The sequence below is a fragment of the Zeus faber genome, assembly GCF_960531495.2.
Source record: "Zeus faber genome assembly, chromosome: 8".
Classification (NCBI taxonomy): Eukaryota; Metazoa; Chordata; class Actinopteri; order Zeiformes; family Zeidae; genus Zeus; species Zeus faber.
The window spans coordinates 9,850,935-9,923,023 of record NC_137195.1 but is presented as its reverse complement, the minus strand read 5'-3'; the positions used below and the strand labels follow the sequence as shown (position 1 = coordinate 9,923,023).

Below are 72,089 nucleotides of genomic sequence, written 5' to 3'. Positions count from 1 at the left end.
GTTCTGTTTATAATTTAAACATTTCTTTACAAATCCAAGGCCAAATGCAATGAGGATGCAGACGCAGGTTAGTCATACGTCACTTTTCCACGGCACAAAGTAGCATGGCATCTGAATGGTTTCATTTTTACTCACTGGAAAGTTACACAGTCAGGAAGCTATCTCTCAACAGTAACATAAATCGTTGAATACATTTACGAGTGGATGAACTGTTAAATGAGTGTTTTCAACACCGAAACAAAACCACTGTCCACCATCGTGAAATTATCTGAACACCACCTGAACAGGACCACAAGTTATGAGAACAGGCAGAGAGTCATTTCCTCGTCCTTGTTTGCTTGACAATGTTTTCATGATAATATGTAATGGAGGCTGCAGCGTAAGATTGATAATATCAGCAATGTGATGGCGTTGTGCAGTTTCACTAAATGAGCCGAATTAAAAATTAAAACAGAATTAAAATATTTTCTAAAACTGGGGGTGGTATGATTTAATACAGCCAAAGGAATTTAGTGGAATAAATGATGAATGAATGACCCATCTTATCATTATTAGTGCTCGAAGAGGGCCGGTACTCACCGGTACCCAGTACCAGCACTTCTATGTTTTACTCTCTGGCGTACCGGGAATTTTTCTTGCGCACCGGCACTTTTCACAAGCTTCCGGTGCTCTGTCCTGCCCTCTCAATTCGATCGAATCAGGTGGAAATATTGTAAATGTATCATATTTTATTTAGTTGGAGCGCAATTTAAAAAAAAAGATCAGAATGCACAAGCTGCAAGCTCCGGCTCTGGGTTGCCATGGCGTCACTGACCATATATGGAAATGGACGGGGGCACTCTTTAGATCGTGGGCATCCCTGTTTGCATTCGCTCTGGTTCAGGTGGAGTAGGACGCGCTCCAAGGTTGCATCGGGTTGAGAGGCAGAAGGAAGTGATGCTGCATTTCACGGGAACTGAGAAAACTGTAATTGGTAGCCTGTCCCCGCCTCAATATAAATAATAAAATCAACAGAGTAGTTCAAAACAACATTTCACGTGTTAAAATGAATTGTACTCTATACAAGGGTAACATTGTTCACCGTTAACAGTGTGCGCCACCATGTTGCCATGAGGTCAGGTCTGTTTAAACTTAAATGGCAACACAAATACGCCTCCCCCGCCAACATGTGAATAAGGGGAGTACCGACACATATGCTTTTCCACTTAAAGCACTGATCATTATACTATTCGATTTGTTGGCTCCAAATACCTTCTCTGTCTCGTGTTTTTTATGAACTTCACCAATTAAAGTTTGTATGTATTTAGCATTTTCATCTTTATCTAACTGCGTGACATTTATATGTTGTGAAACCGACTTTACTTCTATCACACTTAATACGGTATTTACCCTGACAACATATATCCCCCCGCAGTCATAATTTTACCATAATTTTTTTTTTTTTTTCACGTGGTGATGGTGATCAGAGGAAGTGGTTAAACAAAGTTGTTTCTCTAGAAATGTGTGAAATCAATTTGATCTTTACACTTCTGCAACTGCATCACCATACATCACTACAATGTACTTGTACATCTACATGAGCACATTAGCATAAGAAGTCACAGGAAATATTTGAATCCCATTGCAAATGTTTATTGATTTGTTGTTGTTTAGATGATAATGATTATTGTAGAATGAATTAGACATGAACTTGCTGGAAACTATTTCAATCTGACACCGCATTGTGTGTGTGTGCGTGCGTGCGTGCGTACGTGCGTGCGTGCGTGCGTGGGTGTGTGTGAATATTCAAAGGTTCAGTGGTTCTTGTAGCCCGATATTGCCTAATGGAAGGTTCAAATGGCTTAGACAGTGATCATGCTAATGGGATCCAGCATGATGTCGCCACATTGTCTAGTCGACTTCCTCAATAGTCGGGCCAGAGGAGGTGTCACCACCTGCTCCACCTGGGAAGTCACCAGTGGAGGAATCAAAAAACATGATCCTCACAGTGCTGCCTGCTTTGTTCAGGTGAGAGTGGGCTCGCTGAAGTAGGTAGATGATGGCATCTTCACCTCCAACCTTGGGGCGGTAGGCAAACTGCAGTGGGTCCAGAGAGGTGCTCACCTGAAGTGTAAGATGGGCCAATATCAGTCCCTCCAGGACTTTCATGATGTGTGATGTTAAGGCAACCGGTCTGTAGTCATTGAGGGCAGATGGAGAGGACTTCTTAGGATTCTTAGGTACCGGAACAAGGCAGGATGTTTTCCACAGCACTGGAACCTTCTACTGGCTCAGGCTGAGGTTAAAGAGGCGCTATAGAATCCCACATAGCTGGTCCGCGCAGACCTTCAGGACCCTGGGGCTGATACCACCATACCAGCCTTGTTCTGGTCTCTCCAGCTGCCTCTCCACCTGACTACAGGAAACAGACAGGTGGGTGGTAGAGGGGGGCTCTTTGTTTCTTGATGCAGGGGGAGCTGTTGATGGGGCTGTATTGAAGTCCATGGTGGGGGTTGGGGGGTGAGGGGAGGCACGAGAGGGAAGCAGCTCTGGGGGCAGGGAGGGTGTGCGGTCTGTGTGGCTGGGGGTAGGGGAGAAGGCAGCTGAGGGTCTTGTGCTGAACCTGCTGAAGAACAAGTTCAACTCATTGGCTCTGTCCAGGCTTCCCTCAGCCTGATCCCCCTCTACCTTGAAGCCTGTGATATTTTTCATACCTGACCACACATCCCGCAGTCTCACTTTCAGCTCCTTCTGCATACTCCTCAGTAATTAACTCTCCCCGTCCCTGAAGGCTCTCTTCTTCTTATTCAGCAGCTTCTTCAGGTCACTGGTGATCCAGGGCTTGTTATTGCGGAAACATCGCACTGTCCTGGTGGGGATGGTGTTATCCACACAGAAGTTGATGTACTGTCTTATACAGTCAGTCATGGAGTTGATATCATCTCCATGGGACTCACAGAGTACATCCCAGTCTGTGGCCTCAAACATTCCTGAAGAGTCTTATTTGCCTCGTGTAACCACTTCCTCACAATGGAGCTGTATGCATCCCTCAAATTTGCATAAAGTAAGTCCAGCGTTCTATTTTCTCTGGTGGGGCAGTTGACAAATTGTTGATAAGTTGGAAGTGTAGCAGAGAGAGGTGTGGTTAAAGTCTCCAGAATTATTGTCCTTGGTAATTTTCACCCATCACCTAGGTGTTTACAGTATATCAATGCTCTTGTTGAGATCACGGCCATTGAAGAAATCCTGAAACAGCTTTTGAATCTTGGGGATACGAGTAGAACCACCCACCAGGATAATGTCATGAATCTGGGCCTTGTCCATCTTGGCATCCCCAGGGCCTTCTCCACGGGATCTAGGGTCCCACGGAATAGGTCTGCATTGAGTTCTTCAAAACGAGCTCTGGTGATCGAGGTGTAGAAGTCAGCCCCCTCATAAAGAGAGTTGATCTCAATGCTGGCTTGGGTGCTGCTGGAGAGGGTGCGCTTGGCGTGCTCACAGGCCGTGCGCAGGAGACGCACGGCTCTGTTGTTGTTGACGATGTCCTTCTTGAACTTGCGCTTAAACTCAGCAACAAAATGGTTGACCATGCGATTGTCAACGTCCTCACCACCCAAGTGAGTGTCACCAGCTGTGGACTTGACCTCAAAGAGGCCGTCCTCGATGGTCAGAATGGATACGTCAAAAGTCCCACCCCCAAGGTTTTAAGATAAGGACATGACGCTCACCACCAACCTAAAAATGAAACAAATTCTGATAGAATCGGGCAAAGTATATTCACCTGACGTTCATTTATTAAAACTGTCTCCTACCTTCTTGTCCAAGCCGTAGGCAATTGCTGCAGCGGTAGGCTCACTGATGATATGGAGGACATTAAGTCCAGCAATGGTTCCAGCATCTTTGTGGCTTGGCGCTGGGAGTCGTTGAAGTAAGCTGGAACTGTGATGACAGCATTTGTTATTGGCTGTAAAGATAACGAGGCCCATTAGACTGAACACTTGAATCCCTGAATTAGTAGGAGTGAATTAGTAGTATTTTACTCAGGGCTGGCTCTTCCTATAGGCGACATGGGCGGCCATCTCTCCATCCCCATGGGGGGCATGAGAGGTAGCGATTGGGGCGCAACCTGTCTGTCTCTCTCTCCGACGGTACCGACGGTGCATAGAGCAATACGCAATAGCAATACGACTGTACGACTGCAATTTTATAAAAGTACCTTGCCTAGGTAGGCCTCTGATATCTATTTCATCTTGGTGAGCACCATTGAGGATACCTCTTCAGGGTAGAAGGTCTTTATCTCCCCTTTGTATTCAACCTCCATCTTGGGTTTTCCCGAATCACTCACAACCTTATAAGGCCAATGCTCCATGTCTGATTGCACCACAGCATCATCAAACTTACGGCCAATCAGATACTTGGCATCTATGGTAGAGTGTTGGAGAAAAGCTTATTGTTAATATCTGTAGAAGAAATGACACATGAGATGATAAAACACATTTTTTTGGTTTTTAGTGCACCTCTCTCTCAAATAGAATGTCATCAATATGAACAGTGCGTGTTTATAATTATGCAACAGCCTTGTCAATGTTAGCTCCCTTAGAAGGTCAGGAAATTGGCATTAGAATGCAACACATACTTAGAGTATATGTCCCATACTGTATATGTATGTACTATATGGTTATTGCTTCAGTAGATTTTGGTGTTTTGAGTCATTACCAAAAACGGTATTTGTTGGGTTCATGGCCACCTGGTTTTTTGGCAGCATCACCAATAAGTCCTTCGGTGTCTGTGAAGGCCACATAGCTGGGAGTCGTCCTGTTTCCTTGGTCGTTGGCAACGATCTCTGCTTTGCCATGCTGGAAGATGCCCACACAGGAATATGTGGTGCCTAGATCTATGCCAACAGCTGGTCCTTTTGACATCTTACATAAAAAAAAGAGCAATATGTCAACATTTGAAACTCTGTTTAACAGAATTATCCAAATTTGTCCATGCACATATAGTGATCTCATATATGGAGATATTCAGCAGTAAACATGATTGAATGATAATATGCTCATGTTTTCTTGGTTGTTAGTGTGTTCTACTGGGACACTTTGATTGTCTTGACTCTGTGTGTGTGTGCGTGTCCCTGACATTTACGTAAGGACAGATGCAGTGATACGTGAACCCCTCGCAAGCTGGAACTACCCAGGCTCAGCTGCTGTGATATTCTCAAAAGGACTGCAATGGCACAGTATCAAACCAGGGGTGTACTGCTGCAAACCAGCTCATAACTCGATTCATTACCTCCTTTCAAATCCCCCTGCTTCCCTCCCCATTGTTTTTGCAACAGTATCATAGTTATTATTGCTCTGACACTGGGACACTAATCTGTGCTCTATTATTTGACAGTTGGATCACAGAAATTGTGCTTGCTAATTTGGATGAATAGTAAAATATCTAGTCACTAAGCAACAGTGAGTAGCAATGTAGCTGAATGGAAATAAATTAAAGGCTGGGAATAATAGGCGATGAATTAGAAAAGGAGTATTAAAAACGACTTTCATGGCGATTAAAACTTAAAATTGTAAAACTTACAATAGCAATGGTTTGCTTGTTTATTTTACCAAGAAGCTCTCTTATAACAGCTGAATATTTATATTAATTATATTCCACACAATATTCCAAGAAATCTCCCAGAGGTTTTTGGCCCCCATTTCTGCACTTATAAGCCAAGTAGAATCGTGTAGCACACCAAACAGTACATCAACATGTGTTCCAAAAATTATTAAGCCTTTAATCGGCTGTTTTCAGGAAGCATGCAAGCTTTTTTTTTTTTCACCTCACATCTGTCCAAGACAGATAGCGAAACCAGACTGACTGCAGTGCTTGTCTGAAACATGGTTACCTTGGTCTTTTCAGTGTGCAAGGCTTGATAAGAAATGCGAGCTGGACTTCTGTTTCTTTTTTTCGCTCACAAGCCAACACTGACCGTTCCTATGCAGCTCCTCAGCTCTCCCGCTCCAGGTCTCTGCTTCCCCGGGGCATACAGAGCTCAGCCTGGGGACGTTCCAGCAGGGAGTTAGCCCGTTGAACGTTCTGGTCCAGAGCTTCTGCCCATTACATTTTCATATTTGCTCAATGAAAGGACATTAATTAGAGCTTTGATTTGGCCTCGTTTTGCTCCCTCGTAGGGGGAGTGTGATTGCCTCTTTTTCCTCTCCAATGATTCAACTAGCACAGTCAATGTAATATTTATGTTAAATTAATATGGTCCCATTACCGTAACATGATGGTCACATTAACACGTTTAACAGAAGGTAGAGCCTGAGGACATCAAAGACATCAATGGCACGGACAAGGGGCTTATTACTACCCAGAATAGTTTACTTGGAGTTGGTTCACTAATGCAAATATTACCCTAATTTTGTGATTGTCTTTAATGTTAAGTTATTTGTTTATCATCATTAATCATTTATTTTAATATCCCTCTTCAACCGGCAATGTTCTCTCAATACTGTGCCCAAGAGGTAGAGTTGACTGTGGTAGAAGTTGAGTGTCAAAGAAAGAAAACTGAGGCATGCTTCTATGATATTATGGGACTTTATAGTATTTATTTAAATAGTACATTGCATATATATATACAAGGCATCCCAGATGTAACTTCTCATCTTATCTCATTTAAGATAAACAGGGTGTAGCTCTGCGACATGTGAACAAATTCACTCGTTTGGATTTTCATACGTCACTTATAGATAAGAGTAAGTAAGTACAGCAGTTCTGAGGTTATTGCTAAAATAAGCACATTTCCACATATGCAGTTGAGAAATAGTGTCAACTTGCATGACAGGAAAAGGAAGAGCAGGGCAAAGAAGTGGTAACTGCCACACAAATGTCATAACTATGATTGAGACCTACATGAGAATAAAGATTCCAGGGTTCACAGCATCAATATACAAGGACACTCATATAAATGTGTGTTCTCGTACAGATAAATTCGGAAGGAACTTCACTCAAGACCGAATTTTGAATACCGCACTGGAAATCAGACCAGATTAAAACTCCTTTCAGGGGATGTTGATCGAGTTCAAGTTTTCTACTTCTTCAGCAAAAGTTGTGCTTTGAGAATGGATGGATCACACCTGTCAGAGGCTGTTCCTGTCGCACAAGCCCCACACACACACACACACACACACACGCACTCACACAGACACACGCACGTGCGCACACGCACCGACGCTAGCGTTACATTTAACACCAGACGCCACCTGCTGCCACACACCAGAGCAGGAGTACGAGAAGGAGTCGTTTTCTTGGATTGCACACTTATATAATCACAGTTAAAACCGAGAGCGTTTAACCTTTGTACCACAGATTATGATGTAATTTCTCAAGGCTTTATTTTTGAGAATAAACGCTGAAATAAAGCCTAAAGCTTTTCTTCTTTCTTCATGTCGGGGGGAAAAAAACAACAAAACTGCCACACCATTGTTTTGAGTCTGTTCCGCTATAAACCGCACACATACAATATCATATAAATAAAGTAAAAGTATTAAATAATGCAGCCATTTTGAGAGTACTTTTGAAGCGAGCAGCATCGATACCTGAGTGGTTCCCTCTCATCAGTTCAGTGATTTAAACAAATGACACACACTAAACCCCTACAGTCCCTTGTTATGAATACGTGTACAGCTCTGAACCAGATCGCATTGAGACGTCCTGTAAATCCACAACATCTAGCACCTCACAAAAATAAACTCCGGAGCTGGTAAAGGAAGTTATCCTTGTTTTTGGGCGCCCTGCAGCAGCCATTCATGTAGTCCCAAGCGCAGCGCTTGCAATAGTTGTAGAAATGCTCCTCTGCCTTCTTCAGCAGGCTGCTCAGGTTCAGAGTTCCCTGGAGGCTGTGCATGAATAGATAGATAGATAGAGAGATAGATAGATAGATAGATAGATAGATAGATAGATAGATAGATAGATAGATAGATAGATAGATAGATAGATAGATAGATAGATAGATAGATAGATAGATAGAGAGATAGATAGATAGATAGATGGATCCGCAAAACAATAAACATGAAAATGAAGATGGCAATAGATGGAAAAATTGGAAAATATAAAACAGTTCACTGAACACAATATCAATATGGCAATACACTACACCTATTGATAAACAACAAATATAACATGACCATAATAGAAAAAAAACAATGAAAATGACAAGACCAGAAAAAGAAAAGGTCACGTTCAAAAAATAAAATCTACGCTCCGATATAATAAAATATTAAATAAACACTGAAGCACAAGGATGAACATAAGATCAGAGCTGGTGATGAACAATAAGCCCGACCGGGAAAGCCTAATCCTGTCTTATCCCCACTGACCTGCTGGCAAACTGGATGAGCTGCACGTCGTCTCGACACCTGAGCAGAGAATCCCTGTTTTCCAGGAGGATGGTGGCGCAGATGAAGAGCTCAAAGGTGAAGTCGGCGTTGATGGCTTGTGGTTCTGATGCGGGTTTAACCTCTGCAACCACGGCCAGACAAGGACACGTCACATCACATTCACACACACACCTCAGCCTGTGCAGCAACTGTGTAATACAACCTGCGATATATTGTCATAACACTGTAATAAGTTAGACTATGTGTACTTTATTATCCGTCTCCATACTGTTGCATACATATTATTATTATTCTCCTTGGCTTTTTTCGGGCTAAAAGTGTCTGGCCCGTGACAACCACTGGACCCGCGGACACGTCTCAGACATCTCTTGGTTCAAGTTTGATCCGTATCGATCTACACTTGGAGCAGAAATGAGTTAAAAAAAAGACTGATGAGATTTTCCCGGGAAGTAGCGGAACGTTGGCGCATCGCCGACACGCTGCTGCTGTTAAACCTTCCACTCGGGCAGTGGAGCGAGATGAGTTTGTCGGGTAGGACGCTTTGTGGCGTCATCGTGCGATTTGTTACATACGCGCAGGTCGTGGCTCCGGACACCCATTGGCATCGTGCGAGGTAGGCGGCGTACACTGGAGACCGCATCGCTCTGTAGGTGTCGGCAGGGCTTTCTGTTCAACATTTGATCTCTTTTGCTCTTTTCATAAATAAAGCCATTCTGTCCGTTGTGTCCCTCTTTACGTTGCGGCATTCGGATCATGATTCATTTTTCCCGGACTCGGAACGCATCGGAAAAAACTAGGACCTCGTAAAACTACAAACGGTCACAGAAAGTTGTCATCGCGTTATTAAGTCACTCCGTCATCGGTGCCCCCTCCACGGCATCAAACGGAATTTTAAACTATATTCATATTTATATTTATACCCAGTCAATACTTGCCTCCTTACTGGCACTCAGTCCATCTCATAGCCTTTTTTGTAATTTATACTCCTCACAATCATTTTGTATTCTGTATACAGTATATTGTTGTTTTTTGTTGAGACTGTTGAGCCTTTTTTTCGGGCTACCCGTCTGTCTGCACTAAAATGCACACCCGCACAAGAAAGATTCTGTGTCGATGAAAACGTACCCAGCCCAATAAATAAATAAATGATGAAGGGGTGACAGTTGAAGGCAAGACCGGCAGATGTTCTCCGTGATGGTTTTTTGATTCCTTGGTGATATGAACACACTGCCGCCGTCATGAGCACAGGAGCCCACTTTGACACCACTGGTGTCACAAACTGTGACACCAACGTAAAGACTGTTTCAGTCATGCTTGCAGGCCGGCAGGACCTCCGGGCGTTACCTGTGCTGTGTTTCCGCGACAGCCTCTCCTGGTAGCGGGCGCGGTCCACCTGCTGCGAGATGAGCTCCAGGTGATCACAGCTCAGGATCTCAAACAACCGCAGAGCCTCGCTGTGCTCAAATTCCCTCTGGAAACCCAGCAGGAGCCATCTGAAAGAGTGGCATCGCACGCACACGCACACGCACACACACACACACACACACACACACACACACACACACACACACACACACACACACACACACAGCGTGAACATCAAAAGCTGCAGTTTTACAATGGCAGCTGCTAAGGTGACATTTATGCAAGACAATGAATCTTTTTAGTCCTTGCAGGGGGGCAAACAAACAAACAAACAAACAAACAGATTATTTTCCTTCACACACCGATAGGATCGTGAAGCATGTTCCAAAAATTCTGTGTGATTTATTTGTGCCGCCCTTTATCCCAGTAACAGTACCCTCGGATCCCGGCAGTCCCTTGGGGGAAGCCGCTCCGAGGTTGGAAGGAGCCGGCTCATGTGTTAAGCCCGCCCCGTTTCCGGAGAGTGCTGCGGGGCTTTCGAACCGAAGAGGAGCTCCTTCAGAGCATTTCTGCGGAGGCCAGTGTGCACCGTGTTGCCGAGTGGAATTCTCTACAGAAACTTTGTCTGAGAACGTTGATGTTTTACCTCGTCTTCCCACTGTCTGCTTGAGAGAAAGTCCTTTTTTTCTAAAAAGGGTTTTTATTTTTAGTCCCTGGCAATCGATGGTCAGTCCCGTTGCGTTTCAATGAGCACGATATTGCCCCCAGCAACATTTCGAATGGTCGAAACGTTTAGGAGGTGAAAGAAAGTGAAACGCCCCATCTACAACACATTTTAGCGCCACTCCCACCAGACTTTTGAAAACTGACTTTTGAAACCTTTGGGACTTTTTGGCAGACTTTTGAAAAAAGGTCTGGTTTTTGAGGCTACAGTAACAGTATCAAGGGGCTTTACGGTGCCACCGCTGAAAGACGGTTGTCAAAAAAGAAAGTCATTTGACGTCATTCTTCTCCTTGTCCTCAGAGGGGTGAAGTGCACTTCACACCGAATGAGTTTTGCATCACAGAGAGAACTCCCTTGATATAGAGTTTGCAAAGTGCGAACAAAAAAAACCAAAACACATACAATTCACTGAGAGATCTATTGGTCGTGAAAATGGTGACATCCAACGTTGATGTTGATAATGTCATTATATTGAAATACGTGACGTATGTACTTCTTTTTGAGACCATTTCCAACAGGTATGAACGATGATGACTTCCGGTTTGTTCTTGTCATCTGTCGTTTAAGGTGTGAAGCAGGCTCGGGATAAAATTGCCGGGCAGCCTACAATATTTTTTTTAACTGGGTTTCTTTTATTCTTCCAATGCTTTCATGACTCAAGTCATTTTTTATTCTCTTACGAATGCGAAGCCCAATTTGATATTTGAAGAAACGAAGTAGATAATGCTTTGATTGTTGATAAAATTGTAAATACATTTTTATTATTTGGACGAAAACGCCTCTTATTTGTGAATGGTTTTCAGAATGCGCTGTTAAAAGTGTCAATATTTTGTTGTCAATGTTTTCTTCTGTTATTAGAAATTCATGTAGGTGTCAAATATTTTGATGAAAATCATTTTTGTGAACAATGTGTTATTCTCATATGGACGCATACATGTTCCATATCTGTCATTGCTCAGTGTCGGTTTGTGAGAGAATGTCGACGTTTGAGTGTCAGAATACCTGTGACAGAAGGTGAAGCTCTCCATGTTGTCTGTGACCAAGTGGGCGTGGAGCTGGGGATCTAGTTCCATCAGCAGCGCCGCTTCGAGCTCTGAAACACATTAAAACTATGACATCATCACCGAGCTTGTCTCTGCTTTCAAACCTGGCTACCAAACACAGCGTGAGGCTTTTTCTTTTGTTATTTCAGGGATTTCTATGAATTGGATGAACTTTTCATTAATCATCATCCAACACATAAAAATTGCATTCAATTATATTATGGGATGAGGAAATGTGTGACGCCTGCAGTGTTGTTGCTGCTGCTACTGAAATGCTCATGATCTACCACAAGGGGTCAGAAATGTACATTTATCGCTCATTTATTATGACTGTCGTCTATCTCTATTATGAAGATTTTTTGAGCCCTTTTTGAATGTTGTTTTGTATGTCCAGCAATTATATTTTTTACAATTTACAAACAACAATTAATAGAAAAAAAACATTTCAATATGAAACTAAAGGTTTTGAGGGTTCTTTTTTTCCTGACCTATTTTTCTGTGGAGGCCGTCAGCCCTGAAGTCCTTGGAGAACTTTTCCATGTAGCAGGAGAAGCTCCAGAAAGTGTCGACCTCGCAGTCCAGGACCTCCAGGAACCTGCTGCACAGATCATTCATTCCCTGGGCGTAACTGACTTCTGGGCGGGGAACAGAGAGAAATGCCGCATGAGCGCAGATTCGTGATCTGCGGCGCGATGCAACGTGCAGCATGTTTGCTTGCTCCCTCTGACGCTGCGGTGCGGCGCAGGAATTATGATTGTGATCTTATAGCGATGACTCGAATACTAAACAGATAAAATGCTGAACTAATTTCTCAATACAAACTTCCTTCTTCGCAGAGGTGGAGCATATCATAATAGTGTGTTTGTTCATTATGCATTCAAAGTTATAGTGAATTTATCATACATGAGGTTGAAGTGAGGGTGCAGGAAAGAAGGGTCAGAAATAAGAGTGAGTGACAAGTAAATATAAAGAGAGAGGGATAGACAGGGACATGGAGAGATATAAAGTCCTTTCTAATAGATGGAATGAAGGGGTCATTCATCGTTACCTGGATGAAACGCAGCGTAAGTGATGAGAATATCTCTCAACACCAAGAGGTTCCCAGACCCTTCCCCCCTAAAACCACATAAAGTTTTAATATTGGCTTTTTTTTCTCTCTTTTCAAGATGAACTGAATCAATTCAAAGAAAGATTTATTCTGTCTTGAAATGACTGTGCAGATGAGATCGGCGGCAGCTTGCGTTCTTTCGAGAAAAAAAAAAAGTCACTGTTCTCACATTTACGGAACATCAGCGCGTACGTTCACTCTGTTTGCAATCGAGCTGGCGCTGACTCTGCTGTTGACACAACTGAGCTGACTCACAGATAATAGGCCAGGTCCCTGTTTGTCCGAGGCACATCCTTGTCAATGATCCTGATGGCCTCCTGCAGCTCCTCCAGGTCAAATGTCACCCGCTCAAACAACACCTGGTGATAAAGGCGTCAGACTTTAGACACCGCGCGGAATGTCTAAACGTGTAGTCAACAGTGAGGACGAAAAAGGAAAAAAACAAAAAAAAGAAGAAGAAGCAAATAAGTGATAATAGACAATGACCTGCGCCTGGAGCTTGAGGAAGGCCAGCCTGTCCCGGGCCTCCTCCAGCTGCACCTCGGGCTGCTGCTCGGCCTCCGCTTGCCTTTGCTCGAAATACTTCACGGCTGTCGCCAACTCGGCTGGAATGGAGATGGATCGCAATAAAGGGACGGAATGAAGGAACGGGAGAGAGAAAGAAATCGGAGCGAGGGGGAAGTTAATGGACTGACACACCAAGAAAGCAAAGCTAGATGTAAACTCTTGCGTGGGTGGATGGGTGGATATTCATTACATATTTATAGATATTTTATTATCCGGAGGGAAACTGCAGTGTCATAGCAGCTCACAAAAACAGACAATAATAACAATAATAATAATAATAATAATAACAATAATAATAATAATAATAATAATAATAATAATAAGGTTATAGAATAAAAAATTGAAAAAATAAAAAATAAAGCAATGGTAATACACAATATCCTCAAAGTTAACAAGAGGATGGAAATTTTTGTTGATATTGATACTGTGATATGAGATGGGATGTAATTTGGGATTTTTGTCAACGTGATATCATGTACTGTTAAATGTTGTCTTGAAGGCCCCAAAACAGTAAAGACCTGTACAGACAGTTCTAGCTGGGTTAGGGTTAGGGTTAGGGTTAGGGTTAGGGTTAGGGTTAGGGTTAGGGTTAGTCATCGTATTGGCCAAAACTACTGTGACACTGGGTTTTTTCCCCACACTTTTTTTTTCCTGTCTGGAAACTCTTCGGAGAGAGAGGGGCGCATGCTTTACGGCGGGGAGGGGGGTTGGTCCCCGGGGGCAATTACCGTCGGTGCCGTTCAGACGCATCCGCACGGCCGCGGGAACGGAACGCTGCCACTTCCTCTTCATGACGCCGTAGCGCACGGCCACCTGCTCCTGCAGCAGAGCGCGCTCGGCGGCCGTGGAGCCGCACGGGTACATCCCGAACAGGAAGCGCCACACCAGGCCGCGCTCCGGCGGCGACACGCCACCTGGAGGGCGGGGGCGGGGGCGCCGGGTGAAAAGCGGTGATCCGCGCCGTGAAACTGAGGTCGGTAAAAGTACCCCCTCCCCCTCCCCCACCCCCACCCGCCACATGGGAGCGCTCTGTGAGACAGACGCTCGGGCTCCCGAGACTCAAGTCGGTGTTTCTTGCGGAAAGGAATGTGCAAAAAGGGATGGGGGGTCAGCGAAGGGAGAACGACATTCCTGACGCTCGGCGACAGGGGTGTGATCGCGGGGTGCGGGAGGGGCCCGCCGGGAAAAGGGGGGGGGGGGGGTCATGCGGGGCCTTGCGGGCGGCTCCTTTAGCGTCTCCGACAAACGCTTTCAGTTTCGACTCGAACCGAGTGGCATTCCGCGGGCTGACGACGTCGGCGGATTAAATTTAAAAATATAAAAAAAGAGAACGGCGGCACACCCGGAAAAGGGCGCCCGACGGGGGTCTCCGGCGAAACTGGCGTTGGGAACCGGGTCTTCAAGGCCGAGGATGTTCTTTTGTCCGGGATTTTAAGCCAGACAGACCGTCTGGTGTCTTATGCACAAGCCACCTCGCTGACGTCCGCAGGGCTACCGACGGAGCGAAGATGGGGCCTCGAAACCCACGTTGCCGACGGCAGATGACGTAGGGCGGAGCGGAGCCATGATGTTCAAAGGCTTTGCCCCGGGCGGGCGGGGGCATGAGACTCGGCGGACCCCAGAGAGACGGCTCGCGGTGGCGCCGGTAACCTGGGGGCAAAGCATCACTTGACTTCCCCCTTGACACGGGGATGGCAAAGAAGAAAGAGCCGATTCAGGACACCGGACCTCGTGAACAACGGGTGGCTCAGTGTGCTCTGGGCTCAGCGTGGGGGACAACTCTATGTTTTGCGAATTTGTGAGTGAGTTTGTGAATTTGTTTCCCCCCCCCCCACAACAATGGCAATAGTCACTTTCCTAATGTCAGCGAGAGCATCATTTTATACTCACCCTAACTAGTGGGGATGAGGAAATATATATATATATATATATATATATATATATATATATATATATATATATATATATATATATATATATATATATATATATATATATATTTGTGCAAGCCGTTAAGATAAAGGCTCCGATCACCGTTTCGCGGAAACTCAAAGTATTATCCGACATTGACAATGTTATTCCGAAAAGAAACGGTGGAAAAAAACATCAATCTTGATCAGGTTTTTTTGTTTTTTTTTTGTGGACGTAGTTAAGTTATTGCTGATGTGAAACTAATGTGAGTTTTCTGTTTTCGAAAACGGGATTCAACACGTTTTGGTTTGTTTTTTTTTACTCGGGAACAAACATTAAAGCCTGGTTGAAAAACCAAATATATGATATGTAATAATGTAATGTGATACAATAAAATATGTATTATATTTGTTATATAACAATAATAATAATAATAATAATAATAATAATAATAAAACAACAACAATCATAATAATGATAATAACAACAACAAGAAAAAACGATAATAAATAATAATCAATGACTGAATGAATGAATATATCTCTAAATCCGTCTGTAAAAGTCACACTTGTGGAGGTCTTCTTACCATTTTTAAAGATGTGCATCCTCAACCTGGACTCGTCCACCCGGCCCTCCGGGTCTATCACCCCGGGGAGGCTCGGGGCCGGGGTGCCCGGCGCCGGGGAGCTGAAGGTGGCCAGGCTCCGCCGTTGCACACCCTTGGACGACTTTTCATCCCGTCTCACGTCTGTACTTTCCATGGGCACGTCCGTACTGGAGTACAATAACGCACTGACATCCCTTTGCTCTCCCCAAACGCAGACGCGCACGTCCAAACAGCGGATTCACCCTGTAACCGGTGGCCCGTGCTTTACAACGGAGTCATATGACTGTACCTTGAGTTTGGCCCACATTCCAGGTTTTGGTTTCAAAACGCTGCGCCTGGCACTCCATCTAGTGGTTCAATTCAAAACCAGTGTCACACACACACACACACACACACATATATTTATATATGTGTGTGTGTGTGTGTGTGTGTGTGTGTGTGTGTGTGTGTGTATGTATGTAAGCATGTATGTATGTATGTATGTATGTATGTATGTATGTATGTAAGCATGTATGTATGTATGTATGTATGTATGTATGTATGTATGTATGTAAGCATTTATGTATGTGTGTATGTATCTTTCACATGGACTGTACAAACAGACACTCTTGTGAGAAAGGCGAGGCAGCGTCTTTACCACCTCAGGCAGCTGAGGAAATTCCGGGTCTCGGTGAGGATCCTCAAGTCCTTCTACTGTGGAGCAGTGGAGAGCATCCTGACAGGAAACATCACTGCCTGCTTTGGGAGCTGTACTGCTCAGGACAGGCGGGCCCTGCAGAGGGTGGTGCGTTCAGCTGAGCATACCACTGGAACTACCCTCCCCTCCCTGCAGGAGTTATACACCAGGAGGTAGTAGTAGCAGAGCCTGCGGGATCATGAAGGATCCTCATCATCTCAACAACGGACTGGTCCAGCTGCTGCGGTCGGGAAAGCGCCTCCGCAGTCACACAGCTAGAACAGAGAGACTGAGACTGAGTTTCTTCCCGCACGCCATTAGAACTGTCAATGCTGACCTCACCAGGGGTCCTCACTGAGCCACACACATAGGCTCCACTACCTTCTGTACTGTATGTAGCACACTGTACCGCATACTGTGTCACTGTTCTGGGTTGTTCAGTGTTACCGTATTGCTGCGCCGTACTGTTGTTTACTGTGCTGTATATCTCACAAACACTACCTCACTTTATTTACATGCCACTTTAATGCACATATCTGTATATACATAAATAGCCTATCCCATATACATAAGTCTATTCCTCTTATCTATTTTGCAGTCCCACCCTGCATTACCCTTGAGTTCTTATTTTATTTTATTTTATTATATTCTATATATTTTTATTTTATTCTATAGTATTGGACTTACTGCATTACGTTTTAGGAATCAGTTAGTTAGTCAAGTAGAAATTCTTAGGAAGCTACTGTGTTCAGTCCAGAACATATTGTGTGTTATCACCGGGTGCGTCACATTAACATTTCACTGCATATATGTATGAAAGTATGTATATGTACGTGACGATTAAACCTCTTTAATTTTGAATCTTGATCTATGTATGTAAGTATGTATGTACTGTATGTATGTATGTATGTATGTATGTATGTATGTATGTATGTATGTATGTATGTATGTATGTATGCATGCATGTATGTATGTATGTATGTATCGATCTATGTATCATCTATCTATCTATCTATCTATCTATCTATCTATCTATCTATCTATCTATCTATCTATCTATCTATATATGTAAGTATGTATGTATGCTCAAGTTCAAGAGGTTATTTATCACATACATACATATGGTCATACATATATGCAGTGAAATGACATGACACCTGGTGATTATGCACAATAAGCTCCATAATCTCTAAAAATACAAAAAAATACTAAAATGTGCGTAATTGACACGAGGCTCTCGTGCAGGCGACCGGAAGGGGCGGTGCCACAATCGTGATTCTGAGTTACATACATACATACATATATACATCACTATTGTGGTGTATGTATGTATGTATGTATGTAAGTAAGTAAGTATGTAAGTAAGTATGTAAGTAAGTATGTAAGTAAGTATGTATGTATGTATGTATGTATCCTTCTATCTATCTACCCATCCATCCAACAACCTATCTATCTGGTATCTATTAGTTCCTTTTTTTTACAGCATGAAGCAACAGGAAACACACCCAAGATCTCTGGAGGTGTGAAGTAGAGTATGTTGTGACAAGTCTCAATAGATCTAGCTGCTGCTTGGACTGACTGTGGTTTGACTGGCGAGCGACACGCTCCCATAGTACTGTAAGTATCCTGGAATTGATTAATCCATTGTTTTGGAAACAGTGAAGGAGTCTTATTACTTTAATACTATTTGAGTTTATAATAAATACAGGAATGGTACTGTTAGAAACCTAAACTAACGTGATCCAAATTTTCAGGGTTGGGTTTATTGACTTCAAAGTGCCTCTGCCAGATCAGATGGAAGTGTCGCTGTATATCGTGATGGGTCTCATCCTGTTTGTTGCCCCTGACACAAACAGTAGGTGGCTGAATTTATGCCTGTACAGATGATCTGTTTGTTTTCATATTCCATTCAAAGTAAATCACATTACAGTTGTTTGGTTTTTTGTCCAGATCAAGAATGGACAATCACGGTCCCAGAAAAGGTCAATGCAACTTTGCACGACAATTTGAAAGTACCGTGTCAATTCACGTATCCTCCTGAAAAGAATGGAGGATCGGTTCAGGTGTTCTGGAAGCTAAAAAGGAGGAGTAAGCTCAATATCAACGACAACGACAGGAACGCGTTCGCCTTTCACCCAAATGACACCTTTGTGGCGGAGGAGTACCAAAAGAAAACAGTGCTTATCGGTGATATTTCAAAGGGAAACTGCTCCCTCATGATCAAGGATGTCACACGCGCTATAGAGCCCATCTATTTACGAATTGACACGGGAGCTGACTTTTATAGTTTCACAAAGAGTCCTATCATAATTGAAGTATATGGTAAGGAACCGTTTTTGTCAATATGTAGTTGATATTAATTAACTTGAGCACAAGCACAACTACAATTTAACAAAATATACTATTTCACATTTAGATCGTGAGGGAGAGCTGGTCACCAATGTGAATGGCACAGGTAAGGTGTTGAGAGAAGGTATCTCTCAACAATACTCATACATTTCTAACTTGTGGTTGTGTCGGTCGGGGCGGCCCGTTGTTCTGAAACCCTGATAGTCCCAAAAAATGTCGGGTTAGGATTGGTTAAATTTAGGTATGAGGTTAGAGGGTTAGGGTTAGAGTGTCGTCCATGTCCAATGGGACATTTTTCAGACGATTGGGGTTTCAGATTAATGGGCTGCCGGAACAATGACATGGCACTGTCACTGTTTACAGTAGAATTCATCTTTTGAGGGTTCTACTTAAAATATAATACTTAACTGCAGCTTTCTCATCTCAATTCAAATGTTGTTCAGAGCCTCAGGTCAAGCCCACTGGGACAGACCTAGAAATCATCATCACTGTTTCAGTAATTGCAGTCGTCGTCATTGTTCTTGCAGTACCCGGGATCATTCTCTACAGGAAAACCAGGTGAAATACATTTCACCTCACTTGAGGTATATTTGGTAGTAATTTGCATGGGAGCGTATGCATGTTTGCAGGGTCTTAAGTTCCCAAGGTCCTATGTTCACAGGGTCCTATGTTCCCCAATTCAATGTTCTGTTGACACACACTAACCCTCCTATTGTGTTTGGGTCAAATTTGACCCATTTCAAGTTACAATATTTCATAAATGGCTGTTGTTTTTTTAACAAGGCTTCCGACAGTTGTATAAACACAACAAAGCCAATAGCTATCATTTTATAGGATTTTGATTTTGTCTCTCAAAAAATTGTTACATCTTTAGTGTCATTTCAGATCAAATAAGTAAACCCTAAACCAAAACCTGGGAACATAGGACCCTGAGAGCATGGGACCATGGGAACATAGGACCCTGAGAACATAGGAATGACCCCATTCGCATGTGCAATCTGTATAAATAATTATATTAGAAATTAATAATATTAACAATGTGTCTACTAACTACCAGAAGTAATAGTACAAAGGTTAATAGACATGTTTATTAACCTACTGTCAAAGATCTGTAAATACACCAAAGCAATAATGCCATGTTTACCCGTGATGCAATAACTCAATGTCTGTAAAACGAGGTTCAAAACAAACGCTTAAAGCTGTATCTGGTAATAATCTCAGATAATTGTGTTAAACAAATCCCATATTTGGTTTGGCTAGGACATAGCCATTCAGAGACTCTGCGTTGAAAGGCGCAGCCTGCATTTCCTGTGAAGAAATAATAATGAAAGAGAAGAAGACATGTGCAAGAAGTGAAACGCAGACGTGTCTCACAAGTCGACCTGATTTCAAATATATAATAATAACCATTTCTTACAGGTCCCGATCGCTTACCCGAATTGAATCCCATTTCTATGCAAACTTTGGCACAGCACCCTCAAGCCAAGGAAAGAGGTCTGGTTGAAGCTGGTTGGATACACCTTCCAAATAGCAGCTTTTCTACACTTGAAAGGGTTGATTTGTATGCAATATATGATTCAGGTGTCGTCGCTTGCTTGGTTTGTACGCTAAAAATGTTGGCATAGGTCCACTATTTAATTTTATTGTCAAAACGAAGAAAAGGATTTTGATTTAGCCGGCGGTGCCCTGCTATTCTATTAGAGACCACTAGGGGCGTGGACCCACAGTTTAGAAATCCCCGGAATAAATAGGAAACACTGTTCATGTGACACCAATTGTGACATCTTTCATAAACTTGAAATTATCTTTTTAGGGAAGGAAATAAAGCAGTCGGCAAGCTGAAAGTCCCTCAGCCAAAGACCATTGATGAGCCTGTGTATCAAAATGTTACGGTACGTTTACCTTTAAATCTCGTTGTGATATCATACCAGGTCTTTGACTATAATGAATGAAGATCAAGACACTAACTCATCCTTAGCCAACCCTTCTGTTTTTTGTTTTTTGTTTTTTTTTTGCAGTCGCCTACTGATCAGCAGAACAACATGGATCAAACAGACAACGTGTATGCAAATGTTGATTATTCAACAAAATAATGTAAAAAGCCAAAATAAAAAAATCCATATATTTGTTCTTTGCTTTTGTCGGACTTGTGCATCATTTCAAAGTAAAAGGCTGGCACCAATAAATATGCATTTAGTTTCATTTTTCAGTTTTCCTATTAATACTTTGACCAAAAGTATTAATATGAAATACAAGACACGATTTTGAAATCTTTCAAAAACTCGAAATGATCTTTTTAGAGGAGGAAAACAAGCGGCCTGCAAGCTGCAGGTCCCTCAGCCAAAGTTCATTGCCGAGTCCGTGTATGAAGGTGTAGAGGTACGTTTTTACCTTTAAAGGGACAGTGCGTGGAATTTAGTGGCATCTAGCGGTGAGGTTGCAGATCGCGACCAACTGACCATGGCGGTACAACGTGGTGGACTCTGTGGAGAAGACCGTGGCCGCGGAATTCTCATAAAACGCAAGAGGCCTTATCGAGAGCCAGTGTTTGGGCTGTCCGTTCTAGGCTTCTGTCGAAGAAACATGGAGGTGCAACATGGCGGCCTCGGTGACACGTACATGCTCTCTATGTAGATTAAAAACAGCTCATTCCACGGTAACACCAACACAACGATTCTAATTTTCATGGGATAATACATTAATTAAAACATACTTATGAATATTACATTCCATTTCGGCCACACTGGACCTTTAAAATCTAGTTGTGATATCATACGAGGGCTTTAACTATAATGAATGGAGATTCATACACTAATTCATCCTTACCTAACACTTCTGTTGTTTTGTTACTTTTGCAGTCGCCTACTGGGTGACGTGGATCCAACAGACAATTTGTATACAAATGTTGATTATTCGACAAAATAATGTAAAAAGTAAAATAAATAAAAAATCCTTCTATTAGATTTTTTCTTTTGTAGCATTGTTTCAAATAAAAAGCATGGTACCAATAAATAGGCATTTAGTTTATCCATAACTTTATTGACTCCCAAATCATGCCAGAAAACGACTGTCAAACAGTTGAGAGCAGCAATCTTATGGTTGGGTTTCCAATTTATGCGTAAGGTTCCTTGTATCTAAGAAATAGCAAGAAACAGGTTTTTTTTTAAAACCCTATTTTAACCAAAGTGTGATGAATCTGTGCAGCATTTCCTTCTCACGAAACAGGTACACAGTAGGTCCGTAGCCACCACATACATACATACGTCCATGTTTCAAGTAAAATTAGCAACACATTTTGCACAGACGGGTCCACGCAGCAGCGCAGGCCGCAATATCCATCCGACTTCTAGAAAACAAAAATAAAAAGGTCACACCCGGAACACCTTCCCTTCTCTCGGTATAACTTGTGTATCCTCCTCACGTCGCCGCAGGCCGTCTTGCTTTTCCAACGGCGACATGGGAACCGCGAGCCGGTCGCTCCGGCTCTCAGCCTGTGTTTCAGTCACTCAGAGTGACTCTGAGCAGGGCCATCGACCGGCAGATTCTCTCACACCAACGCCGTGCTCTTGGTCTCGCTGCTTCAGGACAGCAGGCGGCTGTATTCGGCGAGGGCCGAGGACTTCTTCACTCCGTCCCAGATGCGAGCTGCGTAGTGAAACCTGAGTCGGCGGTACAAGCGGTTCAGAAAAGAATCAAGACGTGTCACCGCAGAACGCGATTGCGTTTCAGACATCCTTCCGCGCGGTGCTGGGAAGCGGCGCGTGGTGTGTGTATGCGTGTTTTTCTTTACCAGTTTTTCTCGGTCAGGATGGTGTGCGAGAGCTGACAGCGGGGCATGGCCAGGATCTGGCTGCGGAGCTTCGCGACCATGGAGGAGAAGGTGGGGTGTCCTCTGTACCCGGGGAGCAAAGAGAAGAGCGGCGACATGGCGGGACCTACGCATAATAGTATGGCCACAAAAAGGGTTTCAGGCCGTTACGTCATAAGTTCATTTTTTAAATATGCGTGGAGGGTCTCAACCTTTCTTAACGTTTACTCAACCTGCTTTCGTGAGCGCATCCTCCCCCTCACTCTCCTGCAGCGGGAGCAGGAACAGGTTAACCTCGGCCTCCAGATAGTTCCTCCCCAGGCCAGGGAGGACGTTGCAGTCGAGCATGGATAACGTACCTAAAGCCACAAAAAAAAAAAAAAAAACATGCAAGGGGTGTGCGGCACTGACTGACTGGATGTTCAGGCGGACGGGGGCCCCCCGAGTCAACTCCCAGAGCCCATTCACCGTTGGCATCGCGACCATTTTTCCATGCCATTTCTCATACAGATGGGGTGAGTGACTGCGTCTCACTAACCTTTGTATTTCAGATGAGAGTGGGCCATCAATTTGTCCACCACCAAATGCATGTTTTTCAGATTCCTGGGGCAGAAGTCCTCTCGCTTGGCTTTGTTCTGCAGGAACACTGCACGGAGAAAGGGTCGCAAGGACCGTGATTTCATCGTTCCTACATGACATGTGCGTTCCTGAATTTACACCCGGTGTTTCTTATCTTGTTAAATCAGCCTGTGTGTGCGCGTATGAAAGAGTGAGAGCTTCACCTATATGGGGATAGTACTCGGTGCCGTCGTCGTTCCCTGAAGAACTAGAGCTGTCGTGGCTGGCTGAGGGAGTGGAGGGCTTTAGCATTTCAGCCGTTTGGAGAAACCTAAAGGAGGACGTGCGGGAGCAATTTCAAACTTTTTTTAGTATCGTGTTTTGATGATTTGGCAAAATCTGCTCGCTAGCGTTATTTAACCTGCCATTTGTATGCAGCATAAAACTATAATTAATTTCATCAGATGGTGAAACCAACTTCTTTAACAAAGATGTTTTGTTGAATAAAACCTCTCAGATGTCCGTCTTATGGTGAGTACAATATTTAATTACGCAGCAAGAAGCGGTTTTATAGAGGCCACTGAGGTGTGGCAGTAGCCACTTCCCTAAAGATCATTTGTCCACGACCATGTCTGCACCGTCATAGTATTTGTACTTTTCCACTCGCTTCTAACTGTTTCACTTTGCTTTCTTCCACAGAGTTTTGCTGTAGTCTCATGATCAACTTCACATAGTAAAAAAAAAACAAAAAACACCTACTTGTACAAGTTCATATCTGTGAACCAGTCTTGAACCACGATGACAACGTGACACACCGTGAATAGGAAGGCGGCAATCTGAAGAGACTGGTGACAGATCAAAGAAATACCGTAAGAGATCCTTACTCCCAACAAATGAATGTGTACAACAATTAAGACATGACAAGACAAGATAACACTTTACTGATCCCCAGGGGTGAAACTCAGGTGTTATGCCAGCAGTACTGACTTCTCACAGCAGTTGTACATTTTATCTGTAGCTACTTTAATTTTTAGCCGAAGGTTGGAGCTAAACAGTCAAAGTTCTGGAGAGGAAGGGAGGGATGTAATGATGGACATGGGCTTTTCATTCCAGCCCTCCTACCCTCATGCTAGTTATGGAGTTACAATAATAATAATAGCAGTACTAGTAGTGATAATAACAACTCTGAAGTGGACGTGCATTTGTCCGTGTGCAAGATACAGTCTTGACGATCCAATACAAGACAACATCCATATTGAAATGTTGACGACATTCACAGAGAGCACAAAGCAAACCTAAGAGGAAAGACGTGCAAAAGAATGCCGCTTTTTTGGCTTCAAGAAAGATTCATTTTCTATGAACTGTTTCCGGCGACTGCCCCCTGCAGTTCAATGACTAACCTGCATCTCTATGTAGGTGTGAGGGAGGTTGTACTCCGGCGGCAACTTCCGATCGTTGTTGATGAGATGGTCCAAAATGGAGGGGCTGAGGATCGGCTGAAGGGAGAAGAGAACACACCGGAGCTCAGCGGTAAAAACACTGTGCTTCATCAAGCAGAAAACACAGAGAGTCAAACTCCAAGGCAATCAAGGTTTTGTTTCGGGAGCAGGAACGTCTCAATGACTCCAAAGACCTGGAAGTGAGATATTATATAAACATGCTGATGTACAGTATTTTACAGCTCTGTAGCATCATGTCATTGCGCTGCAATACTTATCTCATCAATACTGTTCTTCCTTGTAATGTGTAATGTGTTTAAAAAAATACTTTTGGGATCTCTCCACAGCAAACAAGCAACAGTGAAGGACAGAAACAAAACAGAACAGAAATCTAGGACAAAATGTGACACTATTTTGTTATTTTTTTATATATTTCCTTTATGTATCTCTCACTTACTTAAACACCAAACATAAACATCCTCACGGGAAAGTGTGCATTTATGGCCGGAAAGCTCTGAAAGATTTTAAAGAAATGACAACAACATGTTTACCTGCGTATCCAAGAAGAGGACTCTTTCCTGTGTGATGTAGAAATCAATTCCCGTGCTTTGGCTTCCTCCTCTTTCCTTAATTTCTTGAGTCTGCGCCCTAAACACATAGCTCCTAGGCAAGCAAACGCAAGACGGCAAAACTAAATGCCAAGACCAGACCATTCTGTCGCAGCAAGTCATGGAAACCCTTTTGCAAAATGGGTTATTTTTCATAGCGCAGTTATTTTTGTAAACGGCTTTGGAATTAATTGCGGGTAAATGCTGATGCACATTGTGCAATTACATAAATCACATAGGTATAACGATATCATCACCAATTCATTTGTATTCTTACCAACTTTACCTTTGATCTTCCTCGGGGGTGTTGGCAGAGATGAGGGACATGACGGTTGATTTCCCGGCGCCTTGGAGGCCAATGACTCCCACTACCAGCATGTCCGTCTGGTCTCTCAGGTACTGGAACACACCACATTGAAAACCTCATTGATTATTATTATTGTTGTTTTTTTTTTATCATTTTCTTTGACCAATAAGCAGAGCTTGGCAAAAAAACAAACAAACAAACAAAAAAACCGATGGTAGTTTATGATCGTTCTGTGGCACTGAAATGATATTGTTGTCTACATTAATCACCTGAAATGCTTCATGATAGGTGCTCGGGAATATTAGAAATTATGGGCGTTTTAGTCTGATATCAAATTTCATGATACATACATTCATGTAATAAATCTCAGCTAGGTCTTTCTTTATCTTCTTATCTTTTTATTGATCGATTGAGTACCATAATAATAAACTTTATACCACGTCATTATTGGCCATCCCTGACTATAAGTACTTATCGTTTAGCTAAATTACGACATCCCTCTGATAAGTGATGACTTACTTCCATAGCGCTGTCGCACCAATTCATCTGATCGTCCACCAGCTTGATGCTGTGCTTCATTTTCTCTGGGGGTAGTAGCTTAGACTGCCCGATCACAGCTGCAATTCATAGTCAAAGAAAGTGTTCTGAATTCAGTCAAGAGGTTGGAATTCAGAAGGATGTGAAGAATAAAAGCAAAGCTGCCGGTTGAACCACTGACAGCGGGTTTGAACTCACGGTCAACAGTGCTGCTTGAGGCCGAGGCCCCCATGCCTCGGTTTTGGATCTGATACACTGGCTGTGTAGGTCGCTGTCCCTCCCTCTCCAACTTGGAGGGCCCGGAGCCAGTGGACAGAGGGGTGGCCTCCGGCGGGGTCCCGGTCTTCCCAGCGTCCTCCCTGGCTTTGATCAACACGATGGGCTTGTCGGGGACCGGGGGTCCACTGACGGAGATGCTCTGAGAGGGCTTGGACTAGAAGAAATATCCAACACATCCACAGTCAGCGGCTCACACGTTGACACATGGAACACCAAACAATGAGGAGAGAGGATGAAAGGGGGAAATACAGAGCATTTCATATATATATATATATATATATATATATATATATATATATATATACATACACACACACACACACACACACACACACACACACGGGTGACAAATTAAAGGAAAAACCAACATTAAGTGTCTTAGTTGTGTGTTGGGCCACCATGAGCCGCCAGAACAGCTTCAATGCAGTCGGCAGAGATTCTACAAGTCTCTAGAATATACTGGAGGGATGGATAAGGGTTCAGACCGGGGGAGGCCGTTGATTTCTATGCAAAATGTTGCTTTGTGAAGCCCTTTGCGAGCCAGAGCTTAATAAACAAACCTGCCTCAACTCGACTCGCCCTGGAACACCATTCTTCCGAAAGATGTTCCCTCATTTGAGCCCGTGTGCCCCGTGGACTGGGGGTGGGGTGGGGGCATTGTGAAGGTTTTTCCTTTAATTCGCCACTCAACCGCCTGTATGAGCCCACATACCCGTTCTCCGGGGGGTTTGGCAAGTATGATGGGGGTCTTCTGGAGGAGGGGACCTGGAGGATCCTCGCTGGCATCCTGAGCCAAAGTGGAAGAGCGACAGCTTATCACGACAACTTGGGAGTTTCTGCATACCCAGCAACGAGAATAATCACAATAATAACAATAACCATAATAACGGTAATAATAATAAAAACAATAATAATGATAATAATAATAATAAAAAATAATAATAGAGTTCGTTTACCCTTCGTTCTCTTGGGTAATATTCCCTATCGCGACTGGGACCGGACAGGTTTTGACCCGGCGGGCCCGCTTCCCTGTCTCCTCGGCGGCGTCTCCTCCTCCGTCCCTGGCCGTACATCCCGGGCTGACTGTGACCGGACTCCGACATTATGCTGAGCGGCTCGTACGAGGGTCAAACGGGTGGAGCGGGTCCATCAAATTGCGAACGGCGGCGGTTAAACGAGGTGCTCGCCCGCCCGCGCCGCGCGTCAACGCGGTGTCAACACGGTGCGCCGGAGGCGGGGCTAGTGTTGGAAGTACGTCCGAGCCACGTGACGTCGACGTCAGACGCTGGGACCGTCTCTGACGCCACGTGACCGGAAACGGCTTGCCGAGGGCTTGCCGCCGGGTGGCGCCGGTGAGTTCCGGAACGGACCGGAAGAGCGCGGTCCCCCACACCGCGCTCATGGGCGCGTTTTGACATTTACATTGACATTTACATTTACATTTACATTTTTCTCGCGGAGCGCACACTGGACGTCAAGTTGGCGAAAGCGATCTGATTAAAGTGGCGACGTTATCCTCTTCAGCTAACACGGCTTCGAACAATCAAAACAATATTTCACGCCGGTCGTTCCATTTGTTCATGGACAAAGCAAAAGTGTAAAAACATAACGTACGTTCAGTACGGATGCAATATTCAATTAGAAATGTCATAGAATTCGTCCATGGAACGCCTCGGACCGATTTCACTGTCGCATCAGACGTCTTTCTATTTGTTTGTTTGTCCGTCCGCTTCGTTTAAAACTGATGTTTTTCCTAAACCCACGTTCAACACGGCCCGGCCCGGTCGGTGGCGGTAGAGCGCCTCGGTGCCGCCAATTGACACCCACGAAGAAAACGAGACGACGACGAAGAAGGAAAAGAAGAAGAGCGAGAAGAGGATAACAATGGAGGCGTCATTAACTTTTTAGTCTTTGGAACGCGGCGGGGGGGTGAACATCCAGATGTGCCGTACATTCCTTCATATGAAGGCCCCAGGCGGCGGCGCGAACACCCCGCGCGCCCCGGCGGGAGTTGTGCTCCTGCTCGCTCCGTCCTCAGCCTCCAGTCCAAGCACCACTTGGAAGGGGAGGTGCTCAACGTGGTGTCGTTCGACCCGGTTCGGTGTTTTTCCTTCGCGCCGAGTGTTAGTTTCCCTTCCAGCTGAGTTGCCGCGTTACACTGACAAACCTGCGAACATCCGCGGCTTGGTCAACGGGATGGACGCATATCTGCCGGAGCCTGTGGAGAAGGGTAAGAATAAAGTTATTTTCTCGTGTATAAGCTGGGCCACAAATCCTATTTATCAGTGTCCAGACTCTCGAATATCTGCCATTTTTTGCAGTTCAGTTCTTGATAGTAGTTCTTCTGATTTATTTACTCATCATATTATATATATATATACACACACACACATTGCATGACTATTATTGCCTCTTATTTTGATGCCAGCTGCTGCTATACCATCATTTCCCCTCCAGCGATGAATAAAGTATCAATCTATTAATAACCACACTGATTTTTGTTTTCAGATGCGGATCACTCAACGGGAATCGCTACCAGTTAGATTTATCACAAGATCGGCGAAAATGGATGGGCAACATCAGGACAAATCGTGGGAACCAAGGCAATTTTATTGTGAACGTCGCTTGATTTCCCACCACGAAAAGCGGCAAGTCCAAGATACGTGCCTCAGCTGCAAGGTGACATTCCAGAACACCTAAACTTTCTATGGTTTACATTGGCTAAAAGTTGACAAGGCACACAGAGACAGTCTATCTGTATGGTAGTGTTTTCTCAACCTTTATAAATGCATTGGTTCCACAAAACGCAACATTGAAACAATGTGAAAAACGTTGCCCTTAGAAAATGATCAGTTAAAGCCCTACTAAGATATGGCATTTCATGTCAAATACAAATGAAGCTGACGATATCAAAATGGGTAATCCTGATCCAACCATCTATGATGGGTGTGAGAAAACAGACAACGGGCCAAGTTGTCCTGGAAAGGGCCTTCAAATATCTCTGCCGGACAAAGACGGGAGAAAGTCAGAAGCCGTGGCTGGAGGAGTGCAACGTGACAAACGCAAGGGAGATTCAGATTCCGAGTCGACTTCTAGCTCAGACTCCAGTTCCAGTGAGACTTCTTGTGAAGAAGAGGAACATGATGAAAACAAGGGACATTTAGATTTATGCCCGGACTCCGACACAAAGTCAGCTTCTGACTCAGACTCCAGTACGAGTGGGTCTTCCAGCGGATCACCCATTACTGTTGGGAAGTCCAAGAACACCCGTCCTGGACGCTCCAATGTGAATACTTCAATGTGTACTTTCTGCGGTAAAGGACCCTTTAGAAATGTAAAAGTTCATTTAATTCACTGCACAGCTATAGTGGAAAAAGTGCGATGTTCTTCATGCAGCAAGATCTGTGCAGATGAGAAGGCTCTGCATAAGCACATGGTGCAATTTCATGTCTGTTTTCTCTGTGACGAGATCTTTACTCGCTGGAGCCTTTTTAAGAATCACATTTGTCCTAAGGGGGTTAAACCCAGCTCTCCAACCATCCACCTGAGGTGTTCAGAATCACTTCCAAACAAATGCAATATTTGCAAATCCTTTTTTGCTACAGAAAACAGTTTGGTAAATCATATGGTTGTTGCTCACAGTAAAGTGGTCACTTCCAAAGTGTGCATTATTCCTAATCCTCCTAAAGTTGCTGCTATGGAATCTGTTTCTGCTTCGGAGACCCAGTTAGTTAGCAGTAGTTCTGGACTGTTTTTTGTCTCCAGTGGAGATGCAGCTCACCAGAGCGCAGGTCAAATTATTAAGGGGGATCCCTCTGTTGGTAAGCCCTCTGCTGTGTCTCTGCCAGCACCCATGTATTATAACCCTTCCTGTCCCTCTTACATATACTCTACTTCTACCACACTTGGATCAGCCAACGGAGAAGAAACCAAGAACACTCTTATCAAGTCAAATTCCACTCGCACGACGAGGGTTTTTTCTGAGAAGATCAGTACACAGAATTCTACAGCCGATCAGCCCCTCACTTTGCCAACCTACCAGACTATAAGTCCAGTAGAACTTGTTGTGCGGAATCTTTTAAACACCCATTTACCCACCAAACCCCTCGCCTCTGCCTGGGCTCAAGTGAACTACCAGTCTCTAAGATCTGTTTGCACCTCTGGAGCCCTCCCAGTTTGTCCCAATAGCAAAGCTCCAGGGACTGTCCAGCCCTCTCTGACTGTTGTGGCTGCGTTTAAAAATATCAGCCAGGAGTTGTCCCTGACCAAGTATATGAACACCAGCTGGCGCTCCAAAACCCTGTACACCTGCAGGCAGTGTGGGGCGGTCTCGCGGCAGCCCTCCCTCATCATCAGCCACCGCTACCTCCACCGGGGCCGCCGTGCGCAGCGCTGCCACTGTGGACGAACCTTCCTCCGCAGGTTGCACCTCCTGCGTCACTGCGTGCGACACGCCGAGGCCACCAGTTACATCTGCGTGGGCTGTGGGAAGACCTTCACCGGAGCCAAACTCTTGGTGGAGCACATGCACGATAAGTCAAAACAGAGACAAAGGGAAAAATGCAGAGTTCCCCTTTCTTGTGTCTGTGGGTACGTCTTTGTTCGGCCTTCTGCGTATATATGGCACCAAGTTAAAAACATGGCGAGAGCTAAAGATCATAAGAAGCGTTTAAGATAAAGTATTAACAGAATTTTAAATATATTTCTCACTCAAATGTGTTTGGTGCATTTTTGTCCTAAAACGTCCAAAATATGTGTAGAATAGTTTGTTTTTAGCTACTGCTGCTTTATACAATGAATAAAATATTTACTGGGTCATAACTTTCTAAGCCATCATTGTGACAATTTTTTTTTCCGTGAGTGTATGAAAGCAAAATAAACAACACATGTCATCATTCCTTATAAATGTTTTTTATTATAATCTGCTCCTCGCCACTTGTTTCCAAAATGTTTTTACATATGCAAATGACAAAGTAAACTTGTTTGGAATTGTTCTGCATACGTTACATTTTACAAGGTACAAGAATAGAAATCGACACAATCGGAATTCTCTCGTTGCATCAGTTGTGAAAATCTTTAACAGTCCAGTTTAACCTGCATGGTAAATGTTTGTCCAGTTCTCACCAACATTTCTCATTCGAGTGCATGTTTTGTCATTTGGGTGGGTGGACATCTTTAGGAAACCAGTCACGTCATTTAAAGAGTTGTTAAAAGTTTCTCTTAATTCTGGGTCATTACAGTTATTGAGTGACCTTGCTAATAATTTTTCAAAAACAACCATTTCAAAGGCAATGTCTAGTTTTGTGTTTTCTACATAGTTCCCACTATGTTCTCTCTGTGTTGGCACCTTGTAACATTTTGTTTCTTGCGATTCAATTATCCTCTGCTTTATGAATTACCACTAGATGGGACTGTTTGGTTGCAAAAAGATTTGCATTTTAGGCAACATATTCCACAACCTAATTGGGGAAGATTAATCTACTTAAGTCTGAAGCATTTACATGATAAACAAACCACCCCCCCGCCCATTTTTTTTTTAACTTAAATTTAGTTTTATGTCCCTTCCCTCCTTTGATAAAATCAAGGACTTGACTTAGCCAAGAGATAGTCTCCTATGCGTCTATGGGTTAAAAGACAGATGAAGAGAAAATACTGTATCGAAATGTTTGATGCATTAATTCAATAAATACAAAAGTGATATGTAGCAATCAAAACAGCAATGTTTTATGCTGATTAAATGTCATTTGACAAAGGAAAAAAAAAAACAACCTGTCAGGCTTAATGCAAGTGGAAAAAAGTCAGACCAAGAGTCATTGATTGTTGAATTGACCAGAAACACTGTAAGGCATCTCAATACATAATATTTCTTTACAGAAGTTATTTCTTATTCCCCAGGAATAAAGCAATGTCGGGGTCCCTTAATGAAACCTAGCAAAATCCAAGAATGAAGATATAAAAGTGTCAATTACCTATTACAGGGCACACAGTGGCCACAGCCCTCAACAGTTTCTGTGATTGTTAAAGCAGTGCTCATTGCATAGTCATGAATACACCTGTTAAACAATACACTGTACAATTAAAACATGTAGAATGTAGGACTTATTTTGTTTGTTTTGTTTCTTACAAATACACACTCTGCTGTCAGCTTGGAAGAAGAACATTGCAGTCTCATTTTACTAGATATTGGAGCGACACTCGGGGCTTTCATCCATCCAGTCTTTTGTAAATGTATGGCCACATGTTACCTGTGAAAGAAAGTAGTTTGTTAATGTTGTTACAGCTTAAAGTGAATTTAAAGAATTTGTGCGCTGCTCTCAGTTTTATAACCACAGCGGAGGTCAGTACAGGTGGAGGTTTATTTTTGCTGTCTGCTTAAAGGAGCACGGTGTAAGATTCTCTGGATGTTTACACAGTCAGTAAATAACTTTACATTGCAACTAATGTCACAATTGATCTTCCCTTTTTACGAAACACCAAGATGCAAGTTGAAAATATGCCGATGTAAAATAATGAAAAATCTATTATAATTGATGGTTCTTTACTCGCTGTGTGAAGAGCTTGAGGCGCAACACAGGAGGGTCTCACACAGTGCTCCTTGCGAGCGTCATTAGTTGCAAGTTACCAACCTGTTCTCTGCGTTTCGGTGACAAAGCGCCTGGGAGAGCAGCTCGGAGGTTTGTTGAAAGCAGCGATTCAGATTGTCTAACTTCTGCTCCATGGACAGGATGCGCTGCTCCAGCTCCCGGTAGGAGTTGTTCCAGTTGGCGCTCAGGTCACACATGATCATCTGCATCTTTTAGATCAATCACACCATATGCACAATATATGTTCGCTTCAGCACAAACACGAAATGTCACAGTTATTTGAGTTGCACACACATTTTAGAGCAGTGTTAGCGTGGCCCCCATCCTGGGTCCTGTTCTAATTTCATGAGGACAACGTTTATGGTGCTATGAGTCATCTATACAACTATATTTGAAACAAAGAGGTTTCAGAAAGTTTTTTTTTGATGTGGAAATATACTGGATATTAAGCTCTGTGATAGTGATACTGTGATAGTCACAGCAGAAGTACGCCTGGTTATGGATATGGACTTCGCCACTCCACTGGAACACTTCATACATTTTGAAGTCATAGGTGTAATCTACCTTGGGGAGGTCTACCATCTCACTGGCGTAGTCCTTCAATTTTCTTTGTTTGAGTCGCAAGTGCCTGAATCTGTCCAAAGAACGACAAAAAACACCTTTTAGAAATAGTGTTATTGTAATAATGTTATTGTGTTTATTTTACAGAATCACAAAAATACTCATGGGGCCACATCTTTGGCTAAATACTATATTTATTATTTGTACTCATAGATTTATTTGAGTTGTGTAGTTAGGGTTAGGGTTAGATTACATTTTGAATGGGTATGCACTAGTAGACCAAATATTTAATGGAAAAACTTCAGCTGCACTTTGATGCACATGATGACACTTTTATACATTTATTAGATGTGAATAAAACTAATAATAAAAAAGTTCTTCCAAAAAGGAAATTAGAGACAATATTGCTGCAAGTTATATGTTAAATTCCATTAGATGCTAAATTTGTTGAAAATTTTATCACATTGAGGTTACAAATATCCTCCTAACTAGTCTCCTGTTTGGTGTCAAACAGGGAGGTGCAAATAAAGTTCCAAACACGTTTTTTTTCCAGCTATTCATTATTTATCTATGAAGATCAACACTACTTGCATACACTTGGTAATGAAGCGTAAAATCACCTTTCTAGGCTTCCTGTCTTATGTAATCCACTTGTTCTGAGACCCAGAAGGAGGCCTGGTTGAAAACCAGGCTAATAAATAACCAAGCCGAGAAACAACGGAAAATAAAAATAAGAGACGGGCAGGGCAGGTAGCATGTTCTAGTCGCTGCGATTCATTTGTACTGTACTCCAGGTTGTTTCACTGAAAGAATACAGTGAAGTGCCTTTTTGCACAGATTGTGACATTAATAGACATTAGGTTTAGGGTTAGAGGCTTGGGTCTGACCTCAGGTTAGGGTTATAAACTACGTGGAAAAACAATGGAAAATTGGTAATTTCATTGAACTTTTAAGTCAATGGGTGAGTGAACCCAACACATTAAAAAAAAAAAACTTTGTAGCACAACCCATCAGAAGCCTCAGCTAAACCAGCCACTTGCTCTCATGCTGTATTTCAGCATGTTGAAAGTATGTTAATGACCCATAAAATACCCAGTGAACACAAGCATGCGCCCATCTACCTCCCGACACACACACACACACACACACACAACACAGGCACACACAGACACACACACACACACACACATCCTGTCTGTAGGTGAAGTTTGTGATGACTCACGCTCTGATCGCCTCCAGGAGGCATCTCTGGTGTCTCCGGTGCTCTCCGCGGTTTCCCTTCGTCAGGTTTGTGCGATGCAGGAGCCAGCACTCCCTGAGTACGTTGGCGGCGGCGTGGCGGATCTAGTCACCGTGGCACAAATCAAGACTCGGATCAATTTGAACCCCGCGCTCGAGTCTTAAAAAAAAAAAATACAACTTGGTTTATGACTATAAAACAGAACTAGCTCACGTCTGGACCGACAAGTTCATTTCCAAATGCGCTATAGTCACCTGTGTGCAACATAATTATACCACAAATAACATGTGGGATGACACAAAATCTTCGTGGAAAATACTGTGTTATTGAGCCATCCCAGGGTCAGTTTCTGTGTCACTCGTTGGACTGTTCCCTTTGATTCTATTACTGTCTCATGTAGGTCTTCCTGCCCAGGACGCTGTTACTGCCCTGTGATGATGTCACTTCGGCCCTGTTGTGAGGGTTATTATTAGCGGCTGTCAGTGTCTGCATCCAGATGTCTTCCCGCTTTCCCATCAGCTTAAATCTGGATCACACAAAATAGCTCCGAAGGATGCACGTCCATGCCGGCGCGTGCGCTCACAAGGGCACACTCGCGCACACACACACACATACACACACGCACACGCACACGCACACGCACCCCTCAACCAGGAGGTGAGGATGCACCGAGTGGCAGGATGCAGCCGCTGGAGACAGGAAGGGCCTGTATCCTCCGTAGAGGGACACCTAACTCCATCAATGTGTGGCCAGCGAGAAACACAAATACGACAATACAAAGTCAATATCGGGCTTTTAATCATCTGTCTCTTCTAATGCCTTTTCTCCACGTTTAATATGTTGTCGTAGAGTGTAGTTCCCGGTAAGGTCTTACGAGAGATCAGCACACAAATGAATCCTGTTGAGAACAGGCTACAAGGCGCACACACACACACACACACACACACACACACACAGTTTCCTCCGCATCTCTGCCTCGTCCTGAGCTGACACAAGTGCCTTTTCCTGACAAGGACGTGATTATTTCCTCAGTTTGACGCCTTGCAGCGGCTATAAAGAGATTTTAAGCAGATTTTATCTCCCTGCCCCCCTCCCTGCCCTCCACCCCACACCACCCAGACCCTTTCCCACACTCTCCTGTCCTCTCCTCTGGCCTATTTGAGGGGGAAACAAAACAAAACGTAGTATGCATGCAACACAAAGTCTCAGCACACCCAGATTAAAAGCTCATTGTCGTTATTTTTTGTCATACAGACGGAACCTCTAACGGAAAAATAATTGGTTTTATTATCAGATGATTCCGCTTATAAAAACACACGTCTATAGCTCCTACAGCTCTGGTAAAAAAAACAATAGAATGAGATATCTGTGCATGTTGACACGCACTCCCTTAAACTAGAGCCACAGCTCTGTGATGTCATCATCCCAGACTTTCCGCAGCTGTTCTTTTGGATGTTAATAAGGGAGCAGGTCTGTGGACGGTACCCTAGGTGATTTTCCAAGAACAGGGGTCCATTCCCAGACTAGTATGGAATGGTTGGAACTAGTAAAATAACGCTCATTATGGTTCATAGATTAAGATATCCACAGTTCACGATGTATCCCACTTAGAACAGGCCAACAATCGCAGTTCTTATGAGTTTCTCTGTCATAAGTAAATGTGGTTTTTTTTTAATCAGTACCCTTTTAAAGTGGTAATCCGTAAGATTATTTTGTTTGTCTTTCCCACATTGGTCCCATATTTTACAGTTTAATTAGTTGAAACTTTATAAGAAACAGGCGTTCATGTATTTGCTTTGTGTGTCCTGTGCTTCGCTATAGGCCGTTTCCATTGTTGGTGGCGGGGTCCTGCAAAAATGGGGCACATGCCAAGAATGGGAAGCAGTTGTTAATTTGAAAGAAGCAGCGTAGCTCGTTAGGGTTAGGGTTATGTTAATGTTATGGATCTCCACTTTAACTTAGAAGCGTCTTCTGTATGTTAATAAGGGACCTAGAGAGTCCCATGAGTCGACTGGAGAATCTCAATTCCATTCCAAACATTATCAGGGAAGGTGGAAGTCCAAATAAGGGCATATACGTCACAGTCAGGGAAGGTGGAAGTCCAAGTAAGGGCATATACGTTTTTTGGCCATTTTAACGCTGAAAATGTGTGGTATTCCTTTCACGCTTGCCCTCACCCTCTTGGAGATCTGGATGTCCAGCATGAAGAAGTGTACATGTTTCTCTCCTTTGTTCAGGGCCAGCTTCCTGGTCACGACTGCCACCAGCATGGAGGTGCACACGACGCCCTGAAACCAGACACACGGAGCCGTCAGTTGTTACCAAGACAGGAACGGACAAAAACTCAAACTCTGGGGGAGTTCAAATTTCATAGTGCAGTTGGCAATTTCTCGATCGAACAAGGGCGTCACCGCTTCAAAACAAAAATAATTATCGTACGTTTTGAAGCTCGATTGTCGTGCTTTCCTTTATGTCCACCCTGCCCCTGTCTTTTTTGCAGGGACTTGTTGCTGCGTCACTTTCCCCAAGGCATAGGGCTTTCTGGATTTGAAAGCTGAATGTTGGTCTTAATACCCCATATGGTTTCTTCCAAAATATTACAGTTATGTTTAGAGAGCTTAATAGGCAAACATAGGTCTCCTTTGGCATTGCTATAAAAGTGTGGGTCTCCTCTGAGAATAGGCCCGTGCCTATTCTCAGACAGGGAACTACAGAATGATGACGAACGTCCAGATATCCAGAGTTCATCACACGGCCGAGGTCGCGAAACGCTGCGCTCCGTGTTCGATAGGAAGTGTACGATTTGTTGGAGATCTTTCTCACCCACAGCCCGTCGCCGAGGCTCGCGCAAAGTTAATGTTTCGTCGAAAATTGGGTGTAATGTTTCAAGGTAAATGTCACATCATGTTCCCGTGCAACCCATCCTAGTTACCATGACTCCAGTAAACAAACACACTGCTTTGCCACAGCCGGTGTTGGGCGACACGTCACCGTAGCCGACCGTGAGGAAGGTGATGGCTATCAGCCACAAGGCCGTGTCCATGTGGCCCGTCACCTCCTGCTTCTGCCTGCAGGGGGCGAGAGAGACCAGGGCTGAGCCAAACCAAATCCTGATGAAACACACAGCAATGCAAATACAGTATAGTCTATGGACGCAAGAGGATCTTCTTCTGGGGGAAGTTTGATCTGGATTGACTGAAATTGCCTTTCTCAGTCATGGTTTTAAAAAAACAACAACACAAAAAGGAGGATGAGAGCTAATCCAGTGAACTAATTGATGTCTTGAATTAAACCCCGGCCAGAGGCAGGTTTATCTTGGTTTAATGGATGTGGGCTGCCAGGTCGACCTTGATAATAGAAAATTGATTATCTGGACTAACACCAGACAGAAGGAGCTGAGAAGTCCTTATTTACCTTAGTCTTCGACTTCCTAGTCTAGAGCTAATTCATCTTAAAATAAGCAAAGTCTAAGTAAGGCATTTTTAAATTCTGGATTAATTTAAGTAGGATTATCTTGATGTCTTGATTTAGATTAAACCCCCATTTGCAAAAACCACCACATAGCGTTGGAAATTTTAATCCGACAATATATACGATGTTCATAGAAAACAAAATGTGCGGGAATTCCAAAATTGAATCCAAAGGCGCGAACCCTCTCCCCCTTTTGACAAATGAAAACATACCAGACGAATGAGAACGAAACTGACGGAAAAACCTCCCATTAAGCATCAAATGAACAGTGACCCAGCGCCGCCGGGTCATGATTTCTGCTGAGTTGGCTCGCAACGGAGGCAAATTCGTGCATTGAACTAATTAAAGATGATTTCGGGCGTCCATTCAAAAAAAAAAAAAAAAAAAAAAAAAGTTCATGTTAAATTGACCATCAACGTGAAAGAAAGGTACACACACTCCTTTGGTCTGTGTGTGTGTGTGTGTGTGTGTGCGTGTGCGTGCGTGCGTGTGCGTGCGTGCGTGTGTGCGTGCGTGTGAGTGTTTGAGAAAGAAGACTAAAGGTCACACTTGGGTAAAAGTGGCATAGTCATAGTATTATTGTTATATAAGATTGTAAAAACGCCTACTAATTAACTTGGTATATTGATTTTGTTTCAAATGGATCATGCACACGTACGCTCCAGCTTGGCGATCCCATGTCTGGTTAATCGCTGGGAAAGGGAGGTGTTGGCACAAAGTTTGCCTAAGGTTGGTGTACATGGCGGCATATTCTTATCAAAGCATCCCTCCTTAAACAATGACTCAAAATTCACATTTGGTGAAGGTGAACGCTTTCCAAAAAACAGAAATTTCAACTGAAATCCCCGTTTGATTCCGTGGAAGGCTTTTGATTTCCCGACCAGAAATGTGTTTCCACTAAAGAAAGGTTTTACTGTTTATATCAAAAAAAAGTTTTATATGTTTGATTTGGAAAATACACATAGTTACCTCTTATTGTATTTTCCACATTGTTTGTAAAATATATTATTTGGTTTGAATGAATATACTGTATAAATACTGAATATACTGAATATAGGGTATTCTCTGTAGTATAGAGTTCTCTTTAAAATAACATATTTTATATCATTTCAGTTCCAATAGGGACGGGCCAGCACCAACCATGCTTTTCCTTTATCAGTATTCAACTGTTTTCTGAATCATTTCCCCTCAAAAGGATCAAAATGAACACGGATAAAAGTGAGTGCATGAACAAACAAACAAACAAACAAACAACCTAATTAATGAACTTCTAGTCAAATAAATAAATATCACTGTACATTACATAACGTCATTTAGCAGACGCTTTTGTCCAAAGTGACTTACAATAAGTACATTTGTCACGGTATCAAACCAGCTGTACATCCCAGTCACAGCTGAACACCGTCTAGAAACGAGCAGGTCTAGTAGAGTAAGAGAGCTGTTTTTCATTTTTATTTTTTCTAAGTAAGACCGTAAAAGGGAAGGAGATGTCCATGGGGGAGACAGGTCCGTGCAAGTAGGGTCCAGCTGGTGTGTGAAGAGATGTTACAGACACATTATATCTATAGCTGTATACCTATCATATACACTGCATACTGTATATATTAGGGGTGTCACGATTCCGATTCGAAAATCCATTGAAATGAGCGTTCAATTTCGAACCTCGCAATCACAGGCAGGTCCGCAATTCCCCCGGTATTTTTTTGGGTAATATCGTCGGACATGGCCGCCACGGGGGGGGGGGGGGGCGGCCAAGATCCGCCGGTAAACAGATGCGGTGTGCGCTGGCGGGGGGGGTCTTCCGCAGCTCCAAACCGACTTGGAGTTGAAAGAGCCGCAGAGGTCGTGGAGGGATCCGCTCGGCCACATCCCTCAAGGCACACTGCGCCCGCCCGCCTGGCACGAGGGCTGCATCAACAAGGTTTGGATAGAATTCAAATCAGCTTGCCGAGCGCTTCCCCCTGCTCCGATGTTTCACTGTGTGTACGAGGCAGAGTGACCTTTGACCAGAATGTCCAGTAATTCCACAGATGTGGCGATGAAAGTGGAAAATAAACCCCGACCATCACCGACGGAATGTCCTCTGGCGCAGAGGTTCCCAACCACCGGCTCACGCCCCGTGCCGGGCCGGGGGTATTTGCCACCGGGCCATGAGAACACGGGCGGGATTTTTTTTTTTCCCGGAGCCGTCTGCGATCTGCTCTGCATCAGAGCTGCAGCAGGAACAAGGAGTCAAGTTAATACATCTAGAGTTTTTATTTGCTTTGTTTGGAGAAAAGATCGCTCTGATTGAAGCTGCAGGTAGTAATTTGCCTTTTACTACCAGCGTTCCCCTCTGGCAAAAATAGCATCCATATTTCTGCACTTATTTTGGTGAGTAACTTATTGTTTATTATTCGAAAGTCTGTTTTTTTGTGAAAGCTCTGAACTGTTTAGGTTTGTTTTTAAAGTATTAGTATTTTTGTTATTTATCATTTTTAATATTCAAATAAAAGTAACTTATTGAGAAACAAGTATTTTTTCTTTACAAATCAAGACCCGATAGTCTAACAACGGCAGAGCTGTCAGCGCTGAAAAATATATATGTTTAAATCGAAAATCAAATCGTGGATTTGGAAAATCATGACACCCCTAATATTTATACCTCATATCCTGTATATCTACACCTGTATACCCATCACACCTTTTCAGTACCAGTAGTAGAATTTGGGGGGTTTAGGGTTTGACCGTTGGCAGTGGCGTCGTTAATGCCACCTCTAACGAAATGGCCACCAATGTTTTATGAATAGCCCCCAATCTAAAATAGTACCGCAGAGCGGGCTCTGCGCCCCGATCGCTCCCTCTCTGACGGTACCAACTGTGCCCACGGTGCACCCACAAAACAGTGTGTTTTTATTTTAAATGTATTTTATTTGACTTTATTCTTTTTCCCTTTTGAACAAAACACTGTGTGTAATAGGGACACCTTCTCTGTCATAATAATAATAATAATAATAATAATAATAATAATAATCATTATATTTTTATCTATTCATCTAATTATTTATTTATTTATTTTATTATTATTTTTTTTTTAATTATTATTATTATTATTATTATTATTATTATTATTATTATTATTATAACACTCTTTTAGTAGTGGGTCCTTGACTTGGTGAGTGAGCTATAAAGAGGTGTAAATTCAAACCAGGGTCAGTGCATGGCAGCTGGCAACTGGTTGGTCCATTAAGGTGGTAGCACAGCAACAGCTCCACTCTTCCCTACCTCTCGCACAAGGTGAGCATCCAGGATGCCGTGAGCCAGAAAGAGAGGATGAACACCAGCAGCGTGCGCGTGGGGTAGTCGTTCATCAGCACCTTGAGCACGAAGCGGAAGGTGAAGTTGACGTTGTTGAGCGAGCCGATGCAGCGGTAGCAGGCGCTCAGCAGCACCTTGCTGTGCAGCAGGATGGCCCGGTGCACCAGGTAGAGGCGGAGGAACATCAGCATGGACAGCAGCAGCTCCATGTCCACCAGGGCTCCGCCGTGCTGGTGGGACAGGCAGAGACGTGTGGCGGACGTCGACCAGTTCGCTCTGAGGGACTCGGCCCGGGACGCGGGGACGGAGCGGTCCATCTCCCAGTACGTGCCCACTGGGTGGATGGCACAGACAAACAGCTCCAGGCTGATCACCAGCAGCTTGTGGCTGGTGACCTGGTCGTGGTCGATAATTAAGAGCTGAAAGAACGGAAACAACAAAAACAATGAGAAGGTTGCATCAAAAATATCAAAAAACAAAAACATTTCTTGTTGAAGCAATCGCACACCTGTCTGAGAAAATCAATGAATATTGAGATTTTAGACTCATTTCAGATGGCAAATATGAGACTTTTGAAAATATAGAAACCCATGTCATGCGGTGCCTTGAAAGTTCTTTCATTTCAATACTGATACCTGCACCTGAACAAACTGTTCTGTGATATCCAATGAACTGAAAAGTGTGCCTTTTAGATATTGTCAAAATGGGGGCCTGTTGGGGCCGACATGAGAAAAATGGTTCGAAAATCTCCAAAAAACATATTTCACGAAGAATGGAAAGGCTATAACTGAAATACATATTCATACATATGTATAGATTTTATTGTGAATGAAAAGAGAACAAAAAGGATTAGTCGATTTCTAAATTCACTACTGTTGTACAGTCATTAGAAACAAGTCTCCTCAAATTAAACCCTGTCCTAGAGAAAAGTGACATTATTTGCAGAGTCTGTTACAGTCCGTCATGTACAGAGATCAGCCACAACATTAAAACTACCTGCCTAATATTGTGTAGCTCCCCCCCGTTCCGCCAAAACAGCTATGACCCATCGGCGTGGACTCCACAAGACCTAGTACCTAGACCTAGACCTGGTACCAAGACGTTCGCAGCAGATCCTTTAAGTCCTTGAAGTTGTGAGGTCGGGACCCCATGGATCAGGCTTGTTGTCCCAGCACATCCCACAGATGCTCCATCGGATTCAGATCTGGGGAATTTGGAGGCCAAGTCAACACCTTGAACTCTTCGTCATGTTCCTCAAACCATTGCTGAACAATGGTTGCAGTGTGGCAGGAAGCATTATCCTGCTGAAAGAGGCCACTGCCATCAGGGAATACCGTTGCCGTGAAGGGGCGTATTTGGTCTGCAACAATGTTTAGGTAGGTGGTACGTGTCAAAGTAACATCCACATGAATGTCAGGACCCAACGGTTCCCAGCAGAACATTTCCAAGTGTCACACTGCCTCCGCCTGCTTGTCTTCTTCCCATAGTGCATCCTGGTGCCATCTCTTCCCCTGGTTAGCAACGCACATGCACCCGACCATCTACATGATGTATAAGAAAACGTGATTCATCAGACCAGGCCACCTTCTTCCATTGCTCCATGGTCCAGTTCTGATGCTCACATGCCCATTGTAGGTGCTTCTGGTGGTGGACAGGGGTCGGCATGGACACTCTGCCCGGCCTGTGGCTACACAGCTCCATACACATCAAGCTGTGATGCACTGTGTGTTCTGACACCTTTCTATCATAGCAGCATTAACCTTTTCACCAATTTCTTCTACAGTAGCTCCTCTGTGGGATCGAACCAGACGGGCTAGACCTCACTCCCCGCAAGCATCTTGGGCGCCCATGACCCTGTCGTCGGTTCACCGGTTGTCCTTCCTTGGACATCTTTTGGTAGGTACTAACCACTGCATACTAGGAACAGCCCACAAGACCTGTGGTTTTGGAGATGCTCTGACCCAGTCTTCTAGCAACACAATGTGCTCCTCGTCAAAGTGGCTCAGATCCTTACGCTTGACCATTTTTTCTGCTTCCAACACATCAACTTCAAGAACTGACTGTTCCCTTGCTGCCTCATATATCCCACCCCTTGACAGATACCATTGGAACCTGTCAGTGGTTTTAATGCTGTGGCTATTCGGTGTATGTGCTTTGTTAGAAAGAATCCTCTAGTCTGTAGGTTGTATAAAGTTTCCAGACGTGCATTACACTCTCAATCCATCATTCGGTTCCTTCTCTAAAAGCCAGTTACTGATTCTGACTCGTTACTGTAACAATATATCCAAATCTTTGTAATCACATAAACATATATGCACACACATAATGAAGTACACAACCTCATATGTCCTCCGTCACATATTTCTTATTTTCCCATGTTTTTTTTGCCAAACCGTGTAAGTGGGAGTATGGTCTTTACGGCCTCCTCCCGCCGATGCAGCTGCAAGAGTAAGAACAGAATCTCATTGACCTTAGTGTGTCGAGAATACCTTATCTGGAATATGTATAAATCTGTGACGTCAAACTGACCATATATTCTCTGACTCCCTGAAAATAAACTGTTTTGACTCAGAGAGCTGCTCCTTAGCACATCTCTGACCCGACCCTTGTACATGTAAAAACCAACGTTTGGCCGCCTCTTTATTTAAAACCATCGACTGAAAAACTGCAGATTAAAGCGACCCTTTAATTTCTGCAACAGTTACCTTGTCTGTTTAAGCCATGGAACAACGGATAGGATTTTTTTTTTCTTTCCTGGTAAATGCTGCAATAAAGTGCAGCGCGAATTGGCACCAACATCGTTGAGCACCCTTAACCTCCCCTCTCTTATCTTATTTCTCAGTGCATAACTTTGAACAGATCGGGCATGCATGAAATATGATTGATCAAACCAGTAAAGGCACATAATCACAAACAGATGCACATAAACAGTGTTTTTGGAAAGAAAGGCGGTAGGCGCACTCACCCTGATGTCTTTATAATGGAAAGCTATGATCAGGATCAGGAGACACCCAGTCGAGAGGCTGATGGAACAGTTGATGATAAAGGCGTAGCTCGAACCCTGGAAATGGGGAAGAACGAGAGCAGATTTTTTTTGTTGTTAATGAGCTGTTTTCCAGCGGTCGGCGTTCAGCGGAATCGGCTGACCCCTGGGGGTCACCTGTGCCCGATGAGGTGATGACATTTGAATAATGACGTGCTTGGAACGCCACACCCCGGTGCCAGCGCGAGGAAAATCTAAGCACGTGATTCTCATTACAATACTGTTCCTCTTTTGCAGTGGAAGTGACTAATTATACAAAACTCACAACACGTCTCTCTGTCGCTGGTGTTTCTAAAGTGTCAAGTCACATCGAGTACAGAGACTTGGGCATTTGGAGATTGAGTTGTTTTTCTGCCAATTCACATTTTATATTTTGATAGATAGACATACAAGCAGATATATAGACAGACAGAAAGGAAGACAGACAGACAGGCAGATATATAGACAGACAGACAGACAGACAGACAGATAGATAGATAGATAGATAGGCAGACTGACAGACAGACAGACAGACAGACAGACAGACAGACAGACAGACAGATAGATAGATAGATAGATAGATAGATAGATAGATAGATAGATAGATAGGCAGAAAGACAGACAGACAGACATACAGACAGACAGACAGGCAGGCAGATATATAGATAAAAGGACAGATAGATAGATAGGCAGATATACAGACAGACAGACAGACAGATAGATGGATGGACGGATGGATGGATGGATAGATAGATAGACAGACAGACAGACAGACGGACAGACAGACAGACAGGCAGGCAGGCAGACAGACAGACAGACAGACAGACCGACCGACCCATATTCTAAATAAACAATGAAGTTGCCACTAGTTTTTTTCATTTACAGAAGCGACATTTATTTCAACAATAGCTTTATTTGAAATCATCCACAATAAATTTGCAAGAAATGTATCTTACACTTGAGAAACTGTTAGTCGTTACACCTCCGTCCCTCTTTCAAATCAACAGTGGAAGTAATTATTGCCATAAGGTTCACTTTTCTAGAACTGGGAGAGTTATGTCACTTAACCTTGAAGATGTGGAGTGGTGTTACGTTCTCAATGTCCTATCATTATTAATCTTTTTTTTTGCAGCAGCAGCAGCAGCAGCAGCAGGGTTCAACAGATGAGGACCACCCCCCTTCAGTTCACAGCATCTTGCAGTGCGTGCGCTCGTCAGCCTTTTCTTTTTGGGAACGGCTATTTCAAACTCTGCAAACAACGTTTGCATACAGTGTCGCCATAATCAATTCATACCTCGAAGTAAACAGTGGGAAAAGATGTGATTTCACGGATCCAGGGCGGCGTTCACTGTCCTCTACGCTCCGCCTGACCCGAGCGTAGACAACAATGTTGTTTCCCCCAACACCGACACAGAGGCTCTTTCGGGGCCCTAATTTGTGGATGTTGGATCGGCGATGAGATGACCGGATTATTTTTCGGAGGCTAGTTGACGCGCGGGGTTTTCTACAGCAGCAGCAGCAGTAGCAGCAGCAGCAGCAGCAGCAGCAGCAGCAGCAGCTCGGCGCAGGCCGGAGGAGCCGGAGTTCTCCTTCTTCTGGGAGGTGCGCCCCTGGTTATTCAAGCACTGTAATTACACACTAAATGATGTGGAAAGATAGGCCAAATTACTGCGAGCAATCTATGTGCGGGGGAAGAAGTGAAATGTGGAAAACCCTTGCCATTAAAAACTTGCCTGAAATAGCAGTTTTCCGTGCATAACCTGGAAAAGGTATGTTAAAAATAGAATTTGTCGTCACACTGTTGTGTTGCAGTTTAATTCATGCTATATGCAAGAATCCGGTGCTTGAAGTGAAAATAAGTACGGTATGTGCCGGTGCTCCCCTTTCTCACAGCGCTCAAATTCATAAAAAGCGGCTCTGTCAATTAGAAAGCTAAATGCGCTCTGACTCAATTAAAATATGATATATTTTACATTATGTCCACTTAATTTGTCCACTTGAGAGGGCAGAACAGACACCAGCAGCTTGTGAGAAGCGCCGGCAAGTAAGAAAAGGTCACAGTATACCAAAGAGAAAAAGGTAGAGGTGACGGTACCGTGTACTGGTGGGTAGAGGCCCATTCCAGCACTGCAAGAATCTCCAAAATGCAATGAATATTTAGTAGATTGACTATAAAGTCTAATCTTTTTCATTCTCCAAAATAATATTAATTAGGAACTAGCGCTTTCCAGGACAGGTTTCCTTTGTGCCCACATGTCCGTGGTACATAACATTGTCTGATGTTCTTATGAAGGAGGCGATAAGAAAACAACTGTTGCTTGTTTAGTATTTTTGAAGTGGAATAGCTCTAAGCCAGCGATTATATACTTCAACTTAAGCAGAAATGTCAATATACTTTGACGGGCAGAGTGGTCTGCTGGGGCTAGACCACTGACAGGTATGGATTCTGTTTTTATTAAATCCTATCTTACAGTAAAAACCTCCCCACCTCGGGGTCCCAGAGACTCGACCTTATCAAACGCGGCCCGTGGCCTAATGCACCGCGTACGGAATGCGACACCTGGATGCAGTTCATCCGACGGCCGCTAGTGGGGGGGGGGGGGGGGGGGGGGGCTCCGACGGTGCGTTCCGATAACGGTGCGCGCGTTCGGTGAGACGGAGGCGAGGGGCTACAGTCGGTGCGACGAGCCACCGTGTTCCCCGACAGCTACAGAGCTGTACCTGATTTTCTAAGACTGTAAAGGAGCGAATTCCATCACACCGTGCAGAGACCTGCGTGTGTGTGTGTGTGTGTGTGTGTGTGTGTGTGTGTGTGTGTGTGTGTGTGTGTGTGGATTCTAAACAGGGACAAGCTCTGACTGCATTAATCCTTCCCTCCCACTCCACTTTTATTTCTCGGCAAAACAAAAAGTTTCACAAGTGAAAAATAACGTATATCCTTCCGCACTGGAGGTATATATATATATATATATATATATATATATATTTTTTTTTTACTATATTTAGCCTCTATGTTGGTATTTCTTCTTTTCTTTTATGTACTAATTTACAGCTTTGGTATACTGTGTGTTGTGAAAGTACACTTATTAAAGTTATATTGAACTATATTTTACATTAACCTAACTTAAGCTATACTTTAGAATATTTGTTAAAAGTGTGTTACGTTGGTCGTCAGAAGTAACGAAAGTAAGTAAAATATAGGAAAATTATATTTGTCATATATTTAAGCACATGTCTTAGGTACAACTATTAACACATTAAGTCGCCACAACTTAAGCTGTTTCACACACCTTTTATAAATGAATTGTGAAGACAAACAGCATAGTGGTATAGTAGTATTATAGTAATGTAAGTAAAGTATACTTTTAGATAACGTATTCTTTCCCTTGGGTGTACGCCAAGTGGAAACACTATAGTATCAAGTTGTTTTTTGGGAATAACTGAAGTTATTTCACTCAGTTTGATGTCACTGGAGTTTCGGTACAACGACTATAATAATAATAATAATAATAATAATAATAATAATAATAATAATAATAACAACAACATAGGTGCGTGTTTTATTTAGTTGCGAACACCTACCGGTTGGTAGACGAACGGGCACATCTCGGCCTGGAGCACCATGAGCATGATTCCCAGCAGCGCGCTCCCCAGGGCCCAGGCGCACAGCCGCCGCTTGTCCTCCAGCAGGACGCGCCTCAGCCGCAGCCTGGACAGAGCGGCTCCCTCCATGGGGGCGATCCGCTTCCCCGGCTGCCGCTTCAAGCTCTCATCCAAACCAAAAGTCCCGGCCTGCGCTGCTCTCCGTTTTAACGCCACCCCCCGCCCCACCCCCACACGGAGCAGGGGCGTAACTTATTTTACCGGTGAGAGGTGAAAAAAAGAAAATGTGGCCCCGGCCAAACCTCCACCATTTGAGTGTCATCCTCAGCATCCCGAAATCCAGATGGAGCGCTTCTTTGTCTCATATAGAAACTTTTAAAGTCACACATGACAAAGGGCTTGGTCTGCCCCAACTGGACAAAAAACAATATCCCAGCAGTCATTTCTTACAAATAATAAAATAATGGTATCATATCATAATAATACTAAATACTATATAGAAGTATAGTAATATAGTGTGTGTGTGTGTGTGTGTGTGTGTGTGTGTGTGTGTGTGTGTGTGTGTGTGTGTGTGTGTGTGTGTGTGTGTGTGTGTGTATATATGTGTATATATATATATATATATATATATATATATATATCAGAGATGTAAAACTCTTAATCAAATTGTTGCTTTTCTTCCATATTCTAGGAATTATTTTGAATGTGGATCTAAATGTCTATATTTGATTGAAGTGAGTGGGGGAACATGTGTCAGAATAGCTCATACTTACAGATGTACTTCCATGTTCTACACTACAGTACTTACGATATGTTTTTAGACGTTGTCGTCTGAGCACCGCCTGTACCACCCTGGAGTACCCCTAGGGGGGGGCAAACACTCCCGGTGCAGTGCACTAAAGCGAGCACGGAAACTGTTTAGTGCTCTACTATAGAGGCCGTAGGGCAGTGTTATTAATTGGAGTCGAGTACAACATGTTTCTATGGGCCAGACAGAACCCTACAAACACTGGACTGTTCCAACATCGAAATATCTTATTTTCACAGCATGACTACAATCTAAGTCTGACCACTACCACGCGATCATATTAGTTTTAGTTTATATTAGTTCGTACAATAGATCAACGTACCCTACCACTGACCTTAGACCATATCAGCACCGCTTACCCTGTGCATACCACACACGCAGTACTTTTTAAAAAATGTATATTTATCTATCTATATTTACACATTGTGCATTTGACATTACCAGGATTAACACACTGAACATTTCAACATAGAGACGTTGAAAACACTTCACATTTCGACTGTATGTACGTATATATAGGCCGCGATGACTAACTGAACAATATGTATGGGCCATATGTTTGAGGCTGAGGGGCCTGGGTTGAATGGCCGTGTTCCGAATGTCACTCCTCCCCCAATCCCAGAAGGAACCTGGCGTTGGAAACAAGTTGCTCCCAATCAAAGCAACCGTTGCATGATCTGTATCTGTATTGTATTGTGTATGAAAAATATACTGGCAGTGATGCATCCGTTTTCTCTCTTACGCACACACCCACGCACGCACACCCACGCACGCACGCACACACACACACACACACACACACACACACACAGACACACACGCACGCACACCCACGCACACACACACACACGCACACACACACACACACACACACACACACACACACACACACACACACAGAAATCGAACTGAGGACCAACCTCAAAATGATCCATTCTGCGAAGAGTGTGAGTATGTCCCACTGAAAAGTACAATTTGACATATTGATTTAGTCATTCATTTCCGACTGTTTTTCTCGGAAATGAGTAACGCTTTTTTTTTTTCGGGGAATATTAACACCCCTGCGGAAAAAGAAAAAAAAAAAGTTAGAGTGGCCCCTGTGCGCCGTTCCTGTAAAACATGCAAATGAAGGCTTTGTTACTGCGACAAACCTTTACTTGCACAACGGTCGTGAGTTGAGTGAGGACACCCGCTGCTGCACCAGGGAGAGGGCGCCCTCTAGTGGTCAAAGTACGCATTGAGGGACAAACAAAAAAGAAAAAGAAAAGAAACAATCGCCTATCGATTATAAAAATAAACTTAAACTATCCATAATAAACTGTTGTGTCGACTGTCTGCACTGCAGAATTAGGTTACACAGATAAAAACGTTTACCTTGCTGGCAAAGTTTACAAAAAATGTTAAAATTCACCTTTTTGGAGAGAGTGAATTTATACAGTATGTATTGTGATAAAAATGAAAAAAAGATAAAAATAATAATAATAATAATAACAACAATATTATTATTATTATTATTATTATTATTATTATTATTATTATTATTATTATTATTAATAATAATAATAATAATAATAATAATAATAATAACAATATTATTATTATTATTATTATTATTATTATTAATAATAATAATAATAATAATAATAACAATAATAACACTACTACTAGTAAGAGTACTACTACTACTAATAATAATAATATAAGAAATGATCATATAAGTTTTAATAAATTTGCTGCGGACCCCGTGCAATTTTTTCAAAGAGGCCGCAGACCCCGGTTTGGGAACCCCTGGTCTAAAACACACCTAACCCCGACTCAGGGCTCCGCTGACATCATCCGACAGCATCAGCAGAGCCCTGAGTCAGGGCCAAATCAGAGCACTGACATTTGGGGGTGGCCAACAATGAATCCCTAGTCGATTAATTTGCTTTAACAAATTGTTCCATTAGGTACATCCTCCGAGGCGACCTTATTTCTGAGATTGTAAGCAGGCGGCGTGAGTTCAAATTGAACTCCCCCCTTTCAAGCGGCCTTTGGTTTCCCCGTGTGCCGCAGCAGTACCATTTTCGTTTCAATTTCACAGTCAATGAGGTAACAAGGTAAACATGTTATTTCGCTGTCAAGGACCCGTCTGGCTGAAGCCACCTCGACACGCCAGAGGGTAAACACAGCCCGAGCTGGAGAAGCAACGCCTGCCGTCGGTCTGCGTGGTTTAGGTGTTAAGACTGAAGGTAAATTGTACAGGAGTCGGCCATGCCGGAAACAAATGACAGCTCGGTGAAACACACCCGCAATTGATGTCGACTCTGCACACGTCAAACGTCTCTGCCGCCTAAAGGCCCTGAAACCCTCCTCCGCGTTGAGGAATGAAGCGGCGTTTTCCGTCAGTCGTGTAGATTTCCGCCTCCGATCGTTGGCTGAGGTTGTCAGGTGATCGAGAAAGTGTCTGGAAAATGAGATGTAACATTCAAATCATCATTCCAGACACCCCTGTTGTCACCAGCCTGAAAGGCCACAGGGGAGCTTCTTCCCTTTTTATAATATTCAGTGGGTAACAACATGACTTCTCCCATATCAGTGTGTTATCCCCAACAAATTGAAAGAAGTACATTACCAAATTGTGGATAATATTTATCCCACCAATGCATCTCAAGATTTGTGGATATCGATATCAAGCGTGAATTTTGGCAAAATGAAGGGGAGACAGCTAAACATTTATTTTATGAACTTCAGCACACATTAGGATTCTGGGGGGAAATTGAGGACTATTTTGACGGCCAAACCATCACCCAATTAAGCTGGAAGCCAAGGATGTTATGCTATATTGTGAAAACAAAAAAACAGAAAGTTCTGCCAACTGTCAATTTATTCATAATGCTGGAGAAATTCCACATCCATAAAAAGCAGAGTTTTGAAGGTCTCGCCCATGGTTTGAACCTCTCAAGATTGAATTTAGGAAGTATTCTGAGTTTATACAAGTTTAAAAAATAAGAAATCTGTGCATACAATTAGTACGCTACAAGAATTGTTTAAAGAAATTAGATTTTATTGCCTACATTTTCTGTTAATTATTAATTTGTATTGCATTATGTCGCATATTTTTACATATATTTATTTTGTATTATTGTAGTTACCAGATGTCATGTTGAGTCAGTCTTATTGAGTGTGGAGTCATGTCTGTGATGTTAAAATAATTTCACTATGATGCCTTAATGTTTATTTTTTTTGTCTTAATGTCACATGACTGATCCAATAAAGAGTTAAATAAAGAAAAACAAAGGCTCCATGGAGGTTTTGAGCACAGGCGCAATTTGCGGTGAAGCCCCTCCCTAGCAGCTGAAATACGTCACTACATTGAGTCTAACTTACTTAGACTTAGCTCCTCCCGTTCCTTCTGGAACAGTGGGCGACGAGTCCCGTCCATTTGCTCCGGTCCCTGGCGACCCTTCTTGCTCCATGCCAGCTGACACCCATTTCATTTAGGTCTTCCTTGGCTGTCTGTCTCCATGTCTTCTTTGGCCCCCTTCTTTCCTCTTTCCACCCTATGGCATCCAGTCCATTGCCACACTTGCCGGTCTCTCTCTTGGCAATCGGAGTACGTGCCCAGCCATTCTCTTTCTCCTGGCAGAGACAATATCGGACAGAGCTGCCACCCCTGCCCTTTTTATCACCTCCTCGTTGGTGAGGTGGTCTCTCCATGAGACCCTCAAGATGGATCTGAGGCATCGTCGATGGAAGACATCCAACTTGTTGGTGATGCTGACTGTCTTCATCCACGTCTCACAGGCGTAGGTCGCTGTTGGGATGACCACTGACATGTAGAGGCGTAGCTTGGTGTCCGTATTGATGACTTTGGAAGACCAGATGCTGCGGAGCCGTTGGAATACTCCTACAGCTTTGCCGATTCTGGTTCGTACATCTTTCTCCACGTCTCCTGTATTTGAGATGTTACTTCCAAGGGATGTGAAGTTCTCAGCGTACTCTACGTCATGTTCGCCTACAGTGAGAGGTGGAGGGTGTTGGTCCTGTCCGACGGTCATGGCCTTGGTCTTTTCTCGGCTTATCCGTAGGCCGACCTTTTCCCTGTGCTTATGGAGGTTGTTGGTCATCTCTTGGAGTGCAAGGCGGGTATGACTGAACAGAGCCCAATCGTCCGCAAAGTCCAGGTCGGCCAGTCTGTCCCCTCCCCACTTGATGCCAAAGATTTCACCAGTGACGGTCTTCCTCATCACAAAGTCGAGGACAATAATGAAAAGCAAGGGTGACAGGATACAACCCTGTCTTACTCCAGTGACGATGTCAAAGTCTTCGGTTGAGCCGTTGTTGGTTTTGACTCTGCAAGTGGAGTTGTGGTACAGGGCCCTGAAGATGTTGACCTATTTTGGTGGTACACCATACAGCTGGACAATCTGCCACAGTGATTCCCGGTGGATGCTGTCGAAAGCGTTCTTAAAATCGATGTAGTTGACCATGAGGGGTGTCTGGAATTCTTGGCACTGTTCAATGATGTTGCGAAGAGAGAAGATCTGTTCGGAGCAGGACCTTCCCTTCCGGAAGCCAGCTTGTTCTTCCCTCAAGAAATTATCCACCTCTTCTTTTAGGCGTTGGAGCAGTACACTGCAGAATACCTTGCCAGGGATAGACAGCAGTGTGATGCCCCGCCAGTTGTTGCAGTCCGCGAGGTTTCCTTTCTTAGGCAGCTTCACAATGACCCCACGTCTCCAATCGGCAGGAACTTCTGCCAATAAAATCCAATAAAAATATTTGTACTGTGTGTGTGTGTGTATATATATATATATATATATATATATATATACACAAGTCATGCAATAAAATTAAATGATCGTAAAAAATAAATCATATTACGTTTGGTTTTGGAATCAGTTTTGGTTGGTCTGGTTTCATGTCACGTGACGCATTTGCGAGATTTGAGTTTTGCAGGCGATTACTTCTGCACCAAGTAAGGACACTTGTTATTTAAAAAACTATATATATATATATTTTTTTTTACATATATGTCAGTTAGAGGAGGAAGCGCGTCATGACCTCGGTCTTCGTGACGCAGACACTGCTGACTCTCAAGGCTCTGGTCGACTGGGGGCGGTGAGTGTGGAGATCCAGGGTGAGCAGCACCTCCACCCGAGGTTAGGGTTAGGGGAAAGCTATGCAACGTGTAATCCGGGTCCTGGTACTATATAGACCTAGTGTGGGTGTTCTAAGTCACACGACAGAGAAGTTATTAAACTTTGAACCCTGAAAAACAAATACATAAAAACACTCTTATTTTGAAATTGAAGGGCTGTGCAACATGCAGTCTAGGTCCTAGTGCTATATAAACCTAGTTTGGGTGTCCTAAGTCACCTTACAATTTTAAACTTGGGTCGTGTAATTTGCAGACTGTCCCTAATATTTTGTCTGTTAATTATGTGAATATCGAACCAACTTTACCACCTGAGCAGGACATCTTGATCGGTGTAACGACTTAAAGAGCAGCAAAACAAAGGCCAAGTCAATTTAAAATCTGCACATATCTACCGTCAGGCAACATGTTTTCCATTCGGATAACGGCACAAACAAGGACAACATTAGAGTTCATTTGATTTAATTAGAGTTCATTGGATTTAATCAATGTTAACATGCAAAGAGATAATGTAATAAAGCACTTCAAAAAGGGACAGATGCTTATTTTTGTGCAAAAACAAATGCACAATTATTATATTATTATTTTAACCAAATGTGATAAAAAATACACGTTAAAAAGAAACAAGTGGATTTAGCCAAACAGCTTTGGTGCAATCACAGTGTCGTCCACCCCTGCTCAAATAAATAACAAAAAAAGCAAAGAACAGATGTACACATCCAGTTTGCATTGCAGTTTGGGTAAAAAACACAAACCTGCAGTATTCAGAAGCAGTCTGGTAAAAACATTTATCTTTATACATAAATAAAGTTGTTCTTTTTACAATAGATGAAAACCTGTTTCCGTGTAAAGTGCATCGTCAGGTTGGGTTTAAGGCGTAAGGGAACGAAGTGCACCTGAGACACCTGAGATGTGCGTAAAAAAACCCAAAAACCGTGGCAGTGCTGAGAGGTCCTGAGTTATGCGGAGCATCCAGTTATGGAATAATCTCTGTCCCGTATTCAGGAAATGCAGTGCGACAGTGGCATGGCAATTAAAATAGTCCTTTACATTTTGATAAGCTTATATCTCCACCATTCCGACTGTTGCCTGTCTGTGCACAAGAACATGAAACAAGACAGCGTAAAGGCAACAAGGAAATAAAAAATAAAATAAAAACAGTATTATGTTTTTTACAAAAATATTTAAAAATATTTAGTTTTATCTTTCGTATATATAATTTACATATACATATTTACAAAAGATAAAAAAAAAAGTAATTTCACTCTTGGCTCAGTTGGGGGAGGATGTAATAAACACACCGCCCTTCTCAGCGCCCGTGGGCTGCAGTGACACCTGTGGCACAATGAGCGCCCGTGGCACCATTGGCAGTGGCTGCGGCGTTACGTAGTATCTGAACTGCGAGGGAGGCGGCGGCGGCGAGAACACGGTGGTGAAGTACACCGGGCTGGTCCTACGGTGCTGGGGCCAGGCCGATGGAGGAGGGTAGTAGAACTGCTGACCGGCCGTATACTAGACATAGGAGGAAACAGAAAGGATAAAGTGTGCATAGGACCACATTTAGTACATTTTTATATATTTGCATATTACTTTTCTGTATTTTGGGGCTATTTTTGTGTATTTGGCTTTTTATATTTTAAGTGTTTTAATATTTATCAAATCTAATATTTATTTTTAACTCCGTGGATAGATGTGCACATACACAGATCAGCCACAACATTAAAACCACTGACAGGTGAAGTGAATAACACTGATCATCTGGTTCCAGTGGCACCTGTCAAGGGGTGGGATATATGAGGCAGCAAGTGAACAGTCTGTTCTTGAAGTTGATGTGTTGGAAGCAGAAAAAATGGTCAAGTGTAAGGATCTGAGTCACTTTGACAAGGAGAACATTGTGATGCTAGACGACTGGGTCCGAGCATCTCCAAAACGACAGGTCTTGTGGGCTGTTCCTGGTATGCAGTGGTTAGTACCTAGAAGAGCTACTGTAGCACAAACTGCTGAAAAAGGTTAATGCTGCTATGATAGAAAGGTGTCAGAACACACAGTGCATCACATCTTGCTGCGTATGGAGCTGTGTAGCCACAGACCAGTCAGAGTGTCCATGCTGACCCCTGTCCACCTCTGAAAGCAGCTACAATGGACACGTGAGCATTAGAACTGGACCATGGAGCAATGGAAGAAGGTGGCCTGGTCTGATGAATCACGTTTTCTTCTACATCATGTGGATGGGTGGGGTTAGGGTCCGATCCGATGGAGCATCTGTGGGATGTGCTGGGACAACAAGCCCGATCCATGGGGGCCCCACCTCACAACTTCCAGGACTTGAAGGCCCTGCTGCCAACGTCTTGGTGCCAGATACCACAGGACACCTTCAGAGGTCTGGCGGAGTCCACGCCTCCACGAGTCAGAGCTGTTTTGGTGGCACGAGGTGGAGCTACACAATATTAGTGGTAGGGATGCCCGGGTGAGGAATTTTTCCCACCGGTTAATAAACTCATGACAATACCGGTGTTACCGGAGTATCCCCGTTATGCACAGGCGCTAATTACACATGGAGCGAGACAGGTCCCGATATAGACCTGATCTAAAGTCATCCATTGCATCGTTCCTCATTCGACTAAGTATCAACAACACGCTTTGTATTTTACAAATAACCATTTTTAAAATTTGATGAATATCGGCGCTGATACGCCAAATTTAACTTAATGGGTTTTATTTCTATATGAAAAGAAAAGCAAAACGATGGTGGGGGGTAGTCGGCAAGTATTGTAATCGGTGTATGGCCGAACACCGTGTAACACCGATAACCGCAGCAACCCTAATTAGTGGTTATTAGTGGTGGTTTTACTGTTGTGGCTGATCGGTGCATGTTACTTTACCAATCCCCTCACCGTGGCAAAATCCTTGTATATGAAAACGTACTTGCCAGAACGAAGTCGTTCTGATGTGTGTGCCTGTGTGTGCATCTAGTACAATCTCGTCGGAAGCTGTGAAGGCCCGAAGAGTGGATTTTCTTTGCCGAGCTCTTATTTTTTAATAAGCCTCTTGGGCAAAATTTGTAACATCTCAAAATCCGTGACCCCCATCAGCTGGATTTCAGCATTGCGAGCGAGACGACAATATGGCCTCAGTTTGGATGTCGTACGCGCGCGCCTGCTTTGTACGACTGCGGGAGCTGACGCGAGTGAGAAATGTGTCAAAATGACAAAATTGTAGTGTATGTGGATTGAACGATGAATAAAAGTTATCATTATATAATAGTCATAATCATCATAATAACACATAATAACACGGGCCAGAGGTAAGTGTCACTGCCAGTTCACTTAATTACTGAACATCTGTTATTTTCTGAATTGTTGATGTATAAATTATGTCTTCAACATTTGACCCTCAGGTCAGGGGGTATGTCTAGGTGTTGTCTAGGACTTTATTCTCTTATTTTCTTTTCCGTGAAAATCCTCACCAGATTTCGGGCGAATTTGGGCTTGTTGAGTCTGTCCCTGTAGCCCCTCGCGGTCCTTTCGTGGACCCTGGGCACCATGGCGATCATGTATGTCTCTCGTGGCACCGCCTCCCCTTTGCCCTTCTCCGCCTCGACTCTGGCCTTTTTTCCCGCCCCGCGCTCCCTGGCCTCCTCCCTGGCCTCCTCCCTGGCCTCCTCCCTGGCCTCCTCCCTGGCCTCCTCCTCGGCGTCGCTCAGGTTTCCACATTCGGAGGAAGTGGCCGAGTGGTAGTCCGACGTCTCGGGGTTCCGCGAATCCAGGGCGGGGTGGTCTCGCTCTCCCTTCAGACGCTCCCTGCCCTCCTCCACATCTTGAAAATGAGCAACTGTGAAGGGCATGCCGTTTTCCCCGGACCTGGAGAGGGAGGGAGGGAGGGAGAGGGAGAGAGAATACGGGCTTTAGCGCAAACTCAGATTGTTTTTAATTTTCCATTTGTATATTTCTTAAAATGTGTCACGACATTAGATGTGCTACAATGAATATCGCCTAATTAATATTGGTAGTAGTAAGTGAGTTTCTACCCCACTGACAGTCTCACACACACACACACACACACACACACACACACACACACACACACACACACACACACACACACACACACACACACACACACACACACACACACTCTTTCTCCATTTTGTTTTCGGACTTTTAAGCTTTCTGCTTAATCTATGGTGTTCAATACCAATAACGGGCTGCTCTGCCCTACTGTTGCTAGAAATGTATTATACTAGTATAAACCCTAAGTACTAGCGGGACAGTTTTTTAGTGTGTGTGTGTGTGACTCACCGGGCCGACACCACCAGCGGGTCGATCCAGACCGTGACCTCGGGCGGGAAGGCCAGCTGGCGCGGCGCGATCCCACTCTGCTCGCACGCCTTCAGCAGCACGTCGTCGTACGTCGTGACTTTGTTCACCCTGATGCACCTGGGAGGGGCGGGGCGTCAAACATGTGCGTTCCACTCTCCCGTTTAGCCATTCATAATCTCTCAGAGTGCTGGGACGGACTCAAATCTCTAATGTGTAAAACTCAAAACACGCATGGGGACAGCTGGTGCTGTGTTGCCCCCACCGCCAAAGGAATTTGATTTGAGCAATAACGATTCCATTATCACACCATTTTTTTCCCCCAGCCGCCTATATTACCGCCATTACGGTAGCTGTGGATGTGCGAGGCGATGTTCACACTGCGATGGTCGGACATTCATACTTCCACGACCAATAAGCGAATTCTGTAACGAATCCTGATCACCGATTATCTTATTTTAACTGACAATCCAATTGCATATTGAATCTATATTTTTCGTTGTGGGAATCATGGGAACATACATTAAGACAATGTTCGGGGAGCGTCATAAAATAAATTGTTGACTTTTTTATTTTATTTTTTTTTTAATCGGGGGGAAAACTGATTCCATAGCATCAAAACGATGAACTCACAGCAAACACACAGGAGCTCGTGCTGGTCCCACTTTATCAATTTGTTTTGCTTACGTGTCCCAAACGTTGGTGCTCATTTCTACACGCTCCCACGATTGAAAATGATGGGTTGATAATTTGCCGAAATCCATGTCCGCAAATGTTTTCAACTTTTTTTTTCTTTTCGGGGTGGACTTATACCTGAACGCCTGTCCTTTCGTGGGACACTTGGGGTCCCAGTGGCCTTTGTACTTCTCGCACAGGAGCGTTTGCAGCTTCTCGGCGAACTCCTCCGCCTTGACAGCGTACAGCTGGCCGCGCTCCAGGGCCAAGCGCTTCAGGAAGTCGGCGCCGGCCTTCACCTCTCTTTTCATGGCTCCTGCGGGGGACGGGCGGCGAGAGGGTGCCGTGAGCCGCGACGTTTTCCGCCCACCCCACCCCTAACGGCCGGCGGGTTTCCGCGCACAACACAAAAAAATTCTATTCCACAATCTGCTGACGCGGGGTGTCGAGCGCCGGGTCCGCTTTTGACTTCTTTTATGTTCTCCTCCTACAAACACGTGTTTTTCATTCCGAGAAAATGTCAGATTGCGTCGAGGCAAATCCAGATGCAAATGTGCTCCGTCCTGCAGTCAAGGGCTTCCAGGGCCGGAGCGCCTTTATCGCCTGGTATCTCCTCTTGTTCGGCTTGCGCCCGTGTCAGCGTGTTATCTCTCTTGTTTTACACATTGGGTTACACTGTATATGCCCTGGGACCTCGTCATCGCTTTTGAGGTGCGAGAGCTACATTTTTTTTTTTTTTTGTGTGGATTTGGCCTTCGCGTCCGGGGTGGAGGACTGCCGAGAAGCGGGCCGCCGCCGCGTCACCGTCTGTCCTACGCCGCGAGAGACAATTACTGTTTGTGCAACGGGCGCATAGTCATGGACAGTACGCTGTTAAAAATGAAAACACAGCAGCGAAGCTCAATGGGTTCGTACGGTCATGTCGTTGCACGGCGCTGTTACTGAAAATTGTTTTATTGGAACGCTATCAGCTACCATTAGACCATAAATCCTTGGAACAGGCAGTTATTTTGTCTAACACACATACACAGCCTACAGAGGTCTGCTGAACTCTGCACTCACTTTTTTTTTTGTTGTTATTATAATTCAGGATTTCCTGATTGAGATTACTGGCACAACTGGAAACACCTGACAAGTTCTCTATGAGTTGAAACTATCCTGATCAAGTTATAAACTTATGATTATTATTTTTTTTAATCTTTGCTGATACAAGCGTCAAATTGCTAGAATCTCAATAGTAAACTAAAACAGAGCCATAAACCATGATACACAAACAAGTTCCATATTGTTAGGGGTATTCATTATTCCAAAATGATAAACAGTAGAAAAATAAATGTTGAATAAAGTAAACTTGTTTAAAAAGGTAATTTAAACGGCTTTTATAAAGGCTAGGTAAAGGAGCCATAGTGAAATAAAAACGGTAACGACTGGGAAATCCCCAATGGAAATTCTGAACTTCATGTGGGCTGTATCACTTTCGGCACTCTACACAATGTGTTATTTTACGAAAACGAAATTCTGCATCCTATTCAGAACATGATAATATAAAAAAAATTGATAATAAAAATAAATACATATATAATTCACATTAAAAATGAAATCTAAACGATTAATGTGCTGCCGGCGCCGCACACTTGTTATTCCACGCCGCACCTTATTAATATTTTTAGAAGATATTCCACTTTTTGAGCCCAAACTTTTGCCCAAGAGACTTCTACGGTAAAAATCCAGTCGCCATGGAAACGCATGTAAACATTTTATAGGGGTATATGCACGTACACGCACACAGGGCCTGCACACCTCCAAGTTCTCCGGGGATGGTGTGGTTTATACGGCCACAACTGGCAACATATATAAAAACATGATACATAGTTATTATAATAATAATAACAACAATACACAAATACGAAAGAAAAAAAAGTACTTTTTCCTGCTTCGGTACACACACTTGGTATGAAACGCTGCCCCTTGTGTGTTGGTTGCCATGGACTCCACATTTAAATATCACACCATCGGTTTGTTGTCCAGTGTTGGTGTCAAGTTGGTGCATTTTGGCAGAAACACAACAGTTAAAAACAAAAATCGAAAAATAACGCTTCAGAGTTAAAAAAAAAAACAAAACAAGAACCCCCGAAACAAAACAAAGAAACGCGACACAAGAGAGAACGTGCGACATGTGCCCCCATTCCTACGGCAGGGAACGCGGCACCAAGAATAAGCGCGACGGGCTGTTTCTGTACGTGACAAATAAAAGCAGTAAGTGTGAGGGCCGATATATCGTACGGGCTAGGAGGAGGAACACACTGAAATCATAGGCAACGTGAAAACTCTTACCTGAGACGTAGTCGCGCTGCGGCTCCTGCGGCTCCGTCCCCTGCTGCCCGCCAGCACGTGCTTCCACTTCGGTTCCAGTCAGCGCAGCCTGTGACGTCACCGTTACTCACTTCCTTCGCCACCACCCCCCCCCCCCCCCCTCCCCGAGTCGTTGCCCAATTATGTGACGCACTATAAGAATTACCATAAATATTTACCATTTATAGTCACCGGATCTTGTGAGGCTGAGGTTTTGTTTTGTTTTTGTTGTTGTTTCATTTTTTCTTTTAGCAACATAGGGACCCTTAAAACCAGGCCCAGATCATAAAGTACTGTACCGTACTTGGCAAAACTGCCAACTACATCATAATAACAAGCCTTTATTGCTTTTTAAACATCATTTCCGATTTGTGAAAGTTGTATTATATTTGTTCAAATGGGAAAAGGGTAGATTTTACAGGATTGTTCCAAACCTGCCGCATAAAACCAAATAGGCCTATATTTCAAAAACGACTGTACTTAAACTTGTAAAATCTGCACCACTTTATGATAACAAGCTTATGTTGCATTTTAAACGTCATTTCTGATTTGTGAACGTTTTGTTCCAATTGTGAAAAGAGGAACAAGGTAAATTTTACTGGATTTTTTCCACACTGACCACTCCTGCGGGGTCAGGTATTTTCAAAAACTACTGTACTAACACTTGTCAGACCTGGACTACATCATAATAACAAGCTTATATCGCATTTTAAACATCATTTCTGATTTGTGAAACCTTTATTCTATTTGTGAAAACACAGAAAAGATGGTTTTCATATTTTTATTCTCCACACAGACCACTGCATAGCAGTAGGCCTTGCATTGTCATTGTCCATAATTCCCTCAATGAAAGGGTTCATATCCTTGATGTTTTAAAATATGATAAATAAATAAATATGAACTTGGATGGAATCAAGCAAGCTTCCTGCTTATCTTCCTCCAATATATAGGAAGGGTCCGATGACCACAGACACAGATATTTTTCTCGAGCTGAAGCCACCTCCCCCTCTTCCATGGAATTCCTGCATTTCAAGAAGCTCCAATGGCAAGTGAAATACCTGTAGGTTTTTTTTTTTATTTTTTTTATTTTTTAACCCACTTACTTGCCAGTTTTCTGTGATCCAAGATGACCGGATTGGGCACCTGGAACCCAGAAGGAACAAAATGACCCTGCACCCCTGAAGGGAACACATAGAACCCACCCCCATGTGCAGGCATAAGACGCACCGGCACGTGCAGAACGCAGGCGGCACGCGTCAAGCCCAGAGACGGGCCCCATGACGAGAACCAAATTTATGAAAAGAAAAGTGATCAGGGAAGTGCTTTTCTCTGCGTTTCTTCATTGTATTTCTACACTTAAATGGTCGGTCGGGAGACAAAACAGTGAACACCACCTTTATCCTGTTTTCCCTGATGAAATAAGGAAAGTCATGAATGGTGTTTAACATGCAATCTAGGCTGGTTATTACAATCTAGTGCAGATTTGAGTATAAGTGCAGTAGTATGTGAAATATACCTGGTTTTACGTGGCCAGTCCGCTCATGGAGCTCGGCCCGACCGGAGATTGGAAAAGATCTGCCGTGTTGTCATGTTTTTGCATTGAACGCATGTAAGCAAAAGCCCCCGAAGACTCGCCTCAGGAGACATGTACTCCGTCGCTTTGCATGGAAACTCAGGTTTGGGGGAATTATATGTTGTGGAAATTTACTGATCCCCCACCCAAAAAAATGTTGTGCGCGAATGACCCTCATGTCAGTATGACCCAGCGCTTCCCCGATTCTCACTAGAGCCGCTTGGTAAACAACACTATCGAACTGTCAAATAGTTATGTGAAACATTCGGCTTGAGTAAGAAAGCACGCCACATACAGAGGATATATAACAACCGTGTATCCTTTGTGTGACTCAGTCTTGTACTCTGCGGAGACAAACTCAGCTCTTTTATATAATAAAGGATCTTGAACGAAGGACCTCTTCTCCAGGGTCATTTTTTCCCCCCACTGCACTCAATAGTGTGGCGTGTACATTATTTTGCATCCATACATTTCAGGGATAAAACTTTCACAAATCAGAAATTATGTTTGAAATGCAATGTAGGCAGAGCTGGAACATTGTTTGGATTTTAACTATTATTTTTGGCCTTGGCATTTTTTGCGGCTGAAAGTGTCTGGCGCACAGCAGCCGCCGAACCCGTGGACATGATGAAGTGTTGCTGGATTCGGGGCAGTTCAGACATTTTTTGGTCCAAGTTTGATCCACATCGATCTATATTTGGAGAAGGAATTAGTGAAAAACCATAGTCAATCTATTGTAAGTAGCTGAATGCTGGCAGGGCGGGCTGCTGTGGTGGAGCCAGCTGGGGTGGTGGAGCGGGAACGCTTTGTGACATCATCATCCAATTTGTTATATGTGCAGGGTGTGGCTCCCGGGTGGCTTTCAGCATGAGGCAAGGTGGTTACTGTTGGTTGCTTCGTGCACGATAGTCAAGACGAGAGGGAGCCGATGCTGCGTTCCAGGGGAACTCGGAAAATTGGAACTCGTGTTGTTAGACGTAATGCTGCGTTCGATAGGAAATCTGAAAATTAGTTGGGACTTATGCTGTGTTCCATAGGAACTCTGAAAATTCTAATTCAGCTCGATAGGAAGCGATGCTGCATTTCAGGGGAACTAATTTGTGACTAACGGAGGACAGAAGGTATTGGAGGCACATAATATGCTGTGGCAAGCCCTAAGTGGAGCAGCCGAAAGAAAGAGAAGAAGAATTTATGACTAACGCGATTAATCTGGACCCTGTGCATTGTTACCTGAAGCTATATTTATTATTATTATTATTATTATTATTATTATTATTATTATTATTATTGTTATTATTATTATCATTATGTTCATAATAAAACATTATCATTGCTGTGCCAAACAGATAGATCATATAAAATGTACAGTATGTGTTTTTGCAGTGTTGCATCGTGTTTCCTGCTATTTGACCAGTAGAGAGCAGGCTCGTGTCCCACACCTCAACGTCATCTCATTTCATCATCCTCTCACCTTTTCTCAGCTATGCTGTCTCTGACCAAAGATTTGGACTATTGTACCTCAGGACATCTTTGTAATGTTGACACCCAGCATTTGCACAAAATCAACACTACTTAGAAAAAAAAAACCTGCACTGACCACAATAAATATACATTTATGGTGATTTTTTGAATGTTTTCTACATATTTTGTATTGTTTATAGTGTGTACCTTGATATGCTCTATATTTTCTGCCGTCCCCCTTTTGCTGCTGGAACGATGCAAATTTCCCTGTTGGACTTATAAAGGTTCATCTTATCTTATTGAACACTTTCTATTTAAAATGTACTGTTCTTCTGTAGTTATTCACATCCTTCTCTCAGGACCTCTTGTAATGTTTACCGTAGTTCTTTTAGTTTTCGCTGGTGGTTTGTGCACAGTGCTTCAGACATTTGTTTCTTTGTTTGTTTCTTCCTCTTTCTGTTGTACAAGGTATGTCAGTGCAAGTACATTAGAGTACAGTTTGTCAGATAAGTCAGGATTCTTCTGCGTCTTGAGCCCTCATTGGATCATAGTTCCTGCCCCAAATGCCAAATGAAGAGTAAATTATGTGTGTGTGTGTGTGTGTCTGTGCGTGTGTTGGGGGGCAATTGGAGAGATGATCGAGGGATATGAAATGCTATTTTTTTTATGTTATTTTCTAAATTTTACTGTATATGAGGGTTGGAGAAATGTTATGTTATTTTTCCCTGAAATAACATTTCAAAATGTCATGTTATTTTTCAGTTTGACTGTATTAAAAGCTACGCCTTTCTCTTGGTCCTTTGCTTGGTTCCTTTGCGTGTTCCTCAACGTTTTTTTGCCACAATAATGACATTTTAGGTGTCAATTGTAATGCAAATAATTGCAATTAAAAATGATAAACAATTCTCTTTTTTATTGATCTTATCCCACTGTCATAGCATGAGCTAAAAAAAAACCCAGTATAATGGCAGATATCCACTTATGAAGAGACATGTATTGGCCTTTTTCTCAACTGAACCGGTGGAAATGCGTCACATTTTTTCACACATATTATTCATTTTTTGTAACATTTCTCACATAGACTTCACATTCCCTTGGCATTTAGATGAAAATATATAATATAATTCAGGAACATAAAGATGTTGTAAATTGCAGCTCTGCTCGTGCCCTCCTCAGCGGCCCAAGTTAACCTTGCTCCATGTCACAGACTGTGAGAACAACATCTTTTTTTTTTTTTTTTCAACAAGCAATTCATTTGTTCTGAGACATTTACATTTAGTATCTAAAGCAAAGGGCCGCTCCGGCTTGCGCGGGACTTTCCCGTCCGAGGCACGCATCGATTTCCACCCTCAGCATGCTCAACAGGCACCGCAACAGGCCCGGCGGTCCGCATGCGTGCCCATTTTCTCGCTTCTCCCAAAGTGTGGAGCCGCTCGCCGTGGCTTTATCCACGACCCACTCCGCTCTGAATGTGCCTCATGGTATCAATGAAGACCGCACGCGTACGCCGCATGTGGCCCCGCTTCGCCTTGAAAAAGACATTGATTTCTCCCTTTTTGCAGGGAGCTTAATGCGATCGATAGCCGGGGGCCCTTTCAAGATCAGCGCTGCTATAAGCATCTCTTCCCCTAACACACATGCTGCCTCTTTCCCCTCAGGTAATGATTGTCCTTGGGCGGGGGAATAGTTTGTCTGCATTAGGGGAGAAGTGTTTCTAATGGAATTGGGTTTCTCTCCCTCTCTCTCCGTCCCAAAGCCACGTGCCCACACGCCCCGGTTCCTCGGTGTCATCTCAAGTGGTTCAGTACGAGGAAAGGTATATTTGCTGCTTTAACAAAAGGTAAAAGAGCGCGCCGCCTGTGTCTGCCTTGACCTTATCGCGTGCCGCCTCCTCCTTGCTCCGTCTCGCAGTCATCTAATCTACCTCGCGGTGGGTCAATACCTGCTCGTGTTTGCTATGCATAGACCGATGCCTTTGCAGATTGGAAAAAGCTCTGCTTTAGGGGAGTTTGCTTCTTTGCAGTGAAATCATTCTGAAACCGTGTAAAAGGTTTCAGAAAGTAAGGTGCGGCCTTTTATTGACTTGCTCGTATAATGATAATAGTTTTGTAGCGAGGGTGTTTGCGAATTTGCAGATTAGTTAGGGAAATAGTTTGCAACGGAGATGGAGTCCACACCACGCGCTGCACATGACGTCAATGGACGTTCGGAACCACAGCCTGCACATTTACAGTGTAGCAAATGGGATGATGATGTCACAAAGCGTCTTACTCCACCGACTCATCTCGCTCCACCACCCGACCTGAGGTTTAGCTGCGACGTCCCGGTTGCAGTAGGTTGCTGTAGAGGTCGTCCTGTTCCAGACACTTTTAGCCCAAAAAGTGCCAAGGAGAAGGAAAATAATAAAAATCCGAACAAAAATAATAATCTTCTTCTTTCGGCTGCTCCTGTTCGGGGTTGCCACAGCGTATCATATGTTTCCATAGCTTCCTGTCCTCTGCATCTTCTTAATAATAATAATAATTACGATAAAAAATATTTGTATACCACCTTTCATACAAGATAATAATAATAATGATAACAATAATAATAATAATAATATTTGTAGACCACCTTTCTACAAGATGATAAAGATAGCAATTATAATAATAATAATAATAATAATAATAATAATAATAATAATAATAATAATAATAATAATAATTAATAATATTAATATTTGTATACCACCTTTCATAAAAATGATAATGAAGAAGAACAATCTTTAATCGTCACACAGAACACCACACTACAACACATGCACGCACACACACACACATGCACATGCTTTGGATGGTGGCCGGTGAAATGAGGCCTCTGTGTTTAACCCATCCTGGCTTGTCCTTCCTCCGGGGGCACAGCCAGGAGCAGTGGGCAGCATTCGTGGACGCGCCCGGGGACCAGGTGATAATTGTCCATCGCTGGTCAGACGATGATGGGTGCATGTTTTTGGTGGGGGTCTTTACTGACGTTAGGTGGAGGAAACCCCATATGAGCACGGGGAGAACATGCAAACTCCACACAGAAAGGCTATTTGGGAGATAACCCACCGGAGCACGGTGCCAACAGCGCCCCAGGCGGGAATCGAACCCAGGACCTTCTTGCTGTAAGGCAGCGGTGCAATGCACTGATAGACAATAATAATAATAATGTTAATATTTGTATACCACCTTTCATACAAGATAATAATAATAATAATAATAATAATAATAATAATAATAATAATAATAATAATAATAATACATTTACATTTACATTTAGTCATTTAGCAGATGCTTTTATCCAAATCGACCTACAAGGGAGAATAACATTCAGGCTACATTGCAATAGAAACTTAATAAATAAATACTGCTAAGTAGTGCTAAGTAATTGTAAGTTAGGAGAGGAGGTGCTCTCTGAAGAGCTGGGTCTTCAAGTGCTTCTTAAAGACAGAGAGTTAGGTCCCTGCTCTGGTGGTTTTTGGCAGCTCGTTCCACCAACGTGGAACTACAAATGAGAATAACCTGGATTGCCGTGGTTGTGCAGCCGGCAGAGCCAGGCGACGCTCATTTGACGAGCGCAGCATCCGGGGGTAACATGTGCTCTTACAAGAGCATTTAAGTAAGTGGGAGATTTCCGAACAATCACTCTGTAGTTCAGCATCAGAGACTTGAACTTGATGCGAGCGGCTACAGGTAACCAGTGAAGCTCGATAAGCAGCGGAGTAACGTGTGCCCTATTTGGCTGGTTGAGCACCAGTCGCACCGCCACATTCTGTATCATCTGCAGTGGCTTCACCGCACAAGCCGGCAAGCCTGTTAAGAGAGCGTTGGAGTAGTTGAGGTGGGAATTCACCAAGGTTTGTACCGGCAGTTGAGTGGCATATTGGGTCAGGTAAATATCTCGTTTGGCTGGGAAGACGGCTTATAATAATAATAATAATAATAATAATAATAATAATCTCCTTCTTTTGGTTGCTCCCGTTAGGGGTCGCCACAGCGGATCACCTCATTCCATCTCTTCCCGTCTTCTGCATCTTCTTCTTAATAATAATAATAATAATAATAATAATAATAATAATAATAATAATAATAATAATCTTTATTTGTATATCACCTATCATAGAAGATTTGCAGCTCAGAGTGTTTTATGGCATCGTTTACAATCTGTGGATCAACCTGATAATATTTGTTCTGACATTTCAGTTTATAATGTTTTATCGCCTGCGAACCAGACAAATAAGGAGCTCGTGTTTCATTTGCTGTGGCAGATACGTGTGGCCTCCCTCCCATTCAAACAGATTTCCACCCAACCCCGCCAGGGTGGGGCCAATCACAGCCGTTTATCTAATATGGGGCGGGTTTCATACGACGGCGATGCAGAGGAGAGGTGTTGAGGCACCTGACCAAGATGGCTGCCGCTGATGTGGAACGGTCTGTTTAATCCTTTTGTTGATAAGAAAGCTGTGTTTGCCGTACTTCTCACAGGATTCGGTAAAAATGTATTTACCAACTCACTCGATCAAGCGCTACGTCACACCTTTTGTTTCTCTGATTGGTTGAATCTAGTGGTCTATCCAATGCTCTGATTGGTTGTGGGTCTATCCAATGCTCCAATTGGTTGTCGGTCTACCCAATTGTGTCCAGAGACATTTTGGTTTGCGCACGTTGGTAACACCCAGTGGAAATTGTTAGTCTGCTGGTGTCAGGCTTTATATTTTATACAACACATTAACAAATTCTGGATTCAGGGACACTTCAGGAAGGTGTGATTAGTTGCAGTGCAGTTGAATTAATTGAATAAACATAATATTTGTGTCCACACATGGAATTAAAATTAGTAGTGTCATGTAACATAATTAAATTCAACTTATTCCTATGACTATCGTGCTTGTCTAACGTGTTCCTTGAAATACGCTGTCCTGGAAACGGGGAATGATTAGTTACATATTCAAACACACCCTTTTCTCATGCATTTAAATGGTAAAGTTAAAGTATAAATGTTTAAAAGTGAAATATTTTTCAGGCTGCTGCCGTCCCCCCCTCCACCCCCTAGCTCCACCCTGTGGCCCTCCAGGCCACTGCACCTACTCTGAAAAATCCCCAGCGGAGGTGTTGTGCTTGTCGTTACACAGAGATCAGCAGTGGTTTGCCGACATCATTTTGTTTTGCCTCTTTGCTAAATTGCCGGTCTGTTAACGACAGCGAGGAAAGAACACATGTTCATATTGGGGCTCTGCGCTTCCTGCACCGGGACTCAGTCCAAAGCTGATGCAATTATCATCACTTGGCCTCGGTAATGAGATTTTAAAATAAAGCCGTTCCGGAGTGGAAAGACACGCAATAATATATATATATATATAAAATATATATGTGTGTGTGTGTGTGTGTGTGTGTGTGTGTGTATGTATATATATATATATATGTGTGTGTGTATATATAGGCCTATATATACACACATTATCTATATAATAAAATAAATGTTCATCTGCTCAACACCATGTGGATAGTTAAATGCACATGGTCTATATAGTTGAGATGCAGCGAAGCAATAGAATTTAATATCCTAATACTAATCTCCTCTCTCTCTCTCTCTCTCTCTCTCTCTCTCTCTGTCTCTATCTCTCTCTCTCTCTCTCACGTGTGGCGACTTGGGCGTTCGTGCAGTGCATGGGTCAAGTTGAAAAATGCTCCTGCCCTTACAGACGTGAACAGTAGTTTACAGGCTAAATAAACCCTCTCACCTGTAACATGAGCTGCGGAAGAACAGACAAGACAATTGCTTTGTTTATAGTTCATCGAGACCCTTTTAACATGCTGCTGGAGCGCTTCTCCCTCGCTGCTCGCTCTGCTTAACTGAAACAGACTATTGCTTGGATTTTACTTCATATGAAAGTACAGTGCACATGTCACTTATATGTAATATATACGTGTTTAGGTATATATTATGTATAGGTATACTATATACACTGTACATATATATATATATATATATGTATATGTATATTACGGTCACTAGTTTAATATTTATTTTCATTAATGCTGCACTGTTTTGCAGTGTGGATATGATCATACTGTAAAGAACAGAGCGGTTTCTTCCGCAGTATACAAATTGGAAGTTGTTTCTTATTATGAAACACAGCCTCTGTATTTCAGTTGCTATGGAGATTTTGTGCTGATATTGTAGGCTTTGCTAAATGTCCAGACCTTAAACTTGCCCTCTCACAAGTCAGCCGCTGTGTGATGTGTCTGATACATGTGCGTACATCAAATCCATGTTTCCAGCATTTCTACATAGTCTCAACCTCGGGGAAAAAGCCCCAATCCACATCTCCCCGGTTATTATTATCATGAAAGGGTCTTGGTACCGAGATGTATAGTCGGATGAAGGTACATACAGCAGATATCTTTTTCAATTTTTTTCATTTTTTATTTTTATCAAATATATTTAAATATTTGTGAGATAGGTGTCATCGTGTTTCGGGGTGCGTGCACATGTCTAAGTTGGATAAAAAATTTTTTTTTTGCCATAGCCTTGAACTAACACAAAGGTTTCCCCTCCCCCTATCAAGTTCTCTCTCTCATCTGCCCCCTTTCGCCCCTCGGTCCTGCCTCTCCCTCTCTCTCTCTCGCTCTCTCTCTCTCTCTCTCGCTCTCTCCCCCTCCCCCCCCCCCTCTCCCTCTCTCTCCCTTCTCTGCAAGCGGTGTGCTCTTTCCTGTGTGCTATGGGGCCAGCAAAGGGGAAGTGCACAGAGGAAAGCATTCAGAGTTCAAGTCCGCAGGCTTAAAGACATGAGTGACTGGAAAAAAAAAAAAAAAAAAAAAGTGGTACGAGGAGGGAATATATTAGTGGGGTAGGTGAGAATTCACAAAGCAGCCGTGTAGGCCGAGACAATGCAGACATCATTTCAAAAGGCATGCGTGTGCGTGTGTGTGTATGTGTGTGTACACGTGTGTGTTTTTGTTTAATCCATGTGAACAGGAAAAGGGAGAAAAATGTCTCCTAGCCTTTTCCTCTCTCCGCTCACTCCGCTGTTCCCTCCCACCTTTCTGCATATATTCCTTTCTGAACCACCCCCTTTTCCTTTTCAATCTCTGTCCCTCCCTCTCTCCGTCTCTCCTCCATTCCTACCCTGCTTGAGCACACACACACACACACACACACACACACATGCGCACACACAGGCGCGCACGCGCACACACAGACACACACACACACACACACACACAGACACACACACACACGCGCACACACACACACACACACACACACACACACACACACACACACACACCGATAACTGATGCCTTCTCTCGCTCTCTCTCCCACCCTTCTCTTGCATTCTCTTTCCTCATGCTCTGGCTTTCTCGGTTGCACCACCAAGTCTCTCTCTCTCCCTCTCTCGCTCTCTCTCTCTCGCTCCCCCCGTCTCCTCCTGTGTTTGTCTGCTCGGTGGCGTACGGTGGAACCGGTTCCGTGCAGCTCCAGAGCACGCTTCCCCCCCGCCCCTCCCCGGACGCCAAACTGAGCGGCACTTCTGTCCGCCTCCCTGCGCTCGCGGCCCGGGACCGGCCGACCCATCCGCTGCCTTTTCCTGCACTTTCACGCCGCCGACCCGCTTTGTCTGCTAGATTATTAGAAGGGAAAAAAAGAGGGAAAAAAAAAAAAAAAAAAATGTCTGTGCCCCCTTAACCGTGTTGCCCCCTCGGGGAGCAA

At 43.5% G+C, this 72,089-nt stretch overlaps 3 protein-coding genes and 1 pseudogene across 4 annotated transcripts; all 4 read right to left on the bottom strand.

Moving 5' to 3' along the window:
• Positions 1 to 3,177: 3,177 nt before the first annotated feature.
• Positions 3,178 to 4,901, bottom strand: LOC307233363 (heat shock cognate 71 kDa protein-like; annotated as a pseudogene). Its single transcript has 4 exons — positions 4,696 to 4,901; positions 4,196 to 4,401; positions 3,792 to 3,943; positions 3,178 to 3,714 (listed from the first exon to the last, which is right to left on the bottom strand). The product of its transcript is annotated as a heat shock cognate 71 kDa protein-like (transcript).
• Positions 4,902 to 21,804: 16,903 nt separating this feature from the next.
• Positions 21,805 to 27,449, bottom strand: smg9 (SMG9 nonsense mediated mRNA decay factor). Its single transcript, XM_080005592.1, has 13 exons — positions 27,209 to 27,449; positions 26,965 to 27,039; positions 26,172 to 26,406; positions 25,956 to 26,053; positions 25,416 to 25,528; positions 25,073 to 25,184; positions 24,483 to 24,578; positions 23,842 to 23,927; positions 23,307 to 23,413; positions 23,063 to 23,170; positions 22,758 to 22,883; positions 22,507 to 22,651; positions 21,805 to 22,375 (listed from the first exon to the last, which is right to left on the bottom strand). Exons 1-13 carry the CDS (start codon positions 27,353 to 27,355, stop codon positions 22,297 to 22,299), a joined length of 1,527 nt encoding a protein of 508 aa, XP_079861718.1. The 5' UTR covers positions 27,356 to 27,449; the 3' UTR covers positions 21,805 to 22,296.
• Positions 27,450 to 31,124: 3,675 nt separating this feature from the next.
• On the bottom strand, positions 31,125 to 53,310 carry kcnn4 (potassium intermediate/small conductance calcium-activated channel, subfamily N, member 4; the record flags this gene model as incomplete). Its single annotated transcript, XM_080004690.1, has 11 exons — positions 31,125 to 32,497; positions 32,879 to 33,045; positions 33,401 to 33,470; positions 34,620 to 34,741; positions 36,815 to 36,925; positions 37,570 to 37,705; positions 41,373 to 41,824; positions 44,371 to 44,466; positions 48,010 to 48,281; positions 52,623 to 53,173; positions 53,237 to 53,310. 11 exons carry the CDS (start codon positions 53,308 to 53,310, stop codon positions 32,494 to 32,496), a joined length of 2,055 nt encoding a protein of 684 aa, XP_079860816.1. The 3' UTR covers positions 31,125 to 32,493.
• A 1,859-nt stretch (positions 53,311 to 55,169) lies between these two features.
• Positions 55,170 to 57,573, bottom strand: LOC307234045 (uncharacterized protein). Its single transcript, XM_080005597.1, has 2 exons — positions 57,445 to 57,573; positions 55,170 to 55,490 (listed from the first exon to the last, which is right to left on the bottom strand). The coding sequence occupies exons 1-2, from the start codon at positions 57,529 to 57,531 to the stop codon at positions 55,251 to 55,253; spliced, it is 327 nt and encodes a 108-aa protein (XP_079861723.1). The 5' UTR covers positions 57,532 to 57,573; the 3' UTR covers positions 55,170 to 55,250.
• Positions 57,574 to 72,089: the final 14,516 nt, after the last annotated feature.

Excerpts from the sequence above, each read along its gene's own strand:
- smg9 (XM_080005592.1), bottom strand. The coding sequence starts at position 27,355 with ATGTCGGAGTCCGGTCACAGTCAGCCCGGGATGTACGGCCAGGGACGG. Across the intron at positions 24,579-25,072 it reads TCCTCTTCTTGGATACGCAG|CCGATCCTCAGCCCCTCCAT; the intron begins GTAAACATGTTG and ends TTCTCCCTTCAG. Across the intron at positions 22,652-22,757 it reads GGATGCGCTCACGAAAGCAG|GTCCCGCCATGTCGCCGCTC; the intron begins GTTGAGTAAACG and ends TATTATGCGTAG.
- LOC307234045 (XM_080005597.1), bottom strand. The coding sequence starts at position 57,531 with ATGATCGCCATGGTGCCCAGGGTCCACGAAAGGACCGCGAGGGGCTAC. Across the intron at positions 55,491-57,444 it reads CCAAATTCGCCCGAAATCTG|TATACGGCCGGTCAGCAGTT; the intron begins GTGAGGATTTTC and ends TCCTATGTCTAG.